The sequence below is a fragment of the Chinchilla lanigera genome, unplaced genomic scaffold, assembly GCF_000276665.1.
Source record: "Chinchilla lanigera isolate Chin_1 unplaced genomic scaffold, ChiLan1.0 scaffold00021, whole genome shotgun sequence".
Lineage (NCBI taxonomy): Eukaryota > Metazoa > Chordata > Mammalia > Rodentia > Chinchillidae > Chinchilla > Chinchilla lanigera.
The window spans coordinates 15,150,553-15,222,433 of record NW_004955422.1 but is presented as its reverse complement, the minus strand read 5'-3'; the positions used below and the strand labels follow the sequence as shown (position 1 = coordinate 15,222,433).

Sequence of the window (71,881 nt, the reverse complement as noted above, 5' to 3'; positions counted from 1 at the left end):
GTGACTGTTCTCTGGCCCCACCCTGACCAGCCTGGATTCTGGGCAAGGCAGCAGCTGCAGTGGGACATGTCTGCTCAGTTCCAGGATGATGTGAGTCCCAGTGCAGGCATGAAGAAGTTCATAGTGTGCAAAGCCACCCTGTTCCTGCTGTTACTAGGCACCAAGGAGCCTTGTTGTCACACCCAATCTAGAAAAGTACAATCTTCTCTTGAAGAAGTTCTGCACTGGGGATGTAGCAAGAACATCCAAAGTCTGCAGAAAAGGCAAGGCAAGATGAGGGGATTGGGGGCCAAGGAAGGAGCTGGGACAGTCTCATTCACAGCTTCTGTCTAGTGTCTGCATATCTCCGGTCTGCCTACCTGCCTGCCTATTCACCCATGTATCCATCCATCTATATGTCTACCTGTTCATCCATCCACCCAGCCCATCATCCATCTATCCATTTACTCACACATCTGTCAGTATATTGATTTATTGACTATCAACTCTCTACGGAGTTTCTTGTCTCTCAGTGTTCGGTCTCCTGCTTAGCCTTGTTCAGCAAGGTTTAGGGAGGTTGTGTACCCGTAAGGGAGGTGACAGCCTGTCTGAGCTTTGATAGGACTTGGTTTCTAGATTGGGTGGGGTGGTACACCCCTTAGTTAGCAAGACCAGAATGTGAATGTGGCAACAGCTCAGCTGCTTTAAATAAAATCAATAAACTCTGGCGCTTACACAGCTCACTGTGACTCTTATGTTCCCAGCTGTCCCTTCCTGGTGGGAATTTCTGAAAGCTGATGGAAGCAGATGCAGCTCCAGTGAGGCTGGGCCAGATTCCAGGAAGGAACCAGAGGGCACACAGGCCCCAGAGGGCTTGGGGAAAGGAGGGATGGGCGTCTAGGCATTGAGGCCTCAGATTTGAAGATTCCCTACTTGGGACTGCTCTACACTTTCCACTGGGGTTTTCTCCTGGACAACAGGTGCTGGTTGCACCCCTTCCAGCCTAGAAACCACTGCCTGCCACATAGAGAATGACACTGATGGCTGGTAGAAAGGGTATGGAAAAAGTACAAGGGGACAACAAGGATGACAAGCCAGCCAGGAAACTGGAAACCAGTAGTCTTGCCATGGCTTTGCTTGACCTGCCTCTCTGGCTGAGTGTGAGCTCTGTGATGTATGGTCCTGTGTCCCTAAGGGTAGCTGGCTCTCAGCTGGTGCTGAATGGCTGAATGAATGATGAAAAAATGAATCCACGGTGAAAGCCAAACCTTTGTTAGCTGCTTGCTCTTCTCCCCAAGATGCCCCAGGGCCTCAGGTTCATCCCAGGAGTGTTCCCTCCCTGGCTTCCCCTGATGACCATAGATGCTTTTACATTAGTCTGGAAAAGAAGAGGGTCACAGAACAAAAAGTGTGGCCCTTGAGGAGGGTGGCCAGAGTCTGACCTCTAGGTCTATAGAGGATGAGAATTTTCTTGAAAGACAAAGCCATGCCCAAGATGCTGTTCCTTCAGGAGTGGGACTCCAAGGCCTGAGCAGGCTAATTTGGGGTGGACCTGAGATGGAAGACAAAACTTGCCTAGGTAGGTGAGCTTGGACCCCACCCTTAGTGCGCCTCCCCCTCCCCCCTGCTTCACCGTGGGCCACTTGGGCAAGCTTGGCCAGAGGCCTCCCCACACTGCTAACCTCACACTGGAGCCCATTGCCTGCCTGGGGAGAGGCTGCCCAAGCTGATCCCATAAAGCTCCTTCTGGCTGTGCAGACTGGAGGTTAGGGTTAAGGTTAGAGCATGGCCAGGGTCAGGGTCAGAGTCATGGTCAGAGACCTCTTCACTGAGACTTGGCCTGGAGTGGCTCACTGGCTGGGTGGATGGGACAGGGGAAGAAGGTGCAGGGAGATCATCTCTTTTCAACAATTAAACATTCATCTTTTAAAACAAAATTCAGTCCAAGGCCTGCAGCTCCCCTGGAGGCCCCATCACAGCTGCAGTTGGAGCCATTTGGAAAGTTCCCTGAAGCCCGGCCTTACCAGGCTGATGCTGAACGTGTCCCCTGAGAGGAGACAGCTGAACAGTCCTGCTCACCGGCCGCTCCAAAGCTTCCCCAAGGACAGAGAGGGACAGATGGCCCCTCTGACTGACCCCTTGCCAGCTCCCGATGGCGCTTAGCTGTGTCCCCCAGGCTCTCAGCTGCAGATGCCATCTGAGCCAGGAGCGGGGCACAGATGAGGTCTCTGAGGCCTGTCTGTTCCATGTCTTCAGTGGCTGAGTGGTCTTGTGGATCCCAATCCTCAGACACTTGTGTGGGGAAGTGGTCTGGGTATCTGAGATGCTTCAGCACAAGTGCTGGCAGAGAGGCCTCTGGGAGGTCACTGTACCCTGGCCAGGGTCAGATGGGCAGGCGTATTGGCCGAGTTCTGGCAATGGGCGAGGAGAGTAGATGGGAGGCCAGTGGGCTTCAGACCTGGTGGTCACAGCTTCAAATAGCCAACAGTGTCATCCAATCACTGTACCCATGCCCTTAATAGCGGAGAGCTACCAGTGGCTGTACATTGAGCATTATCCCCTATTCTTAGCAGCCTTTTGGTTCCCTTGTTCCCCATTCATCAGTGATGAATCAAGTGGAGAAACAAAGTCTAAAGCCATGCGCTGCTTCAGAGTGGTGGAGCTGTCAGCTTTGTGCCTGCATCCCCCTTTCTCCGCCAGTGCACCCCACCTGTCTTCCCTGAGCCGGGCTCCCCCTACTCCTCAATTTCTCCTGGCATCACTTTCCAGTGCTGGTACCCTGCAGCTCTTAGTGTTCCAGCACGCTAAGGAGAACAGAGGGGCCATCTTGGACCTGGGCCTCACCACTGTGCCCTGGAGGGGTTAGTGGGAAAGTCAGTGAATCCAAAGCAGTGACAAGGAAGCCTCAGATGCCCTGTGCTAAGGCTTAGTTGTAGGCCAGAGGGTAGCTGCCTGACATGTGGGGAACTCTGGCTGATGCAGACAGGTGGACATGGCCTGATCCTGATCCCTCCTCTTGGGACTGGGCTTTACCCCACTTGGAAAGGCAGCACTGTGCTGGAGGACAACCTGAGGAGGAGAAATTCCAGCCATCACACCACCATTGTGCATTGCATCATGACATCATGGGCATTCTGGCTCTCGCCAGGTGATAACCGTGTCTTCAGGAACCTTGGTCCCTAACTTGCAAAATGGCATGGTGTCATTGACCCTTGGGCTCACTCTCATTCTGTCTTCCTGTTAAGAGCAGCTTTGGCCACATCAGCTCATTAACTCATCCATCCACTCACCCACTCATACATCCAGATACTTCAGATGACCATGGTTTAGGCTTCTGGAACCTGTGCCCCTGACTGCATTGGCTAGAGGAACTCAGATTCTGAATGGAGGGACTCCATGCAGAGAGGAGCATCAGAGGACTGGAAAGGCTGGAGCCTGTTACATGTCCCAGGTAGAGCGTGTGGCCAGCGGCACTGGGGTTGCGGAAGGGATGCTGGTTCCCGAGTACTTCACTGCAAGTCTAGTTGCACTGTGTCTTCTCTCATGTTCTGTCCATCCTGCTGTCTACGGGGCAGGGTGGGACTGCAGCCGGACCTGCACCCCTGAGAAGCACTTACCAGCCCTGCCTCGGGCTCCCCACCACCCCACCCACCACAGCTTAGTCCGCCCTGCCCAGCACACCCCACGGCCTCTGGATTGATACCTGGCTCCCGAATCTCAGAAAACTGAATGAGGGCTTAGGGATCTAAGCCTCATTTGTGCAGAGGGAAACTGAGTCCCTTGGAGGCCCAGAACCTGCAGCAGCTTCCCCATGATTCAGTGTGTGGCCGGCCTTCCTCTTCCATTGGTTTCCCGTCAGCTTTGACGTCACTTGCATTGCTGGCCTCTTGAGTGCACCGTCCACAGATGGGCATCATGAGCAGAGTGTGGCAAGATCTGTCTTCTCGCTGGGCCTAACCCTCATGTCTGTCCCTCTGGTAATCAGATGGCTGTCAGCAGCTGCTGTGACATCACGCAACTTCCAGTCATCATCACACACAACTTCCCTCTCACGCACTGGGGTCTTTTCAGAGGCTCAGCCCGTGTGAGTGTCTGTGATCGCTGACTGGTTGGGGACAGCTTCTCCCTCAAGAAGAGAAGACAAACAGGGCCCCTAATATTGAACTATTCCCAAGAATCAGAGGCACTGCCAGGTACTTGAGTGACTCGGTCTCTGGGATGCCCCAGAGCTGACACTGCCAGCTTGCAAATGGGAAGGCTGAGCCTCCAAGAGGTTCAGGGGCCCAGTCAGCAGATCTCATGGGTGAAGCCACAGTTCAACTGTGGAGTGTCTGGTTCTTGCTCCCCTGCCCAAGGTGGAGACCTACTTGCTTCCCCCATGTGGAAAGTTGATGCTCCTGGCTTCGGATCATCATACAAAACTGCAGTTGTCTGTGTATCGGGCCACAGAGGGATCCAGACCCTGGCCAGCACACGGCTGGAGACACCTCACAGGTGGGCCAGCCCACCATAGTGTTCTGGTGGCTAATTTCCTACAACTATCAAGGGTGCAGGACAGTGACTAGCCAACCACAGCTCCAGTATCTTCCCTGGGGATACAGATGACAAGGCCCAGGCAGGACGCTGATGGGACCAGGGTTGGGCAGGAACTCAGCTTGGTACAGAGACCCAAGGCTGCCTCCTGTCCTGAGACTTCCTACTAGAGAACATAGCATGTTTGCTGAAACGAGCAGTGTCCCTTGCTGGTTCTAGAAAGATGACATACTGCAGGGCCACTCTGGGTAGAAAGGTTGCTGAGCTCCCAGTTCTGTCCTTCCTGCACTGCATGGGGTGGGGTGAGGCATCCCCCAAGATTGAACCCAGGCCTCCACACTGAGCTCCACCTCCAGTGCTTTTTTATTTATTTTGAGACAGGGCCTCACTAAGTCACTGAGTTGCCCAGGATGGACTTGAACTCCACTCCTCCTACCTCAGTCTCCCAGAGTGCTGGGATCACGAGCACACGCCACCATGCCTAGCTCTTATTTCATTCTTAGGACCCCTGCCAGGTCCATGGAACAGGAAGAACATGGAAGCTCACACCCAGGCCCCTCCCCGCACCCATCCCACATTTGAGGGGCGTGTTCTTGCTAGGAAAGTTGTTCCGAAATACCAATTTCACCAGTTTCACTTGCTGTGTCCACCAGGGTCCCCCAGGAAACCAAATTCAGCCTGAAATGGTTTGAAAACTGAGACTTCATGGAAGAGCTGTGAATAGAAGTCTGGACAGAGCTGAGAGAAGAGACAAAGGCTGGGTCTACAACCATACCAGCAAGTATCCTGATAGGACCTGATCCTCAGAGCCTAGAGAGTCCTCCTGAGCCCACTGATTGGGTGGCTTCTGCCCTGAGTTCCCTGAGTGAAAGCTGCCTGCCTCTCTCATGTCATTGCTCACCCACTAATTACTGTGGAAATCAAACCCCAGGACAGGGCCAACGCCACTCCCCAACTATGGGCTGAGCAGAATGCCTAGCACTTAGTAGGTGTTCAGCAAATTCTGCTGTGTGGATTTCCACATCATGGCAACATTACTAATAACAGTAAGTGACATGGGGGGCGATGGCCAGGACTCTCAGGAATACCTGCACACCTGTCGACCTTCACCAACTTTGCAAGGACAACGGTTGGACTTGCCAACCTGTGTCAGGGCGACACCTACCGGTTGGCTCGGAGCTGCAGGAATTCCAGCCACAGCCAGCATTGTTATAGGTGCCCCTCACAAGAGCAGCGTCCCCAGGGGCTCCAAAATCCTGGCGGGGAACCTAGAATCCGCATTTTTAAAGCGCCCAAGGAACAAACTGAGGCTGCAGATCCGGCACCCACTTGGACTGTGCTGACGTCGATGGAGATTATCGGCAGTAAATATTCATGGCCGGAGCACCACGCTCCAGGCATGGGATTTGGCACCAGGAACACAGCCAGAGTGTGTGCTGCTGTGGACCAGTCAGGGACACGGGTGAGGCTGGGGAGGGTGGACCCAGCCAGTCTGCATGGTGACCCCCAGGACAGGCATCACAGCCTGTTACACCATTTGCAGCTGGGTCAGGGAGTTGTGGAAAGTGTCCCTCGTGTTGGGACAAGTGGGAAGGTTCCCACTCAGGAAGTGGGAGCTCAAAATCAGAACTGAACAAAATACCTGTGCTTTTTGGACTTCACCCAACCACGTTCAAGCAGGGCAGAGGTTCGAGGCTCAAGTCCACCCTGGATGTGAGATCCCAGAGCACACTGAAGTCCCCTCACGGCCCACAAGATCACTGGACGGGGGCTGGGTGCCGATGCACAGACCTGAGAGCCTCAGCCTGCTGGCAGGGAGGTCCTGGTGCAGTGGGGTTCTCCCGGGCTCACGTCAAGGTCAGGGGGTATAAGCAGGAGTTTGAGGAAGGTAAGTTAAAACACAATCTTCCCCGGGTCCCCTAGGAAGACAGGGGCTCCCCCAACCAAGACACATGGATGGACAGATTGGCCAGTGTCCCCACATAAGACCTGAGAGGAAGGAGAGGTGCCCAGGTCCCTGTGTGAGGGGCAAGAGTTAACAACCAGGCTCCTCTTGCATCTTTGCTGGAGAGGGAGGAGCCAACTTTAAAGGTGGGCCCAGGGAGGCTCACGACTGTGGGATCAGACCCCTGTGAGGATGCAGGCACCCCACAGCACACATGGGTGACATCAGAGCACCAGAGCTGGGTCAGGTGTTCATTCCGTTCACACCTGCACATACAGAGCCACACGGGTGACAACTTCCTCACAATCTACCACAATAGGAACCACCATGTCTGCATTACAGATGGGAAAACTGAAGTTCTAAAGACAAGCAGGAAGCAGAACCAGGACTCAAACCCACACTTCAGGTGTTGACTCAGATGCTGCATTTGCAGTGGACATCAGGGATGCCTCTCAGGCAGGCCACAAGGAAGCCAAGCCAGGCAGTGACATCAGTGACTGTCCATCCTGCTTCCTGGCCACCATGGAAGCTTTGGAAGCTTCCTGGAAGTGGGAGTTGGAGCAGATCCAAGTCAGGGCAGGTTGACTGCTGGAGCACAGGTCCGCTTTCACCCCACTGCTGTATTTCTTGCTCATGTCCTCTCCAAGGCCAGCAGTTGGCCCTCAAAGTGAGGACTCAGCTCCTTCAGCTGTTGATCTCTCCAGCCTTTAGGGCTCCACCCACCTCGTTCCACACCCTGAGCCACAGCTGCCCAGCTGGCCCATTCCAGAGGTTGGATCCATGGAAACTGTGACCTAATAAATGTTTGCTGCTCTAAACTGCTGTATTTTGGGGCGATTTGTTCCATAGCAGTGAACCTCTATCCAGAAACAGACAGGTCCGGGAGATGAAGGCTTACTCCATTATTTTGCTCATCACTCTGTGCTATGAAAATGAAATACAATGTGAATGGCAGCAGCATGCCCCAGAGCTTTGAGGGGCTGTGTGCTCCGTGAACCAAGGGACAAGGAGCCAGGGGCTGGGTGCACTCATCTCTGGACCTTTGACATAAACAGTGCAGTGGACATCTGTCCCAGATGGAGTGCTGCTTTTGGCAGGACAGGGGCCTTCCTGAGGCAAGGTCAGGGCTAAACATGCTGGGCTGGGAGGTGGGGTGGCTAGCTGCTCCCATGAAGGCCACTGGTAAAACCCTGGCCTTACAGAGTCTCAGTGCACCCCAGCTCAGGGGTCCTTGCCTGGTGCCCGTTGCCTCCTGACTCAGTCCTCCCAACCCAGTACTCCCTACCTGGTACCCCCATGTTTGATGGTTCCAGCCTGGTATTCCCTGGCCTGGTGCTCTTTACTCAGTGCTTCTAGTACTCTTCGCTCAGTATTCCCCATCTGTGCTCCCCTTTTGGGTCTCCCCACCTGTGACTCCAGCCTGCTGTGGGGTCCCGGTCTGTCTGTGTTCTCACACTGAGTGTCCAGGTCCATTTGTGGATTGGGGGCTCTTTACTGCTTAGGGCTTCCCTCCTGCCTCAGCCCACTGGGGGAGGGAGCAGTCTTTGTCTCGCAGGAAACTGGGGAAAAGTGCTGAGGAGAGAGCAAGCCAGCAGCCTGCAATTAATCCTCTTCCTAAAAATGTGCCTTGATTTTTGAATCGGCCTCGCAGGGGAAATGGTCATGCCCTTGCTCAGACCTAATCAGCGCCTTGCGAAGGAAACAGGCTTCTTCTGGCCTGTGGGGGCTCACTGGGCGGCACCGGTGCCAGCTGGCCACAGAGCCTGCACCACCCTCGGTACACCCCTTTGTCCTCCCAGTGGGAGCTGTTGGCCCCATTTAGATGATTGCAAGTCTCTGAAAATGAGACTTCAAGAGCTGGCCTCCTCCTCCCTTTACCCGACAACCAGCCCAGCCTGGTTCTGAGACAAGAGAGCAAGAAGGAAGATGGTGATCATAAAAATAAGCCAGGTCCTCCCCTCCCTTTGGGGTCATCCAGACTCCCAGTCATCTGCCCACTGTCCCCCAAGGCCCACAAATAAAAGTCCCTACAATTCTAAACAATATCGCTCACTCTTGCTCACAAAATCTCTGCCTTACGGGCTTTGAGAAATAGACATCAGTCGTTGTGTGCTGGAGGGGGCTGTGCCACTTGGAGACACTCGCTCCTGCTCTCTTCAGCTGGAGATGCGCTTGCTCTGGAGCCCTGGCAGGGGGCCAGGAGCTGGAGCTCCCTTGATGAGGAGAGCAGCTTCCTGAGTATAATTCAATTATGAGCAATGTAAAGTGTTTCACCATAAAACAAACAGCTGTCTTGTGGAGAAAAGTACCTATCTGCATACATTCTACAGAGAATACACCAGACTAGAGATGCTCCTGTGTCGTAGCTGCTGCTTTATGCAGTCTGTTCCCAGATCCTATGGGGGACAAGCATGTCTCTTTTGCAGTGAGTGTGTCTCAATCCCAAAAGAAAGTTCCCTGAGCAGCAGTACAAGGGACCCTAGAGCAGCTGTGGTCTTGGAATGGCCTAGAGTGACCACGCCAAGTACAGAACTCAGGCCTCCTGGTTCCTGGTTCCCTGTTCTTTTCTCAGTATGGGCTTGCTGGCCATCCCAGGGTGGCCTTGCAGAGACTTCTGCACTCCCCCTCCACTAAGGAACATCTAGCTGCTTCCAGTGGGATAAGCTCCAGCCTCCACCCACCAACTTGCAGAGAGTGAAACTGCTAGCCCAAGGGCTCAAGCCTTTGCTGGCCTCCTTTGACTGGCTTCTCTTCCCACCTTACCACAGGGTCTGGCAAGACCCAGAGAGGGGAGGACTGAGGGTAGGATGTGGCAAATAGCTTCTGTGTCACAGGTCAGCAGGACATGTCCTGGCTAGGATGGGAGACAGAGGATGGTGAGGTTCTTCAAGGAGACCTGGAGATCCAGAAAGCATGGAAGAGGAACATGACAGAAGAGCCTCTGACAACATCTGGATTTACTGGATGATCTGAAGCATGGGCAAGCATCAGCATCACTGAGGCTCTGCTCCTTGCTAATAATATCTCACAGACAGTGGCAAACCCAAAGCAGAGGTGCTGGTGGGTAGTGGCTAGACCTGCCTAGGTGCTGAGGCTTGGCTGGCATCTGTTCATCCCTCATCCCCACGTCCCTGGAATAGTATGACCAGCCCATGTGGCTGGGGAGGAGATGTGCTCTGAATCAGGGTGGAGCACCTTGTCCAAGATCATGTGGCAGAGCTGGAACTGACACCAATCTGTATGACAACAAGCCAGCATCCTTTCAAAGCCACCAGCCTCTGAATTACACTGAGACAATGGGGTTGTTGCCAGCAGTATCCCTGCCTCACAGCCATAACCTTTTACCAGCCCTGGTCCTTGGCCATGATGGAAATGTCTCCAGCAAAGGTTACCTCTCACTCTCTCAAGAATGGTTTGCATTAGGGGTATTTGGGGCTTTAGACACTGTTGATCCCTTTAGATCAAAGAGACAGAACCCAAAGACTAGCACCTGTAGAGTCTGCAGCTCCAAAAAATGTGAAGCCTTAGCTCCCTGACTCAGGCAAAATTTCTTCTATTTCTTTAGCAACTAACTCCACCTGGAGGCTTCATGGAACTCTGAGCTCAGAGTAGGTAGATCAGCCCCATAAGTTAGTGGCTTAAAGTAATAGTCATTTATTAGCTCATGATATGTGGCCTAACGATTGGGCTGGGCCCAGCTGGGTGACTCTTCTGCTGGTCTCACCTGGGTTTATTTATTCATTTGTGCCATCTGATGGTCAATGGGTCCATGCTCTTATTTGTCAGCTGGCTATTGATTGCCTCATGGTCAGCTGGAGTTAATGGAGGTTATTGGGACATGTCACTTATGGTCTAAGTACATCTGCCAGTGGGTATGGTGGCAGCTACCTTTCCAAGATCAGAAGAGCACAAGCCCAGTGGGTGAGCACTTTTCAAGCTTCTGTATGACCATGTATATTAACATCTCATGAACCTAAGCTGGCCAAGTGACCAACCCATAGACTAGGGATAGAGTAGTCCCATCTCATGGTGGCAGGGGAAGAATCTGTCTATTTTTGCAATCTGCCACTGTAGGTGCTCATATGATTTCTGGGGCATTGGTTGCCTCTTCCTCTTTCATCAACTGGTGCAAAATTCCTGTTACGTCTTCCATAACCCTGTGGGGCAATGGCTTGACCTCTGTGGCTTCTCCCCCTTGTGCAGAGCCTGACCTCCTCTGGGTAGACATTATGGCTCTCCCAGCTCCTAGCACAGGGCCTGCTGAATGGTTCAGTGGATGTTTATTAAACAAGTCACTGAATTTGTGAAAATGAATCGAAAGTGAACATGGCTTCAGGTTAGCAATGTGTCATGAGACTCAGAATCTGAAACTCCAGATGGCAGAACAGATTATGGAGCTGTTCAGAAACATTCTCAGAAACCACATACTCCTGGTAAGGTGATCCTTCCAACATTCTGGGATGCCAGCTGGGGCCCACAGAACTTACAAATCACAAGTGGACAGGGATTTAAGCCCCTCTTGCCTCATAGACCTTTTGTTTGTTTTTAGATATATGGCAGAAAAAAATAATTTTTAATACATTTGTTTGTGGTCATGATGCAGAGATAGCTAAAATAAGTGGAGAGAGAAGTGAGGGCCTACCTCTCTGGGTTAGATCCACCTTCTGAGTTAAACTTTAACCCCCGTCCTAGATATCCAGGTCTAAATACAGTGGGAGAAAGTAACAGATAACCTAGCTCAGACACAGGAAGTACCCAGGCATGTGCCTAGTGGTCTCCAGCAATGACCACTAGAATTATCATGTCATTAACTGCACCATTTTGACACACACACCACTCTCTCTGCTTCCGCTTTGAATGCTATGACAGTTCCACCAAGAGCCATAGAAGATCAACTACTCCCACTCTAGCCCCTGGTTACCTCCTTTCTGTTGTTTCTATGGGTTAAATTGGGTTGGGTTCCGTATATAAAGGAGATCATGCCGTGCTTGTCTCCCTGTGTTAGGCTTATTTCACTTGGCATCACATCTTCTAGGTTTGTCTATGCCGTCAACAAATGACAGGACTGCTTTCTTTTTAAAGGCCAAGTAGAATCTCACTGTATACAATTCCACATTTTCTTTATCCACTCTCCTACCGATGGGCACTTTGGTGGCTTCCATGACCCAGCTATTGTACATGATGCTGCAGTTAGCATGGGAGTGCAGATGCCCTTTTGCCTGATCATCAACTTCATTGGCTCCTGTGAGTTAAAACTCAGTATGCAATGTCTTTAGAGAAAGACAGGCCGTGCAATAAGGATGTAGTCATTTTCTCTGAAATTCTGAATTCAGTGCAGAATTAACAGAACAGAGTCAGAATCACAACTTTTTTTGAGACACAAGCTCTGGCCACTCATCTTTGCAAACTGTCATCATAGACTTGCAAGTGCTGCTCAGAGCCTTGCGGAACATGGCACACAGTGTCACTTGGAGCAGATGTGAGCTTTTGTCCAAATTCACCAGGCAGAAGAGAAAGGGTCATCTTCTGATGCAGCCAGTAGTAACACGCCGGGCACTGACCCAGGGCTATTGCAAATGGGGTCTTGCTGGTGGTGCGGTGCACCAGAGATGAAGACCGCCATGCCAGATTTGAACAGGCTGAGAATGTGCTAAGAGGGCTCACCCAGAAAGCGCCAGTTCTTAGGAAACGCTGGGTTGGGGACCACAGTTCTGGAATTTCCCACCCTCTCTCTGAGCACCTTAAAAATACCATTGCTCAATGGATGAAGTCCGTCCATTAAATAAACATAACAATGCTTCTTTTTTCATTGCATAATCATGATTAATAAATACATTTCTAAAAAGCTGTAAAACTTTACACAATACTCCCTGCTGTCAAGGTAGAGACAAACAGGAATTGGCTTTCTGAGTGTAACCATAAGGACCAAGATAGAGGCCCACAGGAAATGATCATGGTGGCGATCTCCACAGTGTGACCCAACCAGCCACTGCAGCCACTGCAGTTCCTTACCTGATTCAAAAATATAAGGTGTGGCCCTCCGGGGGTCCCTAAGCACATGGGATGTGGGAGCCACTGGCTCTCACCACCCCCTCATGCTGGCTGAGAGCATCACCGTTAGAGTCTTGCACTCGACATAACAGCACCCCTAGGAGAAATAGGGCAGAGGCAGGGTTAGATGTATGGACAAATATAGGGCCACTGATGAGTCCACTTTGTGATTCTATAATGAAACCCGGGCAGGCTAACTCTATAAAGAACAGAAGCATATTTATGCTCAATTTGGGAGGTTCAAAGTCCTAACCACTTACTTCCAGCTGTAGCAAGGGCTGCACAGCAAATGGCAAAAACAAAAGCTCATGTGACAAAACAGGAAGCCAATGAGACAGATTCAGGGTCAAGCTCTTTTATTCATCCTTTCTCTCTCTCTCTCTTTCTCTCTCTCTCTCTCTTTCTCTCTCTCTCTCTCTCAGTATTCCCTCTGATGGTACACTATACCTTCGGTGACCTTTGGACATCCCCTGGACCTCAGCTCCTGAAGGTCCCACCATCTACCACGTTGCCACTCTGGAGACCAGGCTTCACACATGAACCTATGGGCCTGACCACATCCAAACCACAGCAGACAGAGATAGAGGCAGGCTGAAAGAAGGTGATGAATATGAGTAGGGTTAGGATGAACACAGAGCATCACAGGGACTGGTGACCAAGGTGGGCTCAGAATGGAGATGTGACCGTAGGACTGGAAGTCTCCTTCCCGTATCCCATCCTCCCCTAGAAATGCAGAGATGTTTGAGAGGAGGAGAACCAGCGCTTTGTTGTTATACTGTGTTGACTTTTTTAAAATATTGGGGATTGAACTCATGGCCTTCGCACTGAGCTACATCCCCAGTCCGTCCTTTATTTTTTTATTGTTTAGAGATAGCATCTCTCTAAATTGCCGAGGATTGGTTTGAACTAGCGATCCTCCTGCATCAACCTTTCAGAGCACTGGTATCACAGGCGTGCGCCACCACACCGAACTCATGTAGATTTCACTAAAGAACAGGCTACTACCTCACCAGAAGGCTGCACAGTGGCCACTTGAGCCCAAGCCCGTAGCAATCCTGTAACTGTGGTGCCCACAAGACCCTGCTGGGGTGGCCAGCACTATGCCTCCCCTGCCCGTCATGCAGCTGCTGGGTCTGGTAGCCAGTGCTCAGCGCTTGGATGGCAGGTGGCAAAGTGGATGGTTTCCACATTTTTTCCCAAGCCAGTTGCCTTGAATTACTTTTATTTCTAGATGGTCTATTTTCTTATGTTATGCCCCTCTTTCTAAAGGACTCTCACAGTCCCAGACGCCACAGTCTCCTATGAACAAGCAAGCCCAATGCTTGAGAGACTTAGATGCAGAATGACCATGGGCAGAGTTGGCAGCTACCTTCAAAGCTGGCTGGGCTTTCTGGAGACACATCAATTGAGGGTTTCCTTGTGTACTACATTTCAGGAAAACAATTAGTTTTAGTGATAGAGGACCTTCAAATAATATAAGGGAAATACAACTTCCAACCTGCTCTATGTCAGATACGCCAAGTTAGTGGTCCCCAAAACCAAAGAACAAATCCCAAGGAACAATGGAAGTTAAGAGTAGAAAAATTTTATTGGGAGAGATAGCTCCTGAGAGATGGGGGGGCCCAAGTGGGTTGTCATGGATGGACCCCACTTTCCAGAGGAAGTTTTATAGAGCAAAATCATGAGGTGAGTGCAAACTCATGAGATGCGTACAACATGGGACAAAACTGTGATCAACCAAGAAGATTGTAAGTGTAGCCGCTTAGGTAATATTGATCCAGTAGGGAAATAAGTCATGTAGCAAGTGTACATGGAAAGAACAAGGACTTTTTTTGAAAGAGATGAGTTACAAGGTCCCGGTCACATTCCTGGGTGATTGATGTCTATCTAGACTTTCTTTGGACCAGTTAATATCAGTTATATTCTTTATCCCTTGGGGAGGTATGTAGGTATGGTCATTCCATCTTTACTTGAGGCCTGGCCTTCAATGAATGCACCTCCCACCACAGCTGTAATGTGTTCTTATGTTTTGCACTGACTCTTTGGAGGGCCTATCCCCGTCTGATTACCTATACTTCTACCTAACTTAGCTGTCTGCAATATTAGTATTGAAAATCACTTTCAGTGTGTTAAACAAATCTTTTTCTCTAGGATCTCTGTAGTTTAACACTGTGTCATACTTTGCTTAAAAAATTACCACGTCAGCAATGACTCTAACAGAAATTAATTACATGAGTAAGATCTCAGTACTGTCCTTACTTCAACGTAGGATTTTAAAAGAGTTCCTCCGGAAACACTGAATTACTAGGTTCCAAAGTTAAGCTTTTCTTCCCCTGAAATCTGAACAAATTTCACTATTCTGTGACTCCTGAGTTTGCTGCCAACTCCACAAAGCCTCCCTAGGGTTTCTCACAAGCCCAGAACTTTTCTATTCCTATTTCTAAAACTGAATCATCCTCAGTTACAGTACATCTTGGTGAATATCTAACAGCAATGATAACAACAGCGAACATATTGAGCACCTATTATTCACTTTTCTAAGTCTCTCACACAGACTGACTCTTTGAATCTGTGAAAGTCATTAGAATCAAAATGGAGTCACTTATGTCAAAACCATACTAAGTGGAGCTAGGGGATTATGAAGGGAGGGTCCTTATGCACAATTTACCTGATAGAAGGCACTATTCCAAGAGATTCAGCAAACCATAACTTTATGTAAAGAGCCACAGGCTTTCACAAAACCCACCCACCCAGGACATCTACCCACCAATTCCTATGCACTATAGATTGTCACTACTCTTATTATTGATCCTCAAAGCCAAGGGTTATTTCAAAACAACTTATGTAAACTTCTTTTTGCCTTGGAAGCCCTGTTATCCCTTTGCCTCCCTGGGTACATCTACAGTGTGCCACCCACCATGGTTTACCATGGCATGTACACTTCAGATTTGAAAATTCCAGTCATGCAATCCCAGATACATTCATTTGTTTCCCTTGAGAACTTTTTTCTCTGGAATTTTGGTTGACAGATTATTATTCTCCTGTTTAAAGATGAAACTGCACTATAAGAAAGTTTTAAAATTTTATTTAGGTTTACATTATTGATAGAACTAAACTTCAAATGTAGATCATTTGATAGTAAACCACCTGCACAGTAGGAATTCAGGATTTAATGAATGAGGAATAGATGGTAGATAGATAAATAGGTAGATAGATAGATGATAGATTAGATAGATAGGTAGATAGATAGATAATTGGATGGATAAAAGGATGAATGGGTGGTAGGAGAGGTGACGGATGGATGGATGGATGGATGGATGGATGGATAATGGGTGGTTAGACAGATTATGGGTAGATGGATAATGAAAGGTGGATGGTTGGATGGATGATGGATAGTTGGAAAGATGATGGGTGGATGGACAAATGGTGGTTGGATGAATGGGTGGTTGTGTGTATGGATGGTTGTATGGATTCTGAATGCTGTATGAATGGTGGGAGAGATGATTCATGAATGGATGAAGAATGATTGGACAGACAATGGCTGGATAAATGTTGAATGATGGATGGATGAATGAACAAAGGATGGTTGAATGGATAGGTGTGTGGATGACTGGCTGTATGGTTGTCTGAAAAATTGAAGAGATGATGGGTGAAGGATGGTTGGGCAGATGATGGGAGGATGAATGGTAAAAATGGAGAATTGAAACCAGTACTCTTAGACTGTCCTTATTTTTTTCACCATGTTCCTGAGCAGCCATCCCTGAAGATACAGGCCAAGTAGGTCCGAGAGGCTACACCAGAGAGACAGTGGTATCCTCTGTGTTCAGAGAGATGCTGCAATTGAAAGTACAATTGCATCAGGAAGTCCTAGAAGTGACAGAATGGCCTCAGTTGAGCTGTCCTACCACAGTCCCTCACTGCTGTTTCCAGGCATGGAGCATAACGCAACCCTCATTGGAGACCTGAAGTCAGGCTGACCTCTTGAGGAGTGTTTATCCCTGGAATTTGAGGTGCTCGTGGCTGCTGCACACTGGGCTGGGATTGGAAACTCAGCCATCGGTGAGGCCCATCTCACAGAACAGAGATGTTATTTGGGGCTGGACTCACAGCTATTTACCCCAATCTCTTAACTGGCTTTTAATGAAGTAGTTTTCAGCTTCTGGTTAGGTTTATTGGGCTATTAGGATAACTGATTACTGTTTGAAGTAGAAGAAACTCACTCCAGAGTCCTCAGTGTAAACCACCCATTGTATACTGGTAATTATGCTTCTTTAATGAGCCAGTGTAGACTTTTGGTGCCAGTAGTAAAGACATCAATGGCACAGCCAGCACCACTTTGCCCCAGGCAGGTATTAGGGATCTGGCACGGGTCCTTTCATTAAAAAATCTTTTCATAGATGACAGCATAGAGACTTGAAGAAGACAAATGAACTGCCTAAAACTTCAGGGTTAAAATGTGCCAGACTTGGGGTTCAAACATAGGTCCTCCTGACCTCAACTTCCCACCGGAATGAAACCCTGGAACAGTGGACCTTTTTGGGTGAAGGAAAGAATGAGAGAGGACCCAGTGAGATACAGCCCTCAGGAACAGTCATATCCTAAAGCTGAGTAATCTGGAAAGATGCACTGGCGCTTATAACTACATGTGTAGTTAAGAGTTCCAATAAACTGATTGAGAAAGTGTTGAGACCAACCCTAAGGCCATGTCCCAGATCTTGCCAGCTTTGAAGAATCAGCTTCACAAACCTGATTAAGTAAAAATGAGATTTTTTTTTGCTTTTCCAATTAATGAGTCCATGGATGGAGTTCATCACAATAACTTCATGGTTACGAGTAACCCCAATCTTTTATCTACACGGTTAGCTCTCCCATGGACAGTGCTGCCATAACCCAGATTTGAGTCTCAGTTGCGTAGCTTGGGTGTTACTCTGCTGAGATGCTATAGCCAGGTCACATATACCTAAATCACAGAAAACCCAGAAAGGAAAAAGCACTACACAGTAAAGAAACTGTGCCTATCTAGACATGCTGAGTCCCAGGTCTTAATGGATGGGACCAGTCCTGATCATGGCTGGGAAGCTCCTAATGACAAGGTGTAGCTGGGCTGCATCCTAGGGGCTTGTGGCCGGTGGGAAGGGTGCTGCCTGTGTGCCTTGTGGAGATGTTTGCCAGGTACTTCTTGGTATTTTCTGTATTTCCTTTTCCACAGCAACCTTGAATCATCCTGGCAGCTCCATCAAAACATCTCGCTGAGACTTGATTAGGTTGTACTGATTTCTGGCTCACCCTGCAGAGCTGCTTTTATGTCTAATCTTTTCTGTGAACATACAGTTTCTCTCCTAGTTCACGCTTTCCCTAGCACTTCAGTAGAAGTTTATGGTTTTCTTAATGTAAGTCTTACAATTTTTTTGCTCAATTTTCCCCTCTAGATAGTTGTAACATTTGTTGTTTTCCTCCGGTGATACTTTCTGATTGGTTTTTGTATGTTGTATCACATATGGTTACTCTAGTTCCCAAATGATTTTTAAAAATTCAGTTCAAATTTATTTATAATAAGAAAGGGCTGCATGTGGTTGATTATCTTATAAAACTAAAATATTGAGGTCTTGCTGGGTTTAGGACTCAGAGGATGATACCAAGCCTCAGTTTACCCTTTGCCATCCATTTGTGCCCTCCACGTGGGAAATAGTGTTAAGCATTATAGGAATGACTTGGATCTGTTTATTTGTTTTTGCTTTTTGCAGTTCTGGGGATGGGGTGTTTAAAAGGATTGGTGTCAGGCTGGGGTATGACTCCATGCTAGATGCTTGCTTAGGAGGCTCAAGACAAATGGATGGCAAAGGTCACTCTATATAGCAGGGAGGGAGTGCACCAGCAGAGAGTTGCACATGGATGGTGTGCAGAGCCACCCTGACAGTAGTGAGCACTATTCCTTTCTCATCCTATTCATTGATTAAACCCAAAGCCTCAGCCATCCTAATCTAGAGATGGAAGTGTGCTGTATGTTCAGAAGGAGAGACTAGATCTCATGCATAATCACTTTCTACAAGTCTTGAGCTGTTCAGATCTGTTATATCTTTATTAGATTTTTTTCCTACTTGTCTTATCAATTACCAAGAGATGTGCATTCAAAATACCAACTGCAACTATGAATTTTTCAATTTCTTATTAGTGTTTAAAAGTTTATTTACAATCTATTTTTCATCAAAGTTATGCAAATACATAGTTTAAAGAGTCAAGTTGTTCTTGAAAAAGGGTCAGTAAAGTTATCTGAAGAGGTCCAGGTAGAAATTATACTGGACTTTGCTGTGGGTATGGTCGGTCTGTGTCTGAACAGAAGAGCTCAGTTTTGCTGTAAGGGGGCCAGTGTCTTCACAAAAGGCATTTAAGTAGAACATGCATTCTATTGTGATCACTGGCATGTTTCTAACTCCTTGCTTTGTGGCTCTTATATCTTTTGCTTTCCTGACACTTTTCTTTTTACCCGCTCATGACCGTTGATTTAGAGGCTGTGTACTCTATTCATTTTCAGTGATTACTACAAAATATTCACAGGCTTCCTAACTTAGCAAAGTCCAAAATCAACTCAATATCCCTACCTACACTAGGCTTATAGAACACCTTAATGCCAAACTTCCTTTCCTATATTGTCAACGGTTTTTGTCCTGTATTCAAGTTTAAATTCAGTGTAGTTTGAGTTGGGTATTTTGTTTGGTTTTTTTTCCTTGAAGCAAGGGTCTGCCAGTGATAAACTCTTTTACTCTTTATCTGAGAATGTCTTTATTCTGCCCTTAGTTGGGTCTTTTGTGTTTCTGAGCCCATTATTCAAAGTCAACTGGACACAGGATTTTAGGCTAGTTATTATTCCCCTCTCCCATTTCAAGGACATTATTCCATTATAGTTTTCAGAGTTATTTATTTATTTATTTTGGTACTGGGAATCGAACTTGGGACCTTGTGTTTGCCAGGCAGGCGCAATTCCACCATCATTCCATTATATTCTGGCTTCTGCTGTTAATGTTGAGAAGGCTGCTGTCTGTCTGATTGTCGTTATTCTTTGTAAGTGATCTTAAATCTTTTGTTCTTTAATTTTCTCATCTTATTTGCATTCTCTAACTTTCAGGTTTATTAATTCCTTCAGCTATTCTTACCTAATCCGATATGGAATTAATTTTTCTTGTTTTTCTTTCCTGAACATTTTTTCCAGCACTATTTAAGTGGCATTCTGATTTATCGTGTTCACCTATGGGTCATGTTCCTTTTATTACTACTTTGCTACTGGTGATCTTTAAATTATTCAACAAATTTTGAAATTTAATACATACAGTACAGAATTCAGAATATTAACATTTTAGTTCAGGTTCCTCTGTTTTAGATTCCATTATCCATTTATCTGTAGCTTAGAGTTTATTTCTTAAAGTCTCCTGGTTTATGTAAGTTGTATGAATTTCCCAGAGAAACATAAAAGAAACATCTGCCTCCAAACGGAGAGGGCATCAGCAATCCGAAGCATGACTAGGACGAGTCCAGCTTGGTGAGTGACTAAGTTTATCTGGGGTTACTCACGGAGCACTGGACAACTTCAGGCTGTTGTCAAACTCCTGTGCTAGGCTACTGGTTTTACTGGGCTCTAACTAAAACGGCAAAAGCAGGACCAAAGGCAAGAAGGGTTCTTTGAAAAAGATGTGTGTACTCTGCTCCTAGCGCACCCTTATCAGGAAATTACCTCGTTATACAGCGAGCACTGTGGAGCCGCATAGTTGGGTGACTATTGTGGTGTCATCCGGCACACAGCCTCCCCACCTGTTCAGGGCCCACCTCAAAGCTAAACAGGGGTTATCTTCGTCATTTCTCATCACTGGGCACAATACCTGATACCCACAACTAAAAGGAGGAAAGCTTTATTTTGGTTCACAGTTCCAGACCATGGTTGGCGGGCTCCAAAGCAGACACAGCATGGTGGAGGAAAGCCAGGGCAGCCCAGAAGCAGAGGAAGAAGGAAAGAGCCAGAGACAAGAACACACTCTTCCGGGTCTTGCCCCCTGGACCCACTTCTTCTCACCAGGGCCTGCCTCCCAACAGCACATTCAGCTTCTGAACTCACCATAGATCAGTCCACTAATGAATACAGCACCCCACGTCCAATCACCTCCCAAACACATGAAGCACTTGGGAGACATTTTAGTTCTAAATCAAAACAGGGGCCCACTACGTGACAGAGTTATTTTGGCTAGGGTTCAGCGGACGATTCTCGCCAAAATGAACTTAACTACCACTGGCAAGATGAAATGTACAATCAAGACAGTGAGTGTCAGTGCGGGTTTTAGCCCACAAATCTGTGCAGTGGGGAATGCTCCCTGGCTGCCCTTCACTGGGAGAAGAGCTGCTGGAAAGACAATAGCAAGAAAATTTGCTAATATTTCCACAAGTCTTGAAATAATACTTGTTTACAGATGAGAAAAAATTAAAAACATCTGATGACTCAAAGAAAAAATTAAAACTCAATGTTTGACATCTATAATGACGTGCTCCTGATAGAAATATTACTTTCAAATAAGCATAGCAGTGGCTTCTAGACTGTCACCTTTCCCCTGACTGATTCACCAGGGGCAGGCGAAGGACTTGGGGAAAAAATGCAGGTAAGCATTTGCCAGGAGTCACCAGCCCCTCGGTGTTCAGCTTGGGTCGGTAAGGTGCAGAGCCCTGTTGTCCTGAAACTAGAAATGTGCACAGCTCAATTTTTTACTTCTGTCAGCATGTAGAGTTCATCAGTGCTCATATTTTCTACAGTTTCACCTTCTTCCTCATTCCCTCCTCCCTCCATTTCAGGATCATCTGAGCTTTTTGTTTATATTGTTGTGAATTCTTTTGAACTCTATTAAAAATCACTTAGCTGTACCTCTGAATTTGGCCTAGCAGCTAAACTCATTGTTGCTTCTTTTTCTTGGTGTTTTTTTTTATTCATCCCGCAGAAAAATTTTTATTTATTTTTCTAGAGAGAACATAGAAATACAAATGGGCAGAGTTTTTGCCTGTCTTGGAATTTTTTTTTTTTTTTGTAGCATTCAATCTGTTGGACAGCCTTTTAACATTTCCACTGTCCCATTAGACAGAGCCACCTATCCCAGCGCAATGGTTGGCATGTGGAGAGAGTGAGGGACGTCTGGAGTGTGAGGTGTCAGGGGCAGTGAGGTGCAGGTGGGATCCGAGGAAAATGGGGGGAACTATGCAATTTAGCTTCAAAGTATCCCTTCCTTTTTTCATCATTGTTTTAGTCCCTTGTCTTTTGGAGCTATTATGCAGTCAAACTCTGATATGGACCCGAGCCTCTTTTCATTGCGGGAGGGTTGCCAGATTTAGCAGCTCAAAATCCAGGCAGCCTTTTGTATGTGCCTATACTAAAAGTTTATTTTTTATATTCCTTTTAGGGGAGCAATACTGGAGATTGCCTTCATATGGAACGCCATCCTCAGAACTTATTTATTTTTTTTATTTTGAGACAGATTTTTGAGACTTATTTATTTTTTATTTTGAGATAAATTTTGAAATTTGAGGCTCCAATTTGGGAACCTCCTGCCTCATTGCTGGGTTTGCAGAAGTGCACCACCATATGCCCAGCTCTATTTGTTGTATTTCTGAAATTCAATTTTTACTGGTCATCTGATGTTTTTTTCTAGTAACTTTATAGTTAACTGTCTAGTTTTTGGTGTTCTCTCTCAAATCTCTCAGAATTTATTCCTTCTTTATTCCAGAATGTCACCAGGCAGTGTCTGAGAGGGAATACACCACTGTTTGGCCCTGTGCCTTGTACCCCACCACCTTGAAAACCCATGCTTCCCATGTAGGACCCTGTATCTCTGTTGCATGTTTGGTCTGTTTGTCTCCTTTGTCCTCTGCCCTCACCCAGCACTCTCCCTAGGTATAATTTACAGATTTAAGCTCCCCATTGCTGCTTAAATAACTTCAATCCACTGAATGAGCCACTCTCACCTACAGCTCTTGCACCATGAAATCAGCTTTAATAAACTCAGTCTCATGAGGAATAAATTCTATGAAGGATGCCATACCTCTGCAAGGTGTACGCTCTAGGTATCAACCTGTGTCTCTCTTCACATGAACATGCCAGTCCTATGACAAGAAGGTACACACTGGGCTCTTCTGTGTGTGTGTGTGTGTGTGTGTGTGTGTGAGTGTGTGTGAGAGAGAGAGAGAGAGAGAGAGAGAGAAAGACTGACAGAGAGAGAGAGACTGACACAGAGAGAGAGAGAGAGAGAGAGAGAGAGAGAGAGAGAGAGACCTGTCTGTGTAGATAATTCATTGTGAGACATGGCCTATATTTCTTCTGAGCTGGAGCACTTAGTGGCTGATATAAGAACAACTAGAAGATTCATATGCTCAAATCCCTGCCATGGTGTTTGACTGGGTCCCCTAAAAGCTCCTGTGTAGGGAACTTAGTGCCCCAATCCACATATTAATGGAACTAGGAGGTGATCAGGATTAGATGAAGTCATGAGGCTGGGAATTTGAGGCACTAGTGGCTTTACAAGAGAGGAGGAGAGATCTGAGCTAGCATGCTTGCCCTGTCTCACCCTCTGTTGCCCTCCACCATATTGAGATGCAACAAGAAGTCTTCAGCAGGTGCCAGCACTGGGCTCTTGGACTTTCAGCCTCCAGAACTGTGAGCTAAATACACCTCTATAATTTAAAGTGCTAGATTTCAGGTATGTTTTACAGCAACTGAAAATGCACTGAGACACCCACCATGAGTGCCAGTGTCCCAGCTGGTCTATCTACTCTGCCAGTAGGTTTGGAGTGGAATGATGCAGGAAGGGTGTGTCATTTTTGAAGGGACAGAAAGCAGGAGTGAGAGACAGACTCTGTCCATGGTTCTTCTATCTGGGGATGTTTGTCACTGCAGCAGTGTCACTGAGCCATCCTGACTGATGCATGGGGAGGACCAGAAATCCCCTCTATACTAATGTTGTGTGAGTCCTTAGATGCTGTGAACCCACAGAGACACAATCATTCCTATTGCATTTTTATTGACATTGGGGAATAGGGGCCTTGCAGGTGAGTTGATCCTGGACATTGATCGGTTCAGCTGAAGCTTGGCCTGGATTCAGTGTTGATGGCAAAGGTGGTGGGACCCAGAAAGCCCCAACTTAGAAGCTTTTTCTATTGATGATGGAGCAGCCAACATCCCTGTACTCACCTCTGGTGACCCACATGTCCTTAAAAGTTGACAGGGAGCCCAAGATGGAACCACCCACCCAGGCACTGCACTTGCCATAGGGAGAAGAGGACACCTGGGAGCAGAGGGGGTAGAGAAGGGGAAAAAAACATTAAAACATGACTCTAAATTGGGGCACAGTTATCTTACCCCCAAAATTCACAAATAGTCATTTTTTCCTCCTTGGGGTGGGGGATATAGCTCAGGGGCGTAAGCATCTGCCTGGCAAGCCCAAGGTCGGGTGTTCAATTCCCAGTACCAAAAAAAAAATTTTTTTCCTCCTGGCAAATATGATTAATTATTATCCAGTAAAGTGAGAAGTTCATATCCACATCCTGTAGTTTTATTAACTTTTTATTTGCTATTTTATATTTTAAATTTTTGATTAGGATATGTTTATGACTAAATACATTCATTGTGGGGAATTGGTACCTAGGGGTGAAATGGACAAGGGCACAGAGGACTCAGGCCCTTGACATTGTAAAACACAATATATTTTATACTTTATAAAGACTATGCAGCCGGGTGTGGTGGTACACACCTGTAATCCCAGTACTCGAGAGGCTGAGGCAGGAGGATCACTGCAAGTTCAAGGCCAGCCTGGCCTACATAGTGAACCCAAGGCCAGCCTGAACTACACAGGGAGACCCTGTCTTGAAAAAAAAAAGACTATGCATTCAGCATGTGTATTTTGTAGAAAAAGTTAGAAAACAGAGATAAGAAAAAATCAATCACCAAACCCCTTCTACCCTGCCAAGCAGAGCTTTCCAGACTCTGCTCCTGCCTTCACACTGCCCTCAGCATTTTTTTATATCAAGGAAAAATCTCCACACCCATTTGTCACGAGCAGCCCCTGAGGCTCAGGAAGGTTAAGGTCACTTGCTCAAGGTCAGACTGTTGACATCCTCGCTGCTTACTAACTTTTATTGTAACACATAGCTGGCGAAGGCAACCCTGCAGGGGTCTGCATGGGAGAAGCTCAGGATAGGATTTGGAAAACCCAATTTGCAGGCAGAGTGAGTAGACAAGATGTAGTCTGAGACTCAGCTCCCCACTGGTGCTGATCACCGCTATGCTGGGCTTGGAAAACACTTTCTGGTATTAGTTAAGAGATTTGTCTCCATGACTTTAAGGGAAAAAACAGATAAGAGAGAAAAAAAGAATGTCTGGGGTCAGCACTTCAGGCAGAGGAAAGAGCCAGTGCCTGACACCTGGGAGCCTCTGCTCTACTTTTTCTTCTGTCACCCTGGACAAGCCATCTGCCCCATCTGCGTCTTATCTGAACACACACAGAACCAGACAGAACTGGGACAACATATGTGTTACAAAGAAACGAGAATACCACAGAAAAATGGCCAAAGGGTTGGAATGGGCAATTACAAAAATATATTTACAAAGCAGGCAGAGAAAAGCACAACAAACAATTTTTCCCATTTACCAAGATGGCAAAAGGATTTTGAAAATGAAGCCACCTGGATATTTTCATGGAGAATTTGGCCATACTTTCAAAAAGCCTTGGGTTGTGCATATTTTTCTGGCTTCAAAAAGCACATGTAGAAATGGATTCGAAAGGAAAGAAAAACTCTTCTCAAAAAGGGGAGTGGATAATGGCAAACATTTTTAGCCTAAGAACATTCATTATAGCACAGCTCAGGCTGCCAGGAGAAGCAATTACAGGTGCTCTTTGATGTACGGTGGGAGCACATCCTGGTAACCTCACTGTAAGTTGAAGACATTGTTTAAGTCAAAAATGCACGGTGCACACCTGGGCTGTGGAACATTCTGGCTCAGCCACACAGCAGGCTGCAGTGTCACCAATTCACTCCTGTGAGCTTAGGGGCTGACAGGGACCTGCCCCACCCAGCTTCAAGAGAGAGGACTGAACTGCCCAGCGCTAGCCCTGGGGAAAGATCAAATTCAAAATTCCAGGTACAGTTTCTGTTCAGCGTGAATCACTTTCATCCCCTTGTAAAGTCAAAATATATAAGTTAAAACATGGCGAACTGGGGATGGTCCGTATATGAAAAGTTGTCCCTGCTGGAACGAGTTGTTCTCCCAACGTAGATGGATTTGTTTTAGGGAGAGAATTCTTTTCTTTAGGTGAATAATTAGCTTTATGGATGATTGCAGGCGAATCTGCCTCCCAGGCCTTTCCAGACATTGTTTCCCAAAGAGATGAAGCAGAGAAGAGCTAAATTACCACAAAATTACAGGAAATGTGTCACCTCCAAGATTCCTGTAGAAGTTTTTTTAAGGGGGTGGGAAAAGAACAGGGCACCTTGAGGATGGGGAAGGTTTTGAAAGAGCTTGGTCCAAAATGCAGCCTGGCCGCGTCCTGGCAGCCCAGAGCTGGCCCGAGGGAGTCCCTTTACAAGCACCGTCCAAAAACTTACAGTTTTCGATTTCAATTTGCTTTCTGTGCTGAACTAAGTAGAAGCCTTCCTCTCTGATTTAGTAAAAGCCTTTCACACGAGAGCCTAAGGCCTCTGAGAGCAGAGAAGGAGCAGGAGGAACAGGATAGGTGCCCAGGGCTGGGGCTGAGGAATGGGAAAACAGCTGTAATCATTTTGCATTATTCCATAAATGCTTCTTGTGACTTCACATCAGATGATGCAGCCGAGGGTGTAGACTTAGGAGGTGAGAAGACAGGTCAGGGAACAGTCGGCCAACATTATGTGCACGTTTGCAAAACCATGTGAGATACTATAAAGAATATTGATACAAAGAAGATTAGAAAATGAGAAAGCAGATGCGGTACAGCTCTCGAATGTGAACAGGTGTGATGCTTAATCTCAGTTGTAAACTTGATTGGATTGCAAAATGCCTAAGAAATTAGGACAGCGTGCTTTGGATATGTCTGCGAGGGAGACATGAAACTGTGGGAAATGTGGGACAGCAAACTGAAGGGTAACACCGGCCCTGAATGTGGGTGACATAGCCCAATAGACTAGGGACAACTTCCTCCACCACAACCTTGACCGTGATATTTTGCGTGGCCACAGGCTTAAGAGCAAAGGAACAGGTAACCATGGACTGAAGCCATGAACCAAATAAACCTTTCCTGCTTTAAGTTGTTGTTCTCAGTTATCTTGTCACAGTAATGGAAGGCTAAAACATATAGTATTTTATGAAGAGGTAGCCATGTTGAGGAGATAGGAAATGGAAGATGATTTTCCAGGGGACATCAGCAGCAGGAACAGAAGATACACTGAGGACACTGAGGTTGTTGTACCTTCACATCGATGGTAGGGGAAACCAGTCCAGCTAGTTCTCTCTGCAATCGTAATCGCAAGCCAGTGAAGGAACCAGTGCCTCCAGACAGGAGGATGTGGCTGAACAGGGTCTTCTGGAGGTCAGGGTGGCAGGAGGTGATGCACTGGGTGGTCATCATGTGGATCCCCTGGGCGCTTCTTCCTGTCAAGATGGGTGGAGAAAGAAGGAAGCTTGAGGCTAGAAGCTTGATCTGTCATACTCGGGAGTTCCTCCCTTCTAATTGAAGGCCCTGGGTGGTGGCACCTTCTAGTCCCAGATAGCCCTGAGTGCCACTAAGACCATCAGCACCTCCCGCAGCAAGGCCCATGTAGGTTTCAACAAGGTAGTGGACAGATGCGCCCAACCAGAGGACAAAGAAATAAATTCTAATTCTTCTCATTCACTAAGGGAAAGTATGTTCCAACGTTATTGACAGTTACTAGCTCCTTATGCCTAGGCAACAACAATTTCATGAAAGGATTTCAGCAGGGGCAGCGTCCTGGCTCAGGTAGCTGGGGGAATGGCACCAAGGGTCCTGTCCTGATTCATGATTTGGCTGCCTCCATAAATGCTGACCAGAACAACGCAGAAGAGCTGCATGGGTTGTGTTTGTCTATTTCATATCAGGAGCTTCTGGGTAGGTGGCGCCTGTCACCACCTCACTGTCTTCATACTGACGACCCCAGGTGCAAGGCCGGAGAGCCTAAATCACAGGTGGTTTGGAATGTGCCAGGCAGATGGCTCTGTGGTGCCATGAGCCAAGGGCTGTGTTCACATCCATTGGGACCCACCCTGACCCTTCCCCCTCTGGAGTCTGTGTGAGGCAAGGGCTTCGTCACTTCTCCACTTAGCCACCAGATATCTCAGGGGCATGTGCTATGATTATTTGTGATGTTTTTAAGACTAGGTCCCCCACACAGTGTAGTGTAGCAGAGAAAACAGAGCTACACCCAGGTAACTCATACAAGGTTATCAGCGCTAGCTCCTACTAGGTGCTAGTCCTGGAGAAATGGTTAGGTTCCCACATCTAACTCCTTCCAACCCTTATAAATGCAATGGATTATTTTAAGAATTTGATTTCAGGGAATATTTTATTTTCCACGACTTCCTGAAGGCTTCATTTTCCCATTCAATTTGGATTTTATAAGAATTTATCATTTTCCCTAATCGGCCAGGCCTGCCTGAGACAGCAGTCAACTCAAGGATCATTTGAAATCTCCAGACCAGCCATATTTACAGATATGGAGTTCTCTCCACATCTATGGAGCTCCCTCCATATCTACGGAGCTTGCTTTTCTGCCTTGACTGTCTTGATTTTATATTTCTAATTATTTTGGAGTAGATGGAGTTATAAATAATACATTATGAAGATGATCAGCAGCCCAACATAGTTGTAATCACACTTGACAAATGATTTAAAAGTTGGGGTGAATTTTCTCCTCTGTAAGATGGGGTGACACAGATTAGGAGAGAGAAGAAGGCACCACTTATGTAAAAGGGTCAACAGAGTGACAGGTGTATAACATGTGTTTAGGTATGTGATAGCTGATCCCAGAGGAAGTTTTGAAATGGGGCATTTATCTGCTACTCAAACCATGCTGCCCTCCTGGTTAACCTGTGCCTTCTTTCTGACCCTGCACTCCTTTGCTGGTGCTGGACTGACCTCTGCCCCCTTTCTGTGGACTCACCTATGAGGTTAGGCTGGAAGAGTGCCTCAGGACATAAAAAAGCCCCCTCCCCAAGGCTGATCTCCTGGCCATCAGGGAGCTGGAAGTCCTGTAGGCAGGAAGGTGGGTCACTGGCTTTCACCTTCACCTTGTCCAAGTCCAGCGCCACATAGCAGCCTTTCTCTTTCACATTCCGGATGTACTCTTGGTCAGCTTCCAGACAAAGGAAGAGTGCCAGGGAAAAGAAGACATGAAAATGGGGTGTATTGCGGTGAGGAACATACCACCCCTTGGGATTCTAGGTCCATATTCCGCTTGCTTTCTGGGGTCTCCTGGCCCATGCCAGGTAGGGGATGGGTATAGGACAGGAAGGTAGCATAGGGATGTTCTGAAATGAGAAGTGAGGAGGTGGAAATGCTCGGCATTTATAAATTGAGCATTACTTACTACATATAGTGCAAGTTTTGGAAGACTGGGAAATCAAATTCAACTTTACCATCTACTGTGACAGGAGGTGCTCCATATTGCTTATGATTGTACCCTGATCTGGAGAAACACCCAACAACATCCTTGAATCAACATCCTTCACCCAGAAGTTATGTCCTGCCCCTTTCAGAGTAGCTAACAGGTTTGAAGTTTAACTGCACCTTGGGCATTCTGGCTTTATAGTTCACCTGATGTTGTCTTTAAGTCTGAATCAGGAGGAAATTCCCTGAACTGCCCATAGGGAAACCCCATACACTGTTTTATCCACTAACCTCAGACTTTCATCTTCCTTCTCCCAAAACTGCTCTTGCCTGTGTATGTCCATCCTCCTAGTTCCAAAGCCCTGAGAACACACTTTCCTTCTTGCTCTCAAGCAACTGATGCTGTTAATCACCCTCTTCTCTTCCCCCTCTTTCTGGGTCACTGCAACCTCCTGATATTTTCCCCTTCTTCACCTAGTTTGACCTTCCACAAGACAAATTTGCATTCAGTCCCACCTCTACTGTTTACTAAATGGCTAAATACAGGCAAATTCATTATCCTGTCAAACCTTCCTTGTCTTCATCTTCAAGAGTAGGACTAATTGTCACATTCTGGACTACTATAAGGACAGGATGAAGTAATGCACACAAAGATCTTGCTAGGTGTAAGGTGTCAATGACCTGCTGTGTCTTTGCCCTCTATTTGCTGTTATTCTTTAGGATTCTGTGTTTCTCTTGGGTGTTACCACAGACTTTTTGCCTGAGGAGACCAGAAACTCCAGCTGGGACTGGGAGACATACAAGCTGGGAATCTAGTCTAGAGACTAGGCATACAGAGAGGCAGGCTCTGCCTTGTCTGAACTGCTTGCATTCATACTCCAGAGCTAATATCTCACCGCTTATGGGATGTTTGTCAAACCTTCTAGCCTTCCTAGGCTTCTTCTAACAATAGAAACAATTATTCCTCCTCACAGAGTTGCAGTGAAAAGTCATGGGAGAATGAATGTGGAATGTTTACTTGACCCGATGATCTCCACAGGGTAAGTTTTCGGTAAAGCTTAGCTGATCATTATCATCACCATTGACATCACCATCATCACCATCATCGTCACTATCGTGACCATTACCATCGTCTTCGCCATCACTACCATCACTGTCATCACCACTATCATCATCACCATCAACACTGTTATCATCATTAAACCTTCCCCACTATCCTCCCATCATTGCTATCAGAAGCTAAATCACCAGTCAGCATCGCCATTTTCAATATCACCATCTTCACCATCACTACGATTGCCCTCCTCATCATTATAAAGACTCCCAATGTCTCTAAATATGGATAGCACAGTTTCTGGAGTTTGGATGATGGTACAGTAGCCTAAGCTTTGAAACCTGAGGGCTGTAGTTGATTTCACTAAGAAAAACCCATACCCAAGCACTAAGTTGCCTGGCTGAGAAAATCAGTGTCCTACCTGTGCCCACTAACAAGATCCCCCTCTCCGTCAAAAGTTGCAGGAGGTACCAGGTCAGGTCTTGGCCAGCTACATCCAGCTGGAAGGTCGACTGATGCAAAGGACAGCCATCAGCGATGGGCACAAAGTATGTCATTCCCTCTCCAGATTCAATGGTTGTTCCTAGGTAAGAGAACATGGTGGCATCATCAAGAAGGGTATGGAATCCCTTAACAACTGTGAGTCTGCAGGAAAAGGTTGTGGAAAGGGACAGGGTCTGAGGATATGTGGAGGGGAAGGCAAAGGGTCTGGGCTGAGATAGGAAAAGGGAACTACTGTTTTGGATGAAAACCAGAGGATTTTCTTACTAAACTCAACATGCGAACATTAGCTATAACTGCCCCCAAAGTCACTGGGATTGTCTGAGTGACACTGAAATGCTGGAAGAGTCTGAGTGCAGTGGAGGAGGAATACACTGCAGTTTCCAAGGTACACTAGGATGTGATAGTGCAAAAGGAGGGGACACAGGAACAGGAGCACGTGGTCTAATTTTGTGTGATATAGTGGCTTTGGACCCAGAGCCAGTTGGAGTCTGGGTAATTGAGCAAGACCTGAAAATTTCAATGAAGCATGCTGAGTCCAAGGGACCTCCCACTCCAGCTGCAGTGGAGATCAGGGAGAGGTTTCTTTCCCACTCACAACTAAAAGAACAAAATACACTTTCAAGATACTGGACACCAGGCAACAATGCACGGTAGCCCTGAGAGAAAGGACACTATAAGAGAAGAAAGTAGGTTGGGTGTCATGGTGCACACCTATAATCCCAGCACGTTGGGAGGCTGAGGAAGGAAAGTCTCAAGCCTGGGCAATTTAGCAATAACCTGTCTCAAAACGAAAAATAAAATGGGCTGGAGATGTAGCTCAGTGCAAAGGTTCTAGGCTCAATCCTAGAACCACAAAAAGGAAGGAAGGATGGAAGGAAAGAAGGGAGGGAGGTAGGGGAAGAAAGAGAATGAGAAAGAGAAAAAGAGAGAGAAAGAGAGAAAGAAAGAGAAAGAGAAAAAGAGAAAGAGAAAGAACAAAAGAGCCAGCCACAATCACTCATGAACATAGACACAAAATTTCAAAATGAAATTTTGGCAAATAGATTTTAGTGGTAATATATAAAAAGGACAATATGTTATGACCAAATAGATTCTGTCTCTAGAATGCAAGGTAGCTTTACCACAATGGCTGGGGATATAGCTCAGTGGCACAGTGCCTGTATCAATTCCCAGTACCGCCCCCCCAAATATCAAACAAAGTAATCTACCATATTAAAGAAAGGAAATCCACACAATCACATCAATAAATACAGAAAGTGCATTTGGCAATATCCAACATATATTGCTAACTAAAAAGTAAAAATATATCAAGAGGATAAGAATGCAAGAGAACTTCTTTAAATTGATATGACATATCTGAAAAATTGCAAATAATAGAATACCTAATGTTTTAAGACTAATTTCTCTCTGAAAGCAGGAACAAGACAAGGATTATTGCTCTTATTGATTAGATTCATTATGGTACCATGGAGTCCAGCAACCAGGTAAGAATAAATAAATAAATAAACAAATAAATAAATAAATAAATGGCTAGCATCCAATTTGTAAATAATAAAGCAACATTTTTTTTGTAGACAATTTGATTGCCTAAGTAGTAAACCCTATTAAATCTACAAAAATAAATTTGAGTATCAAGATATAATATGAACGTACAAACATAAGCTGTAGGAGCTAGAGATGTACCTCAGTGATAGAGCACACTTGCTTAGCATACACAAGGCCATGGATTTGATCCCCAGCACCACAAAAACCAAACAAGCAAAACAAAATCAATTGTTTCTTTATATAATAGCAATGAACAATGAGTAATTGAAATAAAATACCATTTACAATAGCATCAAAATGTATTAAATACTTAGAGATAAATTGGACAAAAGACATGTATTACCTGTATGCTGTGAATAATATAACAACGCTAAAAACAAATTAGGACAGGCCTAACAAATACACCACATTCACAGTTCACTAATCAGAAGACTAAATGTTCTGTAAAAGTCATTCCTCTCCAAACTGTGCTGTCCACACCCAGTGCGATTCCAATGCCCAAACACAGTTTAAGAGCTTTGCGAAGGCTGCGGGGTGGGGTGAGTTGTTTATTTTTTTTTTTAGAAAATGACAAACTGATTCTAAAAACCATATGAGGTAGCAGAAAGGACCTAGAATAGGTCCTTCCAAAATTTTTTTTTTTTTAAAAATAGGAGACCAAAGAGGTACTACTAATATTACCTTATTTTAGGACTTTTTATAAGCTACCATAATCAAGACAAAGTAATATCAACCTAAAGTTAGAAAGATTGATAGAACAAGATAGAGAGCATAGTAGTAAGTCCACATGAATGTGGAAAACAGATTTTCAAAGTATACAAAGCCATTTCAATTAAGAGTGATTGCTTCAATACATATTGTAGGAACAAGACAGCACACACACATACACACACACACATATGCACACACACGTGTACAAAACCTTCACTTGTGCCTTATACCATCTACAAAAAAATGATTCAGAATGCATCATAGAATTGTGTGAATCTAAAAATCTATAAAAGTCCTTGAAGAAAACTGTTATGTTTTGGATCTGGAATGTCTCTTAAAAACTAATTCATTGAAAGCTTGGTCCTCAACGCAGCAGTATTCAGAAATGGGGCCTCTGGGAAGTGATTAGATCACAAGGTTCTGATATCATTGATGGCTTAATTCATTTATGGCTCAATAATAGCTTAATGAGCTCTTGGAAGGTGGAGGAAACTTTAGTAGGTGGGATCTAGTAGGAGGAAGAAGGCCCGCAGGTATATTTATCTTGTCCCTGGTCTTTTCCCTGCTCTCTCTCTGCTCTCTGGCTGCCATGTGATGAATAACTTTCCTTAACCATGCCCTTTCACCATGATGTTCTGCCTCACCATAGGCCTAAATGCAACAGAGCCAAATGATCATGGACTGAACCCTCTTAAACTACAAGCCAAAATATAAACCTTTCCTGCTTTAAATTTAATTTCTCAGGTAGTTTGTGACAGCAATGGAAAGCTACCTAGCATAAGAAATATAACCAAAAACTTTGGCTTTGGCATTTATTTATTAGATATGATATCAAAGGCACAATCCAAAAGGAAAAATAAATAAAGTTAGACTTCATGGAAATTTAAGCCTTCTGCTCTTCCAAAGATATCATGCAGAGAATGAGAAGTGAAGCTGTGGATGGGAGCACATGTTTGCAGAACTCACATTTGATGGAAGACTTGTACCAAGAAAAGGAAAAGATGACAGAACACACAGGTGAACTTGGCAAAGCATTGAAAGAGATACTTTGCTGAAGCAGATATATGCTGCTATGGTTTAGATCTAAAATCACCCCCCAAAGTCTCATGTGTTTGGAGGGTAATTGGAAGGGAACACTGTACGCCTCAATGGGTTCATTCATTGCAGAGTTCATAGCTGAATGTGATTTCAGGAGGTGGGTCTTGTTGGAGGTGGGTCTATTCTTGACACAGCTCCTCCCTTCTCTCTCTGCTTCCTGGCTGCCATGACCTTTCTCCACACTGTTTCTGCTTTGGACCCTGCTGACCATGGACAGAAATCATGAGCCAAAATAAGCCTCTTTTAAGTTGGAGGTTTCAGGTGTTTTACCTCAGTGACAGGAAAGTGACTAAAACATATGCATAGCAAAAAGCACAAGAAAACATGTTCAACATCACTGCTCACGGGGGTTATGTGAATAGAACCACAAGAAGACCTTGCTGCACTCCTGTTGGAATGGCTGAAAAGCAGAAGGCTGACCACACAAGTGATGGTGTGGATGAGCTGGAGTTCTCCCACATGGCTGTGGGAATGTAAAATGGTGCAGTTACCTTAGAAACTAGTTAGGCAGATTTAAAAAAAAAAAAAAAAAAAGAAGTTAAGCATACATCTGTCATATGACCCAGCCATTTTCCTTTGTAGGTAATTACCCAAAAGGAATGATAGCATATATCCACACAGAGACTTACACATACATGAATGTTCATTGCAACTCTATTCATAATAGACCCAAACTGGAAATGACCCAAATAGCCATTCATGGGTGAATAGACAAAGCATGGTGCATTCATAAAACGGAACACTACTTAGCAATAAAAAGAAATGAACTATTGATACGAACAACAGCACAGATGAATCTCCAAATAATTATGCACGGTGGAAAAAGACACACAAAATAGAGCACTTACCTCATAGTTCCCTTTATACAAAATACCGGAAAATGCAACCCCCTCTATTGGAACAGGCCGAAAGAGGAACAGTGGTGGTAGGAAGGGAACTTCAGGAGTGACGGGTAGGTTCCTAATACTGGTTGTGATGGTTTTTATGAGAACTTGTCAAATTGTATGCCTAAAACATGTGCAGTATATTGTATGTCAATTACATATCAGTAAAGCTGTGAAAGAGAAAAAGTGAATCCAGCACATTGTTAAAGTCTGGGAATAGTCAATTTAACCCGGAGGGACAAAAGGGGAGGAAATCAAGAAACAAGCCAGGGAGTGTGAGTTCTGAGCAGCTGTCTTTGGTTATTTGTCAGAGAGGGGCTGGGCTGCATGCTATAGTGTGTCACCAGTCACCAGTCACAGGGACAAGGATATACGGGGCCACTTACCAGAAGTTTGGCCTGAAGCATATAGTGAAAGGACTCCTTGATTGATTAAGGACAGGGCAGGTACATTGAAGGTCTCGAACAGGATCTAGGGAGGAACATTAGCAGCTGGCAGCCTGATGAGCAGACAGAGCAGGCAGGGCTCCAGCTCACTCCCCTAGGTCAGCATGGGTCCCTCCTGTAGCAGGCCCTGGCCCTAAAGCAATCCAGGCCAGGTCAAATGCACAACCCCCTCCAGCTGCCTCTGCCGTAACCAGCACTCAGCTCTGTTTCCCAGTCTGTAAAAACGGGCTCACAACCTTCTCCTGGTGGCTCCCATGACTGTGGAGACTGACTGGACTAGGGCACCAGAAAGTCTTGCTAGTCATTGCTGTGTCTTGACAGGAGGCCTCTGTGGACTGGCAGTTGTCTTCAGGGGACACATTCTTCCTTCTGCTGCTGAGAAGTGTGCGGTGCCATGGGATCTCCACCTTTTGATTTGGGAGGAACTGTCTTTCATATGATGGAGATAACCACAGATAATAGCTCCTGTGTGGTAACTACATGCTGGGCATCTTGTTCAGACATTGTTTATTCCAGAAGCACAGCTTGGGTACCCACTGGATACCAGCATCAGAAGGAGGGAGCAGGTGACATACACCTGGCTTTGCCCGTCCAGGTACATGATACTCACTTTGTGCATATGAGACCAGCAAGCAAAAATATGAATGAGCAGGTGGCAGAGGGGACCAGGCGCAGGTGGCTGGCAGCAGGGCTTTGCCTCTTTGAAGTTGGCCATGTGAGTGGTTGACACCTATGAGATCACGATGCTTGTTCTATGGGGCCTGAGGATCACTTTAGCTGCTGGGGCCATTGCAGTGGTTTTTCCAGCCACTCAGGTAGAAAAAAAGGCAAGACTCTCCTGACCACTCTCTGAGTAAGAGCAAGGTGCCAAGCAGGCCCACACAGAGACTTGCGCCCAGGTACTGTGACAGTGAGCAGCCCTACAGGTGGATTCCATGGGCTCCCTTGCAGGAGGTCATTTGGACAATTTCCTGGGCTCCTGTCTGGGGAGCTGTCCCTACGTGTGTGGCACCTGGCCCCAGAAAAATTGGCACTAGCACTGTGGCCTCAGAGCCTGAGTGTCTTACAAAGCCAGTGATGGGAGGTGGACTTATTCAGCTGCTCAAGGGGGCACCAATTGGCCTCAGCCTGGACCTCAAAATGGGACCAAGACAGCATGTTTTAGAAACTGAAATCATGCATGGCTGGGCTGCATCCTTGAACATGTTGCTTGTAAGATACATAACTAGATCACTGGGCAGCATTCAGGCTGGGCTTGGGCATTCCACCCAGAAAGGAAACTCATCTGTGTGAAGACAAGCTCATGCTGACTTGTAGTGGCTTTATTTTCCCCAAACTGGAGACTCCACAGGTGGGCATCCACAGGTGATGAACCCAAAAGTGTGGCACATGGTGGTGGGGGGAGGCACTCCCAATGGGAAGACAGCTTTTGTGATGGAACCAGAGTCCTGCCCCTTAGAAATCACAAAGAAAAACACTAGCTTCAGCCCTTGCTCTGCACTATGGAGCATAAAGGTCGCAGAACTTGGAGGGTCTTGGGTTCCTACAGTCAAACACTTGCTGCACAGGTGAGTAAAGCCAGTCCCAGGACAATAAGGGCAGCATTTGCTGAAGGCTCCATACAGAGGAAGCTCTAGTGCTCTAAGGGCATGAATCATTCCATCCTTACCACAACCCCAAGAAGGTACCATGATTAACCTGACAAGGAAGCTAAGGCAGATGGAGGACCACTGAGCTACCTGACATCACACGTACTAGCAGAGCTGGAGCCAGAACCACAGGCCCCAGTACCAGGCCCTTCTTGGTACCTTGGCTGCTTCCTGCACTGGCTTCTCCTCTGAGACAGAGTGTGTGTTAGCACAGAAACATCTTCCAGGAGAAACTGGACTCCGCATCTCTCAGCTGTTCCAGTCTTGTGGGTCTATGGAAGTTGGGTAGCTGCACAGAAGGACATTGGCAGAGGCAGGAGACCCACTGGGTGGGTGCTACATGAGGGAGAGGTGGAGGCAGAGCCTATAGGGGCAGAAATGTCCCTTTCCCTGCAACATGGCCATGTCCTTCCTGTCAGCTGAGGGGGGCAGGGTAGAGGAGGGGGAGTGACTGCTTCATCCTTGGTCCCATAGAAGCCTCCAGCCTCCTCACTGCTCTCTGACTGGGTAGACTCCTGAGCCCCTCTCCTCGGTGGCCCTTTGATGCCCCTGCTCACTTCCAGCCAGGTCCCTCTTCTGACACCACAGTTCCTGGGTGAGGCCTCTCTCTCTCTCTCTCTCTGGGTGACCAGTACTGCTCTTTAGGGCTTAGGGTGGCAGTGGCCCCATTATCAGCCCTGGCACACTGCGGCATCCAAACTGCTTTCTTGAAGAGGTAACCGCCATGGGTGGAATCTTCTTATCAACTTCTTCAGGAGAAGCCCGGATGGATGCTCCTCTGGTCTTCTGCTGGTCCCTGACATAAGCAGTGTGGATCTGGGGCAGAGAAGCATGCAGTAGCCCAGGGAATGGAGGGATACACCAGAGGCAGGCAGTGTGCTTACCCCATGGATGTTGCCATGGTGAATTCCATAGATCAACCTGCCCGGGCTCTGTGGACTCAGATATTTCAGCAAACATTACAGAGATATGTCCATGGGAGTATCCTTGCGTGAGACTAATGTTGGGTCAGTGGACTGAGGGAAGCAGATGGCCTTCTCCAGCACAGGTTACTGGTGCATTCTCTGAGTATGGGGCCTGGTGGGAGGTCACACCTGCCTGCCCTCAGATTTGGGACAAGGGTCTTCTGGCCTTCAGGCTTAAACTGGGGTGGTAGTTCTTCTGGGTCTTCAGACTGAGGCTATGTTATTGCCTTCCTGGGTCTCCAGCTTGTGATGGCAGATGGCAGTAACCACTCGAGCCAGTTCCTTCTGTACATGTGCACACACCTAGTACTCTTTTCTGCCCAGTACAGTGAGGAGCACCATGCTCCTGGGATAAAGGTGGCCTTGCCCTCCAATCTTCCTACAGTTCCTGAGGTCCTTGTGGGCAGTGGGTGTTCTCCTGGAAGATACCTGCTCTATGCCCTGTCTGTGGGCAAGTCCAGCACTTTGGGCTTTCTTTCCCAGGGCAGCACCTCATCCTGGGCTTGCTGTGCCATGCGCAGGTGGTGTCTTGGCCTGGGCCTAGCCTTCAGGTTGCTTTTCACTGCAGGAGACAGCACTAGGTTCAGGGGTACCAGGCCAGATGGATGAGCCTTGCTGCTGCTTAATTAGCCCATCAACATCCTCATTAGGAAATCCGGATGACATGAGAACACCGGCAGCCAGCAGGGACCCCTGCAGTGCACCCCCCTGGCTCCACTCCTCCAGCCCCAAGGAGGACTCTGCAATCTGTGCGGGCACCCTGGGCTGCCTCATTCCACCCACCCTTCATCCTCCACCTGGCCCTGTTACCTGGCACACCTTCTCCTTGGTGGATGTTGAGTTTAAAGGTGACTCGGTCACCATCAGAGGATGCTCTTCAGGGGGGGTGCGGAGCACCTGGTAGAAGGAGTGATGCCAAATCTAGAGGGACAGAGTAGGGCAGAGTGGGCTGCTCTGAAGACGGAGGAGAGCCCAGTTGCTCAGAGTATCAGCGCAATCTCTCTCTCTCTCTCTCTCTCTCTCTCTCTCTCTCTCCTATCAATCAATCCACCTATTATCCATTTATCATTTATATCTTTCTTCTTTCTTCTGTCTTTCCTTTCTTTCTATATCTGGCAAAACAGAACAGTTGGATTTTGAATCCATGTGTTCCACAACCGAAGATTCAAACCACAAAAGATCAAAAATATTCCCCCAAAATGGGTCTGTACTGAACACATACAAATTTTTTTTCTTGCCATTACTCTCTAAACAATACAGTACAACAGTTATTTACATGATCTTCCTATTGTAGTAAGTATCATAAGTCACAGAGGGCTTCTCTACAGTATACGGGAGGGTATGTGTGGGTTATTGCATGTACTGCTATTCCATCCTGTGGTCCTTGGATTTTAGTATCTGAGGAAGTCCTAGAAACAATCCCCACAGATACCTAAAGATGACTGCATTTTGGGCAGCATCTGCAGCCTCCAGTTCAGAGACAGAGACTGTGACCTGATGACCCTGCAGGGAGGTAGAGTGTGACCATGGGTGAGACACACACCTGTGACTGTACACCATGCCCAGAGGAGGAAGAGGGACAAATGAAGGCATGGTGCTATCTAGAGGACCTTGGGTCTGACTCTTAAGGACATTTGCGCCCACACTGTAGGGAAAGTCTGCAACAAGGCAGGCTGTCTGTGCACCGTGAGAGTCCAGCATTGGCAGAAGCTCTGCCACACACAAGTGTGCTCACTGGAAAAGCAAGGTGCCCTTACTGGGCCTATGTCCCCATCTTTAAGACGGAAAATAGACCCTATCTCAAAGGGGATTGTGAAGATTAGATAATGATTTTATTTAAAAGCCTGGTGTATCTACTTCCTATCAAACCCTGCAGTCAGGGTGGCTCCAACAGCAGTCACTGTCCTACATCCCAGGAACTGGAGGCCCCAGATCAGGTGTCAACAGGGCTGGTCCTTCCTGAGACCTCCCTCTTTAGCTTTCAGATGGCATCTCCTTCCTGTGTGGGTGTGTGTCCTAATCTCTTCTTCTTATAAGGACCTCAGTCGTGTGGATTAGGACCCACCCTACTGACCCCATTTTCACTTAATCACCTTTTTAAAGGCCCTCTCTCCAAATTCAGTCACATTCTGAGGGACTAGAGATCAGAATTCCAGGATATAATTCTGGAGGCGCACAGTCCAGCCTGTGCCACCTAGTGTAGACGTTGGCACACAGTAGGGCTCCATAAACAATGCTAGTTATTACATGTGGCTTTCCTGCCTGCTCCTTGGGAGGGAAGCTCTGTGCATGATGGAAAGAAACTAGGGACAGCTCTACTGGTAAGAGGCATAGAGAAACTCAGGCTGTGGAAGCGTCATGAGGTTGCAGATGCCTGAGGCATCACAGCACCTAAGCAGTGGCAAAATCCAGGTGGACTTATACCTTGATGCTCTGATAGCTTGAGGCATGGGGTGATAACCCACCCTGGGGTGTATGTGGGTGGTTGAACCAGGGACGAGTGGGTGCATTGAGGACATAGAAGGGAACTCCTCCAGAGACACTGCACTTGGCCAACAACTTGAAACTCAGAGCTGGCACTGACTGCAGACACAGGACAAGCCCCAAAGATGTAGGCAGAGGGGGTGAGCCCCACAGTGGAGGGGAGGGGCAACAACATCCCAGTGGGAAAGGGCATAAGAAGCTGGAGACCTGTGCACTCCAAAGTCAGTCTACATGGCTCCAATGTCTGCATCCCCTCCACACTCAGCCTTGTCTTGATCTTGAACTTCTGGCCTCTAGGACTGTGAGGCAATGGATTTCTATTGTTTAAATTATTTGATTATGGTATATCTTCTAAGACAGTTGCAACCTGTTCAAACACACGGAAGCCTAACCAGAACCCTTGGCTATGGACAGAAAGAGGTTTGATTTCACTGTATGTGTTATTTTTTCATACCTGGGATTAAGGATCTCTTTTCTATTGTTTCCTTTAATCCCCACAGCAGAGGTGTGGTAAGAGCAATTATACCTGCCTGAAAGACAAGGAAACTGAGGATCACAGAGGCTATAGCTCGTGTCCCAAATGACTTCAATAATAAGCAGTGGAGACAGGATTCAAACTCAGGTCTCCTGACTGCAGAGCCTGGTAGCTGAGACCATGATAGGTCCAGAGGGACTAAGAGCTACAAGCTGTGACACCACTCTCTGTGCCTTGCAAAAGACCCTTTCCTTGGTGCTGAGGCAGTAGTAGGGGTCCTGTGCCAGGTCCTCCCAGTAGAAGCTGTGACCCACCTTCTCCAGGTTGTCCCAGCTGTTGATGGCTCCCCGGGAGATGGGGTACTGCAGAATGAGCTTCTCTCTGTTTTTCTGGGTATCGTCTCCAATAAACCAATCTTCCTCCTCCATTCCTATCAAAATAGTCTGGAAAACGTGGTAGGACGGATCAGTCCAGGGCAGGGGTGGGAGGCGGGGGCTCAGGTGCACTCAGACAACATGAACCACAACAGGAAGGGCCCCAAGTCACAGTGTGAGCACGAAGGACCCTCTCCAACCCCATGCACAGTTTCAATAGTGGCCCCTAGAAGGTTATGACCAGCTGCCTGCATGTAAAATGCTCCTGACAGGTCTTTGCCAGGACACTCATCCTCCCACTCTGAAGACAAGGCAGTGGAGAACAATGGAGAGAAGCTGTGGGTGGGGAGGCTTAGGGACATGCCTGGGATGCTTGCTTTGGAGGGCTGGCCAGGAAAGGTTTGCTTTTGGGAAGATGCACCTAGCTGCTTTCAAGGGAGATGAAATTTTATTCTGCCACTTGGGATTTACCAGTTGTCTAGTGTGTTAATCTGGGTCCACCAAGAGGTGAACACTGAGCTGGGATTGAAGGTGTGAGATGTTAGTAGGGAACAGCCCTCTGTGGACAAAAATGGGCAGGGAGCAAGGATGCAGAGCCATCAAACTGATGCCCATGTCTGACACCAGGTACAAGAGAGAAAAGTCAGTTGTGCAGAGGTTGTGGGCTACTGTGCATGACAAGTAGGTTCAGCAAAGGAAGTTCCAGATCCAGACTCACTTGTCAGAGGAGTCCCAGGTCTTCAGGAAAGGGCCATGCTCAGCAGTTGGCTGAGATAAGCCTGCAGAGAGCATGATCTTGGGGCAGGAGTGCAATGGGGCAATAATGCAACAGGGCCACAGGACAATAGGGCAAATAATACTGTAAAAGCTTCTCTGACACTCTCCAGCTGACCCTCATCTCAGGGTATGGGCTGTGAGAGTGTGGAAGGAGCCTCATGCTCTCTTTGAGCTTGCACAGTGTGCAGCCTGGTGTCCCATTGCCGGTTGGCCTGTGGGTCAAAGTGGCTGCTCAGGTTGGAATGGACAAGTGACTTTGGGCAAAGCCTGTGTCCTGTCTCTGGGTTCCCTCCAGCTCTCCCACAAGGGCCTTGCTGCAGTGTTAGCCATCAGCCTGAATTACTAGGTGTAGGATGGGATGTGGAAGCCCCAGGGATACCCCAAGACTCCATGCCTTGGGAAGGCGAGGAAAGGCACAAACTCAAGCCGGTGGAGGGGCCAGGGGCTTAGACCTGGAAGGAACAGACCCCTCCCAGCAGAAACTGCTCTTGCTGCCCAATACTGGGGTGAAGCCCACAGGCTGGGGATGACATGGCTCAAGGGAAAACAAGCAAATTGAGGTCAAGTGCGGCCTGCAGGGCCCAGGGGACTTGTACACTTATAATTGATCTTGATCACTTAATGCGATTTTGGTAAGGAGTTTGATTTTGTCATGCCAGGACCCTGTGTCTCACATTTGTACAGCCCATTTATATTCAGTTCTGCTCTCTGACACTCTGCTTTTTGTACTATGCTCTCTGGTACCTGTGGTGTCACTTTCCAGCGCTTCAGCTACAGGTGGTCCAAAAATATTAATATCTATCTTGACTCTTTTGAGAAAGAGATCACATTCATATAACTTTTATTGCCAGATCTTGTTAACATTTTTCTATTTTATTATTACTTCATGTTGTTAATTTCTCACCATATCTAGTTCATAAACTTTTTCTAGGTCCATATGTACAGAGGAAAACAGCGTGAGTAGGGTGGGGCACTCCCTGAGGTCTCAGGCACCCACTGGGATTTCTGGGAAGTACCCCATGAATGATGGGGAAGATGGCACAGTTAACAAGTGCTTTCTCTCCCTCACACACACTTCCCCTTGGCTACAAGATATATTCTTGATGCAAGCAGCATTAAGACTGCAGAACAAATGGGTCTGCAATCAGGGCAAATAGGGCTGCAGACCAAGTCCAGACAAGTCTCCTGAGCCAGAGCTGGAGCAGGAAGAGGGCACTTGGGTCCCGCCTTGGGCTCTGGGAAGGGTTGGTGCTGGAGCACTTGCTGTAGCTTCAGGAGGGGAGCAGGAAAGAACAGGAAAGCAAGACCTGGACACCCTGACCTTGCACTTTCAGTCTGCCTCTAGGGCATCTTGCTTTTGAAAAGTCTAGCAGGAGCAGTCAGTAAGGAATTCCTGGAATTGTTTTTGCTGACTTGCAGCCCCAGCATCCCAGTGAAAAGCAGAAACTTGAAGAATAAAGTTGGGACCAACAGTGACAGGGAGAAGCCAGCTGCAGTAGGGTGAATGGTGGCCTCGGAAGATATATCCAAGCTCTAACCCTTGGACCTTGTGAAGATGACCTTCTTTGGAAAAAGGGTGTTTGCTGACATAACTCAGGTAAAGGCCCTGGAGTTGTTCCTCGCCTTAAGGTGGGCACTGCATCCAACGTCAAGCGTCCTTGGAAGAGAAAGTCAGAGGGAGACAGAGAAGGAAAAAAGGAAGAGGGCCCATGAAGTCAGAGCCAGAGACTAGAGTGGTAAGGCCACAAGTCAAGGGATGCTTGGGTCCCCAGAGCTAGAAAAGGCAGGAAGGAGCCTCCCTGAGAGCCTTGGGAGAGCACAGCCCTGCTGAAGCCTTAGGGCCCAAAGATCTCAGGAAGAGCAGCTGTGTACTGTTTTAAGTGCTCTGTTACAGCAGTCCTGGGACACCAGGGCAGTAATGATATTGTAAGGTCTAAGTGCCTGCTGCCCCTCCTCTAGCTTATTCTCCCACCCCCTCTCCAAGCTCCCTGGTAAAATCCTCCAAAGTGGGCAGGGACAGTGCGTTGCTATCTGGCTAGGTTGATCAGAGCTATTCCAAACAGTTAGGTTTCAGGGAGGGGGAACAACTTTGCATCGAAACTCTGCAGAGAATGGGGCGGGGGCAGAGGGGCCCTGAGCTCCTGCTTCTGGGAGACACAGTGGGGAGGGCTGGTGGGGCTGGGACATTCCACTCTCTTCCCATGGTGCTGCTCAGGTGGTTGAGGATAAAACTAAGTCTGTGTTGCAAACTGGGAGCTACCTCTCGATACCTCCCCTCTCACTTGTGTAGTAGATTAAGCCAGACCCTCTGCATTCTCTTATCTCTGATGCTCACCTGCTCCTGGTCTCGGGAAAGCCAGCAGCTACCACTTGCAACAAAGGCTTTATTTTGGGAGCTTGGGAGGCCCTTCTGGGAAGCTCCCTGGCTCAATTTCAACAGAAACTGTTAACACACCAAACTGGTTCCCCAGAGCATGACCAGGACACATCTCCTGTGCCAGCCTCCTCCTACCTCTCTGCCCAGCCCCTTTCTGGTTCCAGCAGGTCTATGGCAAGCACCCACCTGGCTCTAGATGGCCCAGCTGGAGATAAGCTTTAACTTCCAAGGAAAGAATCCTCTGAGTCTTGGGCCAGACGCAACCCCAGGCCCTCTAACCCTTAAAGACATTGGGCCTTGTATCTGTCCTTAAAGCGTCTACTGACTAAACATGTCCCCCAAAGTCATATGTTGGATTCCTAACCCCCAGTACCTCAGTATGGGACTGTATTTAGAAATGAAGTCTTTTCAGGTAACTGAGTTATAGGGAGGTCACTAGGCAGGGCCCTAATTCATTTAACTGGGATCCTGTAAGAAGAGGAAGTCACCACACAGACACACAAAGGACAACCATAAGAGAGCACACAGGGAGAAGATATCATCTGCAAGCCAAGGACAGAGGCCTCAGGAGGAACCATCCCTGCCCATGCCTTGATTTTAGACTTCTAGCCCGCAGAATGTGAGACAGTGATGCCTGTTTATGCCCTCTGCCTATGGTGCTTTGTTAGAACAACCTGAGCAAACTAATATAAAGCAAGAGTCCAAGATTTGCAAGATTTCTAGGGAAGTCCTTTCTGACAGGATTTCTAAAGGTGAGCAGCTGGCTCAGGGCCATCTGAAACCTTAACCCTACAAAGCTAGTCCAGTTTTTTGTACCTATGAGCCTATGAGCTAAAAATGCCTCTACATTTTTAAAATGTAGTTGGTGTTATCCAGGGAACAGGTTCCTGATAAAAGAAAGAGCTTCGCCTTCGTCCACACCTTCTCTTTCTCCATTCCCCTCACCACACCTTCTGCCATGGGATGGTCACAGAAAGAAACCCTAGTCAGATGCAGACCCCTCGCTGTAGACTTCCTGGTCTCCAGAACTGTAGGGAATAAATGTCTGCTCTTCATGAATTACTCAGCTTCAGGTAGTGTATCATACAAGGGCTCATCAAAAACATGGTGTGTGCTTAAACTTTTAAAATGTATTGCCACAAAAGACACATTCCCATTAATCGGCCAAAAAAAGTTCCTCTTTGCTTTGAACACACTTATCCCGTCAATCTTGTCACTTTCTAGAGCAATTCCTGAAGTCCTCCTTCATGAGTGCCCTTATGAAGTGTGATCAAAAATACAGACTGCTGCCAGGTGCCAACCAATGGGAAGGCGAGCTTTCCATTGTGTCCTCATTCACTTTATTCACTGGATATTGCACTGTGCAACTTCCAGATTTTCCCTAAAGTCAAAATGACTATGAAAGGTAAATGTTTTTAACAAATTCAGGGCGCTGGGGCAACCATGACACAGCAACTAAACACACTCAAGAAAGAGAACTTCCAGAACTGCTTCAGGAAGTGGCGAGAATGATGGGATAAGTGTGCTTAAAGTGAGTGGGAGCATTTTGACAAGGCTTAATAGTGTGTCTGTAATAAATTTTAAAAATTTAAACATTTATTGTATTTTTTAATCGTACCTTAAAGGAGCACAAAACAACCTGGGACACTGACTTCTGTAACCAGCTGCTCCACAGAAGCAGCTGGAAGAATGGCAGGGGATAGTGGCCAGAACTACAAGTCGTCACCCCAGCCCAGCTCAGCTGAAGCAGAACTCCAGGCTGAGCCCAGCTTCTGTGTGTCACCAGTAGGCACTCCCACGCTTCTGAGGCCTGTCCACTCCAGCTTGGAGGACAGCCTTGCCCAGGCCAGTGGAAGAAGGGATGAGGCTAAGAGTACCCAGGTTGACACCTCGTATCACTCACATCATGCCGAAGTTTCCCAAGGATGGTTGGGAAGATAGCCAGCGGGGCCTCTTTTCCTGCAAACCCCACTTTGCTAAAGCCTGAGCCGTAGTCACAGATGATGGGCACCCTGTCCATCTTGCTGCTTGCGACCTGGATATGGCTGCAGGGAGAAATCACACTGTTATTTGTGCCATGTGCTCCAAGTTCACAGACACTGAAGGTACAGGGCAATGTGGCCATTCCCACACCCAGAGCTTGTCCCTGCCTGGGCTAGGAGCCACTTTCTCAGTGCTGAGGACATTTTTCTGGAACAGGGGTGATTCCTGGAGACCTTTTGCACATGACTTCCCCAGGGAAGGGCCAGCTGTTAGTCTGGGGTGTGCACCTCCACCTGTTTCTGGAGTGGCCCAGGGATGCCTAAAAGTATACGGAAGGATGTGCACAGGGTCTATGCTGAGGGTATGTAGTTTCATATAAAGCACTTGCACACCCTTGGATTTGGCATCCAAGAGTAGGAGTTTCCAACCCCTCAGTCATGGACTAATACCTGGCACCAGTCTGTGGCTTAATAGGAACCAGGTCACACAGCAAGAGGTGAGCAGCGAGTGAGGAAAGGGAGCTTCAACCATATTGATGGCCACTGCCCGTCACTCCCATGTGGCCTAAGCTATGCTGCCTGTCAAATCACTGACTGCACTGGATTCTCATAGGGGCCCAAACACTACAACATGCTGTACATGCAAGGGATTTAGCTTGCTCGCTCCTTTGAATCATCCTGAAACCATCCCGCCCTCCCACCCCTAGTCTGTGGAAAAACTCTCTTCTACAAAACTGGTCCCTGGTGCCAAAAATATGGAAGACCACTATCTGAGGTTTCCTGGAACCCATCTCCCACAGATGTGGAGGGACAGCTGTACACACATGATAGATAGATGCTAGACAGATAGATAGATAGATAGATATCACATTATTTTATATTTGACCTTTTATTGAACCCTATAAACATTCCCATGTTATTAACTATTGCAGGAAAATATTTTAAATTATAATCATGTATGTCTTAGTTACTTTTTTTGTGGTTGAGACAAAATACCCAATATCTACAAGTTAAGGGAGGAAAGGTATATTTAGCTCACAGATTGTAAAGATTTCAGCCTACAATTGCCTGGCTCCAAGGCAGCACATGGCAGTGGGGGGAGCAGTTCATGGCAGTGAAAAACAGCAAGAGCAACAAGAGAGAGCAGAGAGAGATAAGACTCTTTCTGTCCCTTATACTGTATACAGGATACCCTGCATACACCCTTAATCCCAGCGTTGGACCATGAATCAATCACAAACTCTAGATTCAGCCACCTCTGAAAAGCCTGACCCTTATGACTCAAGGCTTTGAAGGGACATCTAGACACAAGCCATAACAACGTGTCACTTAATGATAAATATTGGTTTCGACAAACGTGTCATTAATCAATTTTACCACTAGATGAACTTCATAAAGTGCACTAAACACTGAGCCACTATGATGTCACTTGGTGACATAATCTCAGGGAACCAACCTCATGTGCAGGTTTTAGTCAACCCATTGTTGGCCAAAATACCATCATTCAGCACACAACTATTGCATAGTGTTCCCAACATCAGTCTGCTGTAAATCCTTAACCATCCCCCAGAGTGAAAATTTCTTTCTTCTTTCTTCCTTTCCTATCCTTCCCTTCCTTCCTTCCTCCCTCCCTTCCTTCCTTTCTTTCTTTCCTTCCTTTCTTCCTTCTCTCTCTTTCCTTTCTTCTCTCTCTCTCCTTTCCTTCCCACACCCACCCCTCCCAATGTGGAAATAGAACTCAGGACATTTTGCATGTTCAATAAGTGCCTACTGCAGAGCTACACCACAGACCCATGTTCAATTTTTTTCACCCTGTACTGAATACCCTTGTCCATCACTTTGTCCTGAGTTTTGGACTAGCTCCTTATCCCACACACCTCCTTAGAAACACTAGTTGTAAGATCAGGAATTTCAAAAGGCACCTTAAACATTTTGCCAAATTGTTCTTTGGGGACATTGGTCAATTTGCCACTGCCTCCAGGTACTTTTCACCTGAGTTGCCATCGTTTCCACTGGCTCCTGTCACCCAATGGCCTCAAGGTTCTCCAGCAGGGCCACATCTCTTTTAAGCATTCTGGATGTTCAGCTAGTGTTTCCTGAATGGTTTCTGGAACCTGCTCTGTTGTTTGGGGGAATTCATAACCTCCAGCTTTGGGATTTTTCTCAGGCCTCCTATTTGTGTGCTGGTTGTCACTTCCTAAAGATGGGGCTTTGGCTGCCTCTTCGCTTTTTGATTGCAAGGCACAGAGTGACCTGAGAACATTGCAATGAAGTCTGAGGCTCATGGGACACTTTACTGAACAGAGCCCTTGTTTGAATTTCCTGCCTGTTCATCACTGAGATGAGAGCCATACGGCAGGTGTCATTGTCCCAACAGCTGTCCTTTGGCATCTGCAAAAAGTGGGCTTTAGGATCCCCACAGATACATCTGTGATACTGGAGTCCCTCAGTGAAATGCCACAGTGCACGCATAGAACCTACCCACCTCCTCCACGTACATTAAATCATCTCTAGCTGACTTCTAATTCCGAGTACAATGTAAATGTCATGCAAATAGTTGTTTTATTGTATTGCTAGGGGAATAATGTCAACAAAGGAGTTTGTACATGTTCAGTACGGTTGACAATTTTTAAAAATATTTTCTGTCCTTGTTTGGTTGAATCCATAGATGCAGATCCAACAGAAATGGAGGCTGCTTGCATCACCAGCAAAGAGACCTGGGAGCAGGAATCCAAGTCCATACTCTTTCCCCCAAGTTTAGGGCTTTGGTGTATGGAAATAGATTAATTCTCTGGCTGGTCAAGTTGTTTTCATTTTTCTCTTTGGTAGAACAGCATTGGAGTTTAGGGAAATTAGCTGCAGTGACAAAAATGTGGTTCTCCCCTTTTATTTTAAATCATCTGATGTGGCTTCCATTTCTACCTCTTTAGCAGGAGGGAAATTAGGCCACAAGTAATTGCACTGCTCTCCCTGGACTGCACATACTCATCTGGGGCATCTTGAGTGGAAGAAAAATCAGTTCAGAGCAGGGAGGAGGGGGCATTTTCTTCCAATGGCCCGGATCCCTTGAGCTTGCCTGATTACTGTATTGACCAAAAGCCACTTTTCTATTTTATGCCAGATCCTTTTGGAACTTGTGAGTCTAAATACTCAATACAAGCAATCCATCCATCCATCCATCCATCAATATTCAGCACTAATTCACAGAAGTAAAACAATCTAAGGGAAGTGTAAAGGAAATTAGGAGAGAAGGTTTACTCCAGGATTGAACAGCAAGAGGAAAGGAAGACCCCAAGTTTCAGGTACCATCCTGGATACATTTTGAATGCCAAGAAGAACCCTGGTGACAAAGAGGTAAAAGGTAGAGCCCATCTAGGGCCCAGAGTGTTCTTCCAGGTCATAGCTTCTGCAAGAAGTTTTTGGCTATGATTAGCAGACATGCTGGCCACATGACCCAGATGGGGCTTCTCCAACTTAGTCTCAGTCTTAGAGCTTGGCTTCTTTCCCTTTTCATCATTACCTTGCTGTGTTCTTGGGATTTCAGTGGGGTTGTTTCTAAGGTCTCTGGCCCCAAAGATGGCCACATGATCCATGCGGGTGATACCTTTGCCACAGTGGTTGGCCAAATAACGACCCTCATCCTAATGCCGTATCCTAAAGTCTAGTGGCTGTGACTATGTGGCCTTACATGGTAAAGAGATGTTGCAGGTGTAATTAGATTATGGGTCCCGAGATAGGTGGATTACCCTGGATTATCCAGCTGAACCCAAGGTCATCACAAGAGTCCTTATAAGTGAAAGTGAGAGCAGAAAGGTCAGAATCAGGCAGATGAGAAGATGCTACATATTGGCTTTGAAGGTGGAGGAAGGGGCCACAAGCCAAGGAATGCAAACTGGAATAGGGAAGGAAAAAGATGCTCCTCTAAAGCCCCCAAAGGGACTGCAGCCTTACCAATGGTGAAATCCACTTCAGATGTCTGACCTCCAGAGTATAAGAGGATGCATTTACATGGTTCCAAGCTATAGAGTCTGTTGCAATTTGTCCCAGCTATCCTTGGCCTTGGTGGGGAGGTGAGCAGTGATGAGAACTGAGGCCCCTTCCTGGAGCCTTGGCCAGAGTGGTTGGGAGAATGCTTCCTCTATGGGACCCGGGAGCAAGGGGGCATGCTCTTGAAGTGAGCCTGGAGCTGCCACTGCAGCTGTCCTGGCCACCTGAAGGAAATCTAGCTGTGGGAAAGCAGAGACAGAACATGGGACAAAAGCTTTTTAGTATCATTGGAGCAGGGCTTCAACCTGCCCTGCCTGATCGAGTTCAGTAATCCAGTGAGTCCTTTCCTTTCTGAATGATCTACATTAGGTTCCTGGCACTTCCAACTGAGACAGATTTATAGCATCTTGCTCCCTCAAGATTGCTCATTAGAATTTGGTTGGCTCCAGTGCCCAGAAAACCACTGGAAATTAAAGATATATGATCATCCTCTGAAAATGCTCTTGTGGAGGCCCCTCAAGGTGGGCTAGGTCAGAGACTTTTACTTCTGAACTGGGAGTGGGGGTGATCAGCATTCATTCAGCAAATATTTATCAAAATCTACCCAGGGATCGGGCACTGCCTATGTCGGCACCCAGGGAGGAGCCCCTGGACAGATTCTATCCTCCTGGGCTGCTGATCTACCCAGGGAGCCAGTGTCGAAACAGCATTTTTTAAAAATTAAAAAATAGTTACTTATGTTTCAATATGACCAGTGCTATCAAGTTAATGCGTGCATGGACAGTTCCTAGAGGAGACATCACCTGGTCAGAGCAGCTAAGGGACATGTGGTTTGTTTGGTGTCCTGAACAATGAGCAGACTTTGTTTGGGTTTTGTTTGATTGAATAAAGTTTTAGTTTTCAAGATGTGCAGTTGGTGGGACCTGTCAGATCATCTCCTCCTGCAGTTTCTGGTGTAGCTTGCTGAGCTCTGTTCTTTGAAGGCTGTTTGGTAAGGGGCTCTTCTACTGAGGGGTTCCCAACCTGCTGCCTTGGCCAGGGAGCCATGAGTTACAAACTTAGCTGAAAGGGTCCTTACCAGGGTTGTCATATGTGGCCTTGTTAAAAGAGATGAGACTATGGCGCATGTCTGAACTCTGCCTTTGACCAATTTTTCCTTCTGGAGGAAACCCCTACACATCAGCAGTCACTGCATCCTCTGCCCACTGGTAACCGCTAACAATACCTCCTGCCTCTATGGCTTTGCCTGTTCTGAGCATTTCATATCAATGTTATCACTCCATACGTGACCTTTCAGATTTGGCTTCTTTTACTCAATATATTGTTTTCAAGGTGCATCCATGCTGAGACACGTCAATACTTCTTTTTGCATGGTTGACTAACATCCTGTGGCAGATATGTACCATAATGTGTTTATCTGTTAATCAGGAAATGAACACTTAAGCTGCTTCCACTTTTTTACTACCGTGACTAGTATTGCTCTGAAAATCAATGCACAGATTTGTGGGTGGACATATTTCATTCCTCTTAGAGGTGTGCCTGGAAGTAGAAAAGCAGGGACAGATGATAATACTTTGCTTAATGTTTTTAAGGAGCTGCCATCCCATCTTCAAAGCAGCCACGCCATTTTACATTCCCACTTGCAGTGTGGTAGCACTTGACTTCTCTGCCTCACGGGCACCTGTAATTGTCTGACTTCTTACAGGAAAATGGCCGTCTTAAATAGGTTTGAAGTGATAACTCATTGTGATATTCCCTTAGTGGCTAAATATGTCAAGTATTTTTTCATGTGCTTATTTGTATATCTCCCTTTGATATAGCTTTTCTTAAACAAATATCTCCTTAAATTATTTTGCCTATTTTTAATTAGGCTAGTTTTTTTTTTTTATTAGTTCTTTGTGTACTCTGGATAAGATGCCCTCATCAGATGCATGATTTGTCATTGCTTTATTCTTATGTTGTTGGAAGTTTTGGTACATGTGCAATTCTCAAGGATAAGATGTCTACCTTGCCAAAAATAGCCACATCCATTGACAACTCAAATCCTCAGTCATTATCTGCTTTCCTGGCCTGTGTATTCCAATTTTGCCATCTTTAACACACATGGTGTTAGACTTTCTGGATCTGGAGGCTTCCAGGGCAAGTCTGGAAAGGCCCCAGGCCAAGCCTTCCCCAGAATTTCAACAGTGCCACACCTGTGTGTCTCACCCCACCCCAGGTGTCATGTGGAGCCAGGAGGAGCACTGAGCATGAAGTTGAGGGGTGGATCCACTCTCAGCCTCCTCATTTCTCATCTCATCCCATCCTCTTCTCTCTCCTCTCTCATCTGCAGAGGTCAGTGTCACTGTCATCTTTCCTATCGCCTGCTCCCCATCCTGTGGTGTTGGCTACTTCAGAAGGGTGTGCCCACAGCCCTGGAAGGCTGGTCTTTTCTTCCCATACAATTGTCTGTGTCTGTCTGCACTAGCATGGGGTATTGGCGAGTATTGGCACACACTGCACTGCCAAATGCTGGTCACACAGCACCGCAGGACCCCAGAGCAGGGGCAGAGTGGGTGGTGGCTGTCCATGCTAGCATGGTCGGGGGGAGCTGCAGAGGAAAAAGGCCCAGTGAGGAGTCTTCTGGGTTAAAGAGTATCCCCACAAAAAAGATGTGGCAGTCCTCACCCTGCAGGGTATCTGTGATGGGGAGCTTACGTGGAAATGGGGTCCTTGTAGACATCATGGTTAAAATGAGGTCATGCTAGACCCTAATTCTATTCCTTAGATAAGTGCTGGCAAACCTCTTGGAACTTTAAGTGATGACAAACAGCTGGTTGCAGCATGCATGCCATAGGCTTGCCACCACTGCTCCATACTAATTAATCAATTAATTAGCATCATTATTAGTCGCCTTGCTCTCCTTTATTTGTCTTCTGAGTAGTTATTATCATCTATTATTTAAATGACCAAAAGAAAATGCCTGGTCTTTTTATGCACTTGAAAATTTCCTTTTGAACTTAGCCCAAAAATTTTACACGGGGTTTGGCAGAGCTGTCAAAGCATGTGCATTCAGGATGTTTCCTTTCCTTTTCCTTTTCTTTTTAAAATTTACTTTGTCTGCCTTATCCTGATGAACAACTCAATCACAGGTCAGACTATCTGCAGTTAAACAGTAGATGTGTTTCAGTGCTTGTGCTGTTAAGTGAAAAGGGAGAAATGTCCTGGATGTAGGTGACATGGGAGAGGCAGGAAGTACATGCTGTAGCCAATAGGATCTCCCCAAACTGATGTCGGAGTCTGAGTTAAAAGTAAAACTGTGGATATGATTAACGTATACTCCACGCTAAGATTACTGCTGTGTGGAGTTGACCAGGCAACTGACAGCATTAGAATCAGGCAGAGTCGATTCCACAGAGCTGCAGAAGGTACAGCCTAGAGACGATGTGCTACAGTGAGAAGCCACAGGCTGACTGGGGAGGGGAAAGGTCCAGTCAGGAGAGCCGGGCTGAATTTCTGGTTACTCAACACCAAGAAGTCTCAGTTGGGACATCTATCAAACAGAGTGTGGGATTAAGTAAGCGCTGTGCCTGGCCTGTAGTATGTGTTTGGCAAACAATAATAATTGCTACTATCACTTAATAAATTATGGTTTAGAAATAAAAGATCACCAGCAGATTATTGCCTATTAGGGGTCAGAACAATGGTCCCCTCCTTCACGTGGTGTCCATGTACAGACAACTCGACTGAACAGGACAAGAAGAGTTGTTGAGTCCGGGTGAGTATGTACCTCCACATCCCACCATTCCTACCAGATAGGACGTAGGCTCTTTGCTGTGCTACATGGAATGAAACTATGCATATAGAAACCTGCATCTGATTGATAAAGTGTTCTAGATAATTTTAATTGGGCAATCAGAGCATCACCTCAATAGCCAACTTTCTCCAGAACCAGGCACAGAGGTGACACCCAGGCCAACAGTGCCACCAGTGGATCACATTATAGCACCTCAGGAATGGACACTAGAGGCTTCTCTGACAGCCCGATGATTGGGTCAGGTGCCTCACATGAGCCTCCTAAGCCCTGCCTGTGGCTTTACTGCACAGCCTGCCCAGTATCCACATGACAGTGTTTACCCCTGTGGACCCTCCTCCTTGAAGCCCCATCATATCTGTCCCCACTGGCCTTCATCCCCATCTTTGGCCATTATATCCTTTCATTGAAATTTCCACTATGTCCCTCCCCAAAAGTAGAGGAGAAGACTAGAGAGTCCAAGGGTCAGTGTCTGGTGAGGGCCACATCCTCATGGATAGTGTCATCTGGGCGTCCTCCATGACAGACAGGACTGAAAGTCCAAAAGGGAACAAACATTGTGTGTCCTCGCTTGGCAGAACAGTGGAATTGCTAAATGGGGCCTGAACTGGCTCCCTCTGGCGCCTTCACAAAGTGCTAACCCTTTCGGAGGGCAGAACTCTTGTTACCTCCCAGAGGCCACCACAGTGGGGTTGAGCTTCCACACCTGAACCTAGAGGTTATTCATATCACAGCAGCAGGTGTCTCTTTGAGATCCTGGCTTCATTTCCTTTTGCTATATCCCAGAAGTGAGCTGCTGAGTCTTATGGCATTTCTAGTCTTGCTTTTCAGAGGGACCCCCATGCTGTTTACCGTAATGGTTGCACTAACATATTCCATTTCCCTACACCTCAACAACACTTGTTATTGGCTTTCACAGCAGTTCTAACAGGTACAAGGGGGCACCTCACCATGGTTTGTATCCTGATTGGTTGCATTTCCTCCACTCATTCACACAGCAGGTCTACAGGCAGCTTCTAAGCAAAACTGACCCAGACTCCTCTTCTGCCTGGGGACATCATCTACTTCAGCTGAGGCATTGCATTATGACGGTAGCGTAGCAACATGGCAGCATAACATTGTCACCCATATGGAAGGAAGGTGCCAGAAACTTCTTGGCCAGGGGGAGTTAGGTGAGTCAAGCAGCTCTGGGTGAACCTGTAAAGTAGCATCTCTCTCTCTTGGCACACTTGACATTTGATTCTGGAGCATTCTTCGCTTGGATGTTTGCTGTGGGACTGTCCTGTGTATTGTAGGATGCTCAGCAGCATCCTGGCTCTGATAACCAAAAATGTCCCTAAACACTGTCAAATGTTCATGTGGGGGCAAGAAGTGTGTGAAGCGGTTCTGGCTGAGAACCACAGGTGTGCAATGAGGAAGCTTCATGACACAGACCCGCCAAAGCCAGGTGGGAGGACAAGTCCAAGGATGGATCCAGACCCAGATTTCCCAAGTCCCTGAAGTCATTTCCTCACCAGGGAAACCATCACAACTGATCTGGCATTATTATTGTTTCCATCCATTCTCACCCAAAACCATTTGTTCTAAACCAATTCTGTCTCAGGGAGACAGAAATCAGAAATGCCAACATATCTGTGTGTCTTAGTCACTTTCCATGTCACGGGACATATCTGACACCCACAAATTAAAGGGGGAGAGGTTTATTTTGACTCACAGTTTGTAAGGGTTTCGGTTCATAGTGTGTGGCTCCAGTGCAGAACGACTTGACAAAGGAGCATGGTGGAGGAACTACTCTCATGTCATGGCCATCCAGAAGCAGAGAGAGTGAAGGGAAGAGCCGGGAAGAGAGATGAGCCCATGGTGATCTGCCTCTTCCAACCAGACTCCACCTCCTAAGCCACAAGTTATCTATACTGCCCTCATAATTCAATTGCTTTTCAATAGTCCCACTTTTGAGCTCACTAGGATTTTGGGGGTAGGCATCCACTCACACACCATAACATCATGTCATCCTCAGACGTCATCTTGTCCTATTGCACCAGCAGGGACCTATCCCCAACTTGGAGCCATGGGTGCAGGAGGAGGTACGTTTCCACCTATGATTCTGCTTTGCCTGGTGCATCCTGTGCCTGCCTCAGTCAGGAGGCTGCAGAGAAGAGCACTCATACAAAGGCTCATTCCTGGCCAGGAATATAGCTCAGCATCACAGTGCCTGCCCAGCAAGCACAAGGTCCTGAGTCTGGTTCCCAGTGCCAAAAAAAGGTTCAAGCTTTGTAAGCTGCCATAAACACCTAAGGGGAATCAGAATCATGGTATCGAGGAGTTAGCACCACGATATTTTGGGTAATGTGGAAGTGTATGTGGGAGGAGGGACTGGTTTGCTTAAAATTAGAAAATAAGTCAGTAAGCTGAAGTATTTGTAAAAGTTATATGAGCCTCAGGATAAATGATGGATGGATGGATGGATGGATGAATGGACAGATAGTGTTATGGTTTAGATATGGAATATCCCCTCCCCAATGTCTCATGTGTTCAAGGGTAGGACTTTTGAATGGTGATGGGGTCACGGGGGTGCTGCACTCATCAGTGGATAGGTCCATTGATGAGTTCATAAGTAAATGTGCTATTAGGAAGTAAGGCTGAGTTGGAAATGGTGTGTCACTGGGAGTCTGCCTTTGGTGAATGTTTGCCTCCCTGGCTCCTCCCTTCTCTCTCCGCTTTCTGACTGTCATGAAGTGACCAGCATTCCTCCACTATATATTTCTACCATGATGTTTCTGCCTTACACCCTGCTAACCATGGACTGAGTCTCCTGAACTGTGAGCTAAATGAAACCTCTCCTTTAAATTGTAAGTGTTAGGTATTGTATCCCATCAATGGGAAAGCTAATATAGATGGGTAGATGGAGGGATGGATGAAAGGGTGGATGAGTAGGAGGAAAGATGAACGGATGGATGGACGGATGGGTGGAAGGATGAATGATAGTGACAGTTATAGCAATAGTGGATAGAGAGGATAGATGATAGATAGGTAGGTAGATAGATAGATGATAAATAGATAAATAGATAGATGATAGATAGATAGACAGTCATTTCTGTCTTTGGATCACTTATACCTCTCTAATTCAGACAACTATGTCTTCATTTAATCCATTGGTTAGAAAAGAATGTAGCTCAATGTGGTGCTTATGAAAAGAGACATGATGTACTTGCTTGCTGTCTATACAGACTTTCTACCCTCTTGGCACCTCCTATAAACAAAGTATAATTCAGTCCCATAAATGTGCATTGCATGCTAATTCATGTTAAGATTACAGGAGGCCGTTGTTCTGGACTAAGCTCCCAGGCTGGGCCCCACGGACCAGGCTAAAAATGAGGTGGAGTCACCCAGGCTAACTTCTCCTGTCACCACACTAAAACTAAGCTGTTACTTGACCTTCCTAGAAATCAGAGGTGAGGTAACAGACAAGTTTCCTAAATTGGCCAGTTTCAACTGACACGATAATGAAAACCCCCTGCTTTAGTGTCGCTTCATCTTTAGGAGGTAACCAGAAGGAACCCGATGTTAGCCAGTCTCCAGCCAGTTATCTCCCCATTGTTCTGTCCCCCTGTCCCCACCCAATGGGGAAAGGAACTTTGAAATGAACAATTTGCTTTTTGTTCTTGGTTTCTGCGTTCCTCAGCCCCTTTTCTGTCTATAAAACCAACTTCTTCCAAGTTCATGGAAGCACTTGTTCTACTTTACGGGATGAAGTACTGCCCAATTCTAACATTGAAAAACAAAGCCTGTTGAAATCTTTAAGCTAAATAGTTGTGACTTTTATCCCTGGCATTCATTTACATTAGCAAGATCCCAGGTCTCTCCAGGGGCAGGGGACACCTCCACCCCTCAACACAGCCAGAGCCTGTACATCTCTAACACCCTCAGGATGCAGAACGGCATTTGTCCTTCTCCAGGAAAGTGAACAGGATGGACAGAATGTGCCAGTGTTTGTTTTTCCTAAGCAAATTGTAACAAGATCCATGTGGCAGTGTCACAGAAAAGAGGCCACATGTAACTGTAAGGGGATATAAACGGAACTGACGCTTACAAACTTCCTGCTAAAGGTCATTCTGTTATTGAGAAATTGCGCTGGTGGCTTTTGGAGCATCGAATAGAATGTAAGGAAAAGTGTGCCCCAGGTGATCTAAGTGGTATGACTGGATATGCCTGGGGTGCTAGTGAAGGTCCCCTATGGGGCCTCCGTGTACACTGACCCTGGCAAGACACTCTTTTTATACTCCAAAGGATTCCCAACCATAGGACAGAATCACCTGGCCAAAACAAAACAAAAAAACATTAGTTCAGTGAGTTCAATGTGCTACAGGCTATACACAGGCGGAAGTGGACTGCGAGCTGACTGGAAGATGTGACAGAGTACAGACAGTGGAGAGGAAAAGCAGAGAGAGTGAGGTCATCCTGGAGGAGTGTGTGACAGCCCCATTGCCAGCCATTTGTGTGTCCTCAGCCCTACACCCAGCACTGCGTCACAAGTGTTTCACTGGATATAACAGCCCTGGTCATGGGGTCAGGGCTTTCTTGTGGCTTTGTGGGCTCCTTTAGGCCACATCAGGCCACCACTGGAGGTCGGGTAATATTTGTCTCATTTTTTCAAAAAGGAAAGCAGGATATGAAGTAAGATTTCCAGTCAGTGACTGCAGGAGCTAAGATTGAAGCCAAGCAGCCCCAGTCCATGCTCTGGCTTTCCATCTGAGCAGACACTGCAAATGTTCGTAAATCCTTAGCAGCTTCTCCTAGTATAGATGGAGTATACGTTCCCATTCTTACACCTGAGCTGGTCTTGTGACTCCTTTAACCAATAAAATGGGATGAAAGTGGTGAGGCATGAGCTCTGACTGTAGTCACAGAGGGAATTTTCTCCTGGGTATGCTAAGACCGCTGTGGGGTTCTGAGCTAGCCTTTTGGAGAAAGAGAGGCCACATGGAAGAGAACCAAGGTGCCCAGCTTGCAGCCACCCACTGCCAGACTAGTGGGTAAAATCACTGTCAATTATCCACACCACATGACTTGCTGTTATGGTAGTCATAGGGCACAAGAGTACCCAGAGAATGCAGGCAGCCCAGCCAAACCAGCTTGGACCAGGATGACCCCATGGCTGAAACACAGTCTGGGGAATAACATATGGTGTTTGTTGCTAAAGTCACAGACTTGAGATGGTTGTTATGAAGCGAAACTTGACTGCTACACTTTTTACACTGCCTCTGTACTCAAATCAGTGGTCCTTCTCACACCTCCCCCACCTTCTGTCACCTGGCCTGAAGTCATCTGCTCTCTAAAACAAAGATGGAAAATGAAGATGCACAGCTGCTATGAAGGTTATTACAAGTCACCTCTAAACCAGAGTTTGGCAAATGACAGCTCAGAGGCTAAATCTGGCCCACTGTCTGTGATTGTAAATAAAGTTTTATTGGAACACATTGGTGTTCATTTATTTATGTATTATCTAATGGATGCTCCTGGTCTACTACAACACAGCTGAGTAGTTGCCAGCAAGTGGTGTGCAAAGCCTAGAATATTTACTATGTGATCCTTATAGACAAAGCTTGACAACTTAATTAGACTTAATGCTTTCAACACTATGGCAATAGCTCCCAAAGTGTGGTTCCCACTTTAGCAGAATCAGCTTCCCTTGTTAGAAACAGAACAATTAGTTTTCACCCCAGATCTGCTGAATCCAAAGCACCAGGGGTGAGGCCAGCAGTCTTAGTTTAAGGAGCCCTCCAAGTGGTTCTGAAGCCTGCTGCTTCTAGGTAAGACCGCCAAAGCAACCTTTATGGCTTCAGAAATCTACAGTGATTGTTGGTTTCTGGTTTTAAAAGCATTTTCTTTTGTTCTCACTTCTAGCCTTTTGGAGAATAATAATTGGTTTCACACCTTCTTTTCCTAAGTTAATCTCCCCTCAGCAAGATTAGAGACCCCTGAGATCTCTCAGTGAGGCAGCTACAGTCTCCAACAGCCACAATTTAGCAGGAGGTGTATGAGAGAATTCTCTGTGGCTGCAGAGAATGAAATCAAGCCTCTGTTCTGTCCACTCCAAAACAAAGTATTTAGGAAAGGCAGACGAGGTAATGTCTACAGGGCTCTTTTGGTACAAAATCAATCATAACAAAACCAACCTTTTATATGTGAGCACAAAGTCTTGGTGAAGTAATCAAATTGTCTCAAGTTTGTCTGGTTTCCCCCAGTTTTAACATAGGAGGAACTATGTTCCAGAAACTACCCCCCACCCTGGGCAAACCAGGGCAAACCCCATGCTTGGGAAGTAAAGCCAGGCTTTCCTGAGAAGAGGAAGAGCCAGGCATGTACATCTGGGGCTGATCTCACTAACAAGCATACACAAGGCTACCAGCATAAGCTTAGCTACAGAGCTGGGCAGCCAGGCTACAGGCTCAGGGAGCCACAGTCAGTAGTTGGACAAGTACAAAGGCAGTGACCGTGCATGTGGGGCCTTCAGGGGATTCTCACCAGACCAGAATCACTGGGGGGTCCAAGGTCCACAGAGGAATCAGAGCTGCAGTTCATGGACATTGCATGGGATCAGGTGCCTCTGCTTTAAGCCACTGAGCTCTGGAGCCAGCACCTCTGACCACAGCTATTTGTGGCTGTATGTCCAAATCAACTGCAAGATTATAGTTCTTGGGCTAGGGTGAGCATTTGTAGTTTTCCTACTGGAGCTCTTAGGAAACCACATAGCAAATCCTCATGGCCTGACCTGGACCCCTCTCCTTGCCTCCCGAAAAGCTGTTTTTATCTTTTATTTTATACTTTTTGTTTTATGGTGTATAACAAGATATATGTCATACATATATGGAACAACCACTTGTTTTAACAAATGAATGAATAGCCTCCATCCCATGTAAGACACTGAATATCCTTTGTACTTTTTTATCGCTTTCTATCAGGTCACTTGCTGTCTTAAAGGCAACTAGCACACAAAGTTTGTCAACAATTCTCTTGCCCTCCTTTACAGTTTTATCCCACCTAGATATATCTATCCATAAAGGAGATATTATTTGTTTTTGTTTTGTTTTTGCCTTATCTTGAGCTTTCTGAGAAAGAAATAATCACCCTGTGTGTTTCTTCTGCAACTTAGTTTATTTCATGCATCCTTGGCAGTTTGATGTGGATAATAGCTGTGTTCTATTTTCACTGCTGTGTAGTATTTCATGCTCCTGGAATACTACGCAGGGATAGACAAGCATGATTCTTGAGCCTTGTTCTAGAGAAGGCATGCTGTGTTAGCAGACATAGACAAATTTTCTTGCCCGTCTCCATCAGAGCAACGGGTCTCAAAGGAAACCATGCTGTGAAGAGATATGTGGTCATCCAGGCCCTTTTCCTCCATTTATAGATCACAGGCAGAGTCAGTTTGGCCTAATTCTTAAGAACCCCAGGATTTCCAGAATGAGAAATAAGCACTGGCTTCAACTTAAACTCCCCAGCTGCATCAGCTCCTAACAAGAGAGGTTACCTGTCCTTTGAAGACAAACATGGACTTTTCCTCTCTAGCTATGGAAATCCTAAATGACATCTTTTATCAATATAAGACTACTTAGTCTACACTGAAAATCTGTTGACTAGTGTCAGTCCCTGGTCAGGTGATGACTCAGCTAGATCTTCTGCATAACCTGCTGCAGCTTCTACATAAACACTCACTACTTCACATTTATGCTATGGAGATGTCTTCTTTCCTTAAACCTTGTGAACCAGCATCTGCCAGCTTCAGACTTATCTTCTGCAGCCTCCTAGCCTGTGTGTCTTTTTTTTTTTTTTCCTGGATTTTCTTTTTTTATTTTTTATTTATTTATTTATTTATTTATTTATTTTAAAGATAAAAGGAGGGAAACATTAACAGACATACAACATTTTACAACATATCACAAGCACAATACAGACAATACAGAGTTACAAACAAAGTGGTAGGGAATTAACAATGGTGGTTGTATTACATATTGATATCTTCAAAGTTAGCCTGTGTGTCTTATAGAACTGCAGAGCTGGGGCCTGGCTCTGCTCCAGATTTTGGTGTAAGGGAATGTTGTGGCTGGTTGGATATTCTATCCAGATCACTGAACTTTCTTCATATTGATAACAAGGCTGCTTCATTTTTGTACCATTTGTGTGTTCACTGGACTGTCACTTTCTACTTCCTTCTAAACCCTTTCCTTTGTACTCACACCTTGACTAGCAAGCACAAGAGGGTTCACTTTCAGCCTTTCTTGGGTTTGAACCTGCCTTTCTTGACTTCCAACCTGCCTTCTCCTGCAGCTTAATCATGTCTAGCTTTTGATCTGAAGTGAGGGGTGTGAAACTCTTCCTTTCATGCAAATCCTTACAGACCATTCTAGGGTTACCAACTGGCCTAATTTTAATGTCGTGGTGTCTCAGGGCAGGCTATGGAAAGAGAATGAGAGAGACAGGGCAGTGGCCAGTCAGTGGAGCAGTCAGAACACACATTTAAGAGGCCAAGGCAGAAGAATTACAAGTTCAAGCCCAGCCCAGCAACTTAGTGATGTGGCAAGGTCTTATCTCAAAAAATAAAGGAGGCAGAGGATATAGCTCAGTGAAAAATCCCTGAGTTCAATCCTCAGTACTGCAAAACCAACCAAAACATCAGTAAAAAACCCCACCATCTTATATGGGCATAGTCATGGTGCCCTCCCCATATTTACGATATTAACACTGAAGATTGCTGGTCATAAATCACCATGAGAAGTATTATAATAATGAGAAAGTTTGGAATTTTGCAAGAATTACCAAAATGTGACCCAGAAACAGAAAGTGAGACTGCAGTTGGACAAAAGGCACCGGCAGATTTGCTCGACACAGAGCTGCCACAAACTTTCAATTTGTGAAATGTGCCACACGTTAGACACACCATAAAGCAAAGTGCAGTGAAGCAAGGGGGGCCTGCATGTACGTTTGAGCCCAGGGGGGGCATCTAAAGAGCTACAGAGAGCTGCGACACTTTCCTGTTGGGACGGTGCCAGCATCTATCTGGGGGAATTGATGGGTGTGCACCGGGGGTCAGAGAAAATTCTGGGTGATCCAGAGGAGTTCTAACCGTTTTCCTCCCTCACAGCCTCTCCTCTAAACAAGTTGGTCAGTTATTTAAGTACTTTGGACTTCTTCCCTAAGCTACTTGGCTTAGTCCCGATTATGTCACATATGTAATATGTATTTATTAATTGGTGCTGGAGGTGGAAACCAGGCCCTCGCGCATGCGCAGTAAGCACCGTTCCACTGCGTTGCACCCCAGCCCAGCACATACATATTTGGACTTATTTACTTGCCTAAGTAACACACTTAGCACATACCAAAATCACAAAACCCCCTGAAGATGGCGTCTTGTTTAGTCTGTTCCACCCCGATCCCTGTTCCTGTACTCATGGGTCCACACAACGCACCCAGGAATGTAACCACCTTTGAGACTTCCTTTGAACCGCGTGTGTAGCGGCTGCCCCCTGGTGGTTGCTCATCAGAGTGCAGTGCTCATGGAGCCTGTTCTCACCTCCAAGAACTGGGAAGGAGACTGCCACTTGCAAGCTCCTTCTTAAGTATTGTTGGCATTTCCAGCCTTTAAACATAACCCTAATATATAGCAATCCAAAAGAGGTGGCAAAAACAATAGAGAGAGAGGCAGTTTAGATAGATAGATGATAGATAGATAGATAGATAGATAGATAGATAGATATTTAATTAAAACAACTAGTTCTGGGTCCCATAAGAATCTAAAGACGCGTCTGTTCTGCAAGAGCAGCAAGTGAACCCAGGAGAGGTGTTGGCAGACTACAGCCCGAGGGCCACATCTGGCCACCCGTCTTTTTATTTTTTTATCAATACTGGGGATTGTACCCACAGCTACGCCTCCAGCTCCTTTTTAAATTTAATTTATGATACTGGGGATTGAACCCAGGTCCTTCACACTGAATTACATTCCCAGCCCTTTTTTATTTTTTATTTTGAGACAGGATCTTGCTAAGTTGCTAGGTTACCCAGGCTAGAGCCTCCTGACTCATCCTCCCACACTGTTGGGATTGCAAGTGTGAGCTACCATGCCTGGCTCACCCTCAGTCTTAAAAGTAGAGATTTACTGAAAAGTGTGATTTACATAGTTGCCTTCCCACTGCAATGGCTGAGGTAATCAGTTACAAAGCTTAGAATGTTTACAGTGTGGCCCTTTTCATAAAAAGTTTGCTCTCTCCTGGATGAGTGGTCCAGCTGAGACCCCTATGATGATAAGTTATTGTAGCTGGGAAAGATTTATGCTTGGATTGCATTTCTATTCTTTCATTCAGAAAATTGCTACATACTGTGATAGTTAACTGATTGTGTCAACTTGAGTAAGAAACACCCAACTAAATTGAATCGGCGTAGTTCTGGGTGTGGCTGAGGGAATTTATGGAAGATTTGCTGGGATTCACTGGGGGTGAGTGACAGCAACCAATGGGCCTGCTGCCTAAATGGTATAAAAGGAATACAGAGAAAGAGGGCTCACTTCTGTTTCTTTGGAGGAGCTCCAGTCTTCACTCTACCTTAAGTATCATCTCCTGGCTTCCAGCATAGACCCTTTGGCCTCCTGCCACTTGCACGGAACACTATGGTGAGCTCCAGGCCTTTCACTGGATCTTTCTGGTCTCCAACCCAAACACACCATTTGCCCTTTCCTGACTCTGTGGGCAGCCAATGGGAGCCAATCTCGGAAATTCTTATATATTTGCATATCTTGTATTGAACCTGTTTCTCTAGTAAGCACTGACTAATACACATACCTGCTATGTGCCACGTGTTATTTTGGAACAGAAAAGATTCTTGATATTTCTAAACTTGGGGAGCTCTAGCATTTCCAGTTAAGATGACAAATAAAACTAATTACAATATTTTATACCTCAGACAGCATCCCGCTTCTGTTTGTTTGTTTGCTTGTTTTTCGCATCCATTCCTGAGCCCACCATCCAGACCGAAGTTTGGTCATTTGGCACAGATGCCTCCTGGGTGCTGGACTAAAATCATCACTGATCGACCTCCACTTTCACCTCTGCCACTTGATGACCTGGGAGCCACGCCAGTGTTCCACACAGAATATGGCAGAATCCCAGCTGGGAGGTCCAGGTGAGAGGAGGCAGAGGAAGAGTGTACTGGTGAGCCCCTCCTCCCTGTAAACCCCATGCTCTGCTTGGTCAGGCCAAGACCTCTGTAAGGAAAGCAGCCCGGTTAGTGTCATGGGTAAGAGAAGCAAAAGTTTGTGAAGTTCAAGTGTATCCTTGGAAGAATATTCAATGCACGTTCCTTTAGCAGCCACATGCGGAGCAAAGCGGAGCATCCTGCTTGGTAAACACTACCTCGGTTTAAGTGTGGACTGCTTGGTCCCAGATCCGTGCCAGGCCCTGTGCCTGAAGCCCCTGACACTGGGTGCTAGAGCTGCATGTGAGCACACATCCACCAAAAATAACAAAGTTAGAAATTAAATGAGGCCATGGAAACACTTTGGTTCCATTTCCCCAGAAAGAAGTCTGTTTTAAACATTTGGATAAAGAGGTTAAAAAAAAAAAAAAAAGCACCAAGAGAAAACACAAAACCATTAACTTTTACCACTAGAAATGAAATTCCCGCAGTACTCCTTGCTCAGGCTTCTCAAAACACCCGGAAGCAACATTTCTGCTCTCACCTCTGCTCTCCCAGTGTAGAGTCAGAGCATCTGTTGACTGAATTCTCAGTTCAGGTTCATTCAGCAGTGGTTGGTCTTGCCTAGGGTCATGCTCCCTCCCTATTCAAAGTAATAATAATAAAAGATTCTGAAAGATCTTGATTAAACAGTGAACATGTATAGGCCAAACCAGAGTGACAGAGACAAAGCGCTGTAGGAAACCACCTGTAACACACCCATCCACACCCTCCATCTCTCCCTCAAGGAAAAGTAGCTCCGTATTACTAAAGTAAACAATTAGTGGACACCCTGTGGAACACAACACGTTAAAACCTCCTGGCATCGCCAAGACAGACAACAAACCTTTCTGTCCTCCTTAGCAGGGTGCTGGGTGTAAGGTAAGCTTTGCTTGGTGGCTTGGCTGTCATTATACACAACAATTGCACTGTGTTGTAATACTCCTGACCTCAGGGCCTCACCCTGGAGGGACATCAGCCCCTGCCTGAGGTAGCCCCAGAATATTATCTTTCAATTTTTATGTTTGCATTTCTGTGTTTTCTATGTCTACCTTATAACTGTTTTGGAGTGTGTGTCCCTCCAGGGATCTGTCCTGCATCGGGACCTCAGGAGACTCTGCAGCCTTTGCCTGGAAATGGAAGGACCTCTTGAGCTACTGGGAGACAGGTGCTCCAGCTCTGCACAGGGGAAAGCAGATCAGGAGACAGTGGGGGTATCACATGTGCAGAGGGGCAGGAGAAGTGGGTAAGGGCAGAGGAGGGATTTACTAAATTCACCTTATAAGCAGATATCTTAGCAGTTGGCCAAAACAGCAGGCCGTCTGATGTGGACAGGGCACAGAGGTGACTCTTTGAGCATGCGCCACACACATCTTGCGGTGTATGGTGCATACCACAGTCAGGAGGACATCAGGATCTCTGGAACCTGGCTTTCTCCTAGGACCTGCGGTGCTGCCTCTTCAAGCTAGGACATAGACGTAGGGGACCAAAACAGAGTAGGTGGCTTCCACATCCCTGCTTGTGTGTCAAGGACCCAGTTCCTGATGCCATCTCTATGAATGTCATGTTTCTATCCAGATGCTAAGTCTCATCACTGGGGACCTAACTGGAGAAATATCCTTGCTTCTCTAAGCTTCAGGTCCTAGAGAACAGACTCGGGGCTGTTAGCATCCCAGCCAGAAAAGAGATGGAAGGCTACAGGGCGGAGCGGGGAGGAGATGGGACTCACAGTGAGTAAGCAATGGATAAGCACAGGGCTCTGGAGCCAAGCAGTGGGGATGTGGGATCAACGCAGAATGTGACCTGGGGAAAATTGCTGAGATGCAGCACCGCAGCTTCCTCCCACCCGAATAATGACAGAAATAAAAGTCTGGTGTGGGGTGTGAATGAGTCACCAAGAGGAATGGACTGGCCTCAGTTTGTGTCTGTCTCTGTGTGCCATCCGGAACCCACGCTCAGGACCCTCTGCACCCAGAGGGCCTCTGCAAGCGCTGTGGCACCAGGACCTGCTTCGTGGTCTTGCTTTCATCATCAGCCTTGTGAGCAGGACTGTGACCCCTCCCATGTCCTCATCTCCCCCTCACCTCTTCCACCACTGGTACATCTGGTGCATTTTTTCCTTTCTAAGATAGATGTGGTGTACACAGACTGGACGGCATGACTTTTAGGGCACACAGGGTGGTTTTTCATATTTGTTTGGCCCAAGTGACCGGGTCAAGACAAGGAATTTTGTATTTTTACTTCCCTGAAGGTGGGTCTCGTTTCCTTCCACATCAGTTTCCCTACCCACACCGCTCACTGCTGGGGATGCTCACCTTTCTATCTTCTGTTATAAGAAATTTCTCCTGCCCAGCAACTCACACAGGTGGAATCAGGCAGGGTATGTGCTCTCAGTCTCAGGTCTGGCTTCCTACACTAGACATTGTGTATTCAAGGTCCATCCATGCTGTTGTATGTAGCAATCTTTCACTTGCTGGTCTTTTTTCCTTGCTGCAATGCTGTATTCGGGGTCTCTAGAGGAACAGAATCAACATAATAAAGGAATTCATTAGATAAGGTGACAGGATCAAAAACAGAAGAGTTCCACTGGCCATCTGGGGGATTAGAGGCTGAAGAATCAAAACTGGCTGGCTGTGCGCCACACAGAGGTTCCAGTAGCAAGGCTGAAGGCCTGGAAGCTCGCTGTTGAATCACCAGGCTGAGTCTGTATCAGAAGCCTGAGGAGCCTGCTCTGGAATGCTGAAAAAATATCCAAAGGCAATGGCAAAGAAGGGAGCTCCTCCAAAAAAGAGAAACACTGCCTTCTTTTCCTTTTTATTCTACCCAAGCTACAAGCCTGTTGGTTGGTTCTAGCCACATCTGGATGGGTCTTCCCCCATCAGTGCACTGGCCTACATGTCAGTCATCCACAGACACCCAGAATTTACTAATCAGCGAGGCTGGTCTTGCTCAAATCAAGTTGACATATCGTAATTAATGGTTAGGGGCCCTTCGTTGTTTCTTCATCCTGCTGTTGGTGGACATTTAGGTTGCTTTTGACTTTTTCTATTGTTATAATGCCACTGTGAATATTCTTGTATGTGTCTTCTGATGAACCGAAGTGTTTTAATCTTGGGAATATTCCCAGTAGCTTATGGGGAATGTAAATGCACGACTTTAACAGATGTTATCCAACCATTTCTGCAAGGGGTTGGCAACCTAAGTAACAATTAGGGGCAGAGTCTCTGGGGAATGGTGGCATTTGGTGGAGAATAGCATAGCATTACGGGGGGAAGGTGTGCTCCAGAGTAAACAATGAGCAGCATATTTAAAGAGGTTGGGGCAAGGGAGGCAAACATCAGAAGGCATATACAAGGTGCTCTGTAACAGTGCTCCTTGGCCACAGGATTAGTGCAGATGACAGCAGTCTGAGGCTGAACAATCAGGTGCTGGGCAGATGACCTTGTAGAAGTATTTTTTTGTGTGCAAAGCTGTGGTCCCAGCAGTCTTTTGTGATAGTAACTCTCAGACGATCATGCCTGAGAACTCTTCTTTCACAACCTTTTGACCCTCTCTTTTATCTTGTCAGGGTTTATGAGAGCAACTTCAACTCAATTCTGAGCCCTGTCATAGCATGGTACCAACTTGCACCCTCATCAGCCACAAGAAGACATCCCTGTCATGTCGCACCCTTACCACGGAGGTGTTTCTCTGCCCTGCGCATTTCCAATGTTCTGGTGTGGGTGCAGGTGGCTCGCAGTGACTACTTTGATTTCCTGATGACTAATGGTATCAAGCCCATCGGCATATGCTTACTGGTCATTTTGATTCTTCCTCATTTTAAAAACATCATTTTGCAGTCCTTTTCATCAGGATTTGTAAGAGTCCATTGTATATTCCAACACAAGCCCTCTGGTAGAAGCGCTGATGCAAATATCTTTTCCCTCCTTGTGAATTGCCTTTCGCTCTCTTAACATTTTCTTTTGATGAAAAGAAGTTCTTAACTGCATTACCTTCCAATTTCATCTCTTTCCTTTCATGGTTAGTGCTTTTATCATCCTGTTCAAAAATCTCTGCCTAATTAAAATCATTCCTTTGTTTTTTTAAAATAGACATGAGAGGGTCAAAATTCATTTTCCCACTTAGGGTTTCTGAATGATCCAGAAGTTTTTATTTATTATTATTTTTTACATTTATCTTTGTTTTATTGAAAAGATCCTTTCTTTCATGCCTTGCTGGGCCTAGATGGACTCCTCCCTGAGTCTCCCAGTTCATAAACATAGCATGTCCCTTTATCTATTTAGATTTCTCTAAATTTCAGAAATACTTTGTAGTTTTTCACAGTGCAGTAAGTCTTCTACACTTTCTAATTAAAATCTTATTTTGAGTGTTTTGATATCTTAGTAAATGATATTAAAAAATCTTCATTTTCCATTTACTTTTTTGCTAGCATAGCAATTTTGTATATATATTGCAGCTTGATTTGTATCCTGCATCCTTGCTACATTCACTTTTTCTTTTTTTTTTTCTTTTTTTCTTTTTTTTTTTTTTTGGTACTGGGAATCAAACTCAGGACCTTGCTCTTGCCAGGCAGGCACTTGTGCCACTGAGCTATATCCTCATCTCTTTTTTTGTTTGTTTGTTTTTTTGTTTGTTTTTTGTTTGTTTTTTGGTACCGGGAATTGAACTCATGACCTCACGCCTGCCAGGAAGGAACTGTGCCGCTGAGCTAAATACCCTGCCCCTACATTCACTTCTTAGTTCTAGTAGCTTCGTCCTTGGATTTTCTGCATAATTATGTTGGAAGAGGGAGCAGACCAACCTCAGAATGAATGATTCACTAGGACTCACAGAATCTACCTCCTGCAAAGAAAAACAAAACAAAACCAACAAAGGGGAAAGCCTGGGGAAGACTAGAGCTTCTAAGAGTCTCTTCCAAGGGGATCACCTAGGACTGTACTCACCCAGGACTCTACTGAAGGCCAGCCATGTTCCATATGCAGCCTCTATGGCATGTGCTGAAATTCTAGACTTTCAGAAGGAAAAGCTATTGCGTTTGTAGCACTGTGTTTAGACACAGTAAGCTGCTCTTACCAACTCCTGTGGGGAAACCCCTTAAACTGCACTTCCAGAACTGCCTTCTAAGTGGGGCCTTGTAAGGGCAGCAGTGACGGCCGGCACATTGACTCTTCTGTATAACTGTGTGGACTGTGCCAGTTCACTTGTTTCTTATCAGTCTGTCTTACATTTCTTTTTCTTGCTGTATTGCAATCTCTAGAATCTCCAAGATCATGATATGCAGAAGTGACAATAGTAGACATTTTTGCCTTGTTCCTAATCTTACAGAGAGAGTTCTACACCCCATCAATGCATATGAAGCTAACTGTAGGTGTTCTGTGGATATCTTTTATCAGATTAAGAACATCCTGCTGTGTTTCCAGTTTGCTGACAGTTTTATTTTGAATTGGTGTCTCATTTTATCTAATTTTTCTTCATCTACTGATATGATCAAATGGTTTTTACTCTTTATTTTGTTAACATGATGGATTATGCTCATTAGTTTTTTAATATTCAAGCAACTTTGTGATCATTAAATTCATTCCACTTTGTGATGCAGCATTTGCCTTTTGAAGAATTCCCAGGTTTGATTTGTTAATATCATGCTGAGTAGATTTTATCATTAGATTAGACTACAACTTTCTTTATAATATTTCTTCCTAAGGCTTTGTTTCAAGTACTATCTTGACTTCCTAAAATGAGTTATAAAGTATCTCATTCTCTATAGTATGAGAAAATGTATGTAATATTGGTATTATTTTTTAAGAAACTGGTAGAATTCATCAGTCAGTTCATTTGGGCTTAGAATTTTCTTTGTCAGAATATTTTGCTATTAAAAACTCAATTTCTTTTTTTTTTCTTGTCTATTTGAGATAGGGTCTCGCTATGCAGTTTAGATCTGCCTTGAACTCACTTTGTAACCCAGACTGATCTCAAACTCACAATGATCCTCCTGCCTCAGCCTCTCAAGTCCTGGAATTACAGGTGTGCCACCATACCCAGCTCAATTTCTTTAATAGATAAAGGGCATTCAGATTTTCAGTGTCTTCTTGGGGTTTGGACACATTATGCTCCTCAAAGCACTTTTTTTTTTTTTTTTTTTTTTGTATTTTTGGGACAGGGTCTAGCTATGCAGTTCAGGTTGGCCTTGACCTCACTTTGTAGCTCAGGCTGGTCTCAAACTCGAAACGATCCCCCTGCTTCAGCCTCCCAAGTGCTGGGATTACAGGGATGAGCCACCACATCCAGCTCAAAGCACATTTAAACTGCCTAAGCAGTCAGACTTGGCGGAAATGAGCTGGACACTGGGGAATGGCCAGGATCATCCTCCTTCTCTGAGTCTTGTCCTGTGCTGCTGTTGTCCACCATCTGAAAATCACCACTTCAGATACA

The 71,881-nt window shown here is 46.2% G+C and overlaps 1 protein-coding gene across 3 annotated transcripts; it reads right to left on the bottom strand.

Moving 5' to 3' along the window:
* Positions 1-23,533: 23,533 nt before the first annotated feature.
* On the bottom strand, positions 23,534-66,353 carry LOC102017580 (actin-like). 3 transcript variants are annotated; one of them, XM_013513883.1, is made up of 10 exons: positions 66,300-66,353; positions 65,958-66,056; positions 46,371-46,512; positions 41,254-41,382; positions 38,791-38,901; positions 35,307-35,391; positions 30,600-30,761; positions 28,679-28,870; positions 26,971-27,152; positions 23,534-23,814 (listed from the first exon to the last, which is right to left on the bottom strand). In XM_013513883.1, the coding sequence occupies exons 3-10, from the start codon at positions 46,485-46,487 to the stop codon at positions 23,671-23,673; spliced, it is 1,122 nt and encodes a 373-aa protein (XP_013369337.1). In that variant the 5' UTR covers positions 46,488-46,512; positions 65,958-66,056; positions 66,300-66,353; the 3' UTR covers positions 23,534-23,670. The 3 variants fall into 3 exon arrangements, with proteins under 3 accessions (XP_013369337.1, XP_013369339.1, XP_013369338.1); XM_013513885.1 differs by lacking the exon at positions 28,679-28,870; XM_013513884.1 differs by lacking the exons at positions 65,958-66,056; positions 66,300-66,353 and adding an exon at positions 65,178-65,414.
* Between the last annotated feature and the right edge of the window lie 5,528 nt (positions 66,354-71,881).

Bases quoted from the DNA above. Each gene is read 5' to 3' on its own strand.
- LOC102017580 (XM_013513883.1), bottom strand. From the start codon at position 46,487: ATGGACAGGGTGCCCATCATCTGTGACTACGGCTCAGGCTTTAGCAAA. The intron at 38,902-41,253 runs GTGGGTCACAGC...CTGTCCCTCTAG, and splicing joins GCTGGGACAACCTGGAGAAG to ATTTGGCATCACTCCTTCTA. The intron at 27,153-28,678 runs GTGAGTCCACAG...CCATCTTGACAG, and splicing joins CTTCCAGCCTAACCTCATAG to GAAGAAGCGCCCAGGGGATC.